Source organism: Odontesthes bonariensis, chromosome 11 (assembly GCF_027942865.1).
Source record: "Odontesthes bonariensis isolate fOdoBon6 chromosome 11, fOdoBon6.hap1, whole genome shotgun sequence".
NCBI classification, from domain to species: domain Eukaryota; kingdom Metazoa; phylum Chordata; class Actinopteri; order Atheriniformes; family Atherinopsidae; genus Odontesthes; species Odontesthes bonariensis.
This window is the reverse complement of record NC_134516.1, coordinates 30106713-30168758: the sequence shown is the minus strand read 5'-3', so window position 1 is coordinate 30168758 and position 62046 is coordinate 30106713. Positions and strand designations below refer to the sequence as shown.

Here is a 62046-nt window from a genome sequence, read left to right as displayed (position 1 = left end):
ACCACAGCATGTTATTATTAGATAGGTAGATAGGTGGATGGATGGATGGATGGATGGATGAATGGATGGATAGATAGATAGATAGATAGATAGATAGATAGATAGATAGATAGATAGATAGATAGAGTAATGTATTTATCTATCTTTCTCTTTCTATCTATCTATCTATCTATCTATTATGGGACACAATTCTATTGTATAGTAACTTAAGACTTTTTTGAATATGTATATATTTTTCTTTCATTTCTTGTCATTAGCTGTGTCTGATTGCTGGCTGACACATAAGGAGGCTTAATGCAATGTGAAAAAATAATGTCACACTGGATTGGATGAGGTTATTTTGTATGTAAAGACCTGCACTCATTGATAGATTTAAAATTACTGCATTTGTAAGATACAGTAGTTTGTTGTGGTTGAATAGAAACAGATGACTTACAGATTCTTTTCCCCCTATGTTGTAGGTACTTGGAGTACAAATCTCTGCATTGTTCTGTCTGTAGTTGAAATAATACCTTCTTAAATTGAATTTAAACTGGGACTGAACCTCTTACCCCAGTATGCTGCTTTTATTCAATTGATGCAAGTTATGGTGTAACACTAGTTCACTAGCTGTTTTTTTTTTTTTTTTTTTTGGTCTCGGTCTCGGTCTCGTCTCGACTTTGTCTTGGTCTTGACTCAGTCTGTCTTGGCCTTGGTCTCGTCTTGGTCTCAGTCTTGATACCCTCTGGTCTTGGTAGTGTCTTGGTCTCGGTTTAGGCGGTCTTGACTACAAGTCTACTTAGAGGTGTGTTAATACTTCATTGGTTAGAATTTACAGAGCTGTGATGTGCATTGTTGTCTATGAATAGATCCGATTGGAAGCATCTGGTTAGGGCAAAAGTTGGGGCAACACCTTTAGCTTGAGTCACATCAAAACAGGTTGAGCATTAACCTAGCTCTAAATTAACAATAAAATAGCATTTATGGCATTAGCAATAAAACTAATATCAATCTAACTCCAAACTAACAATCACAAGAGCAAGAGCAACAAGCCAAATTAACCTAGCATCAAAGTAACATCTTTTATTATTTTTTTTCCCAAAGGTTCATTGACAGAAGTTAATAAAAAAAATTTTCACACAGATTAAAAGCTCCAAACACTTTTTCAGATGACTGATAACCTCCAAGCTGCTCCATAATGTTATTAGTTGTTCTCTTTGTCATAAAATACTATCACCCTAAGAGTGCCTCATCTCAATCCTGCTTCTTCTTCTCTCATTCAGCCTGAGAGCGAGGACAGTCCAAACAATACGTTTATCTACAGACTCTGAGTGATCATTGGCCGGTACTTTAAGAGTACAAGAACTACATCTAGTTATTTTAACATGAATATGATTAGGAGAGATACCAAAGTACTTAGATAAACTGAAAACAGCTTTTCAATGCAAGAATCACAGTGAAGAGATAAGAAGCAATAAAATGTCCAAAATAAATCCAGGAAAACAAGACATTCACACAAGTTGTTGCTGAAATAAGATTTACACAAGCAGAGCGTTCAGAATATTTCCTCCTTTGATTGAAAAGCTGTTGGAACAAAAACAAATGTTCTACAAAGTGAGACTTTATGATTTCCACCTGAAGCAGGACTGAGATCAGACAGTCAGACCATGTGCCATAGGATGAACTATCAGGATTTAACAGCAAGGCCAGACAGTCAGATGTCAAACAGCCGGTTATCATCTTAAAGCAGTAAAGGTTAGCCGTTATTATTTTAGAGATCATATTAACATAACTCCAAAAATTTAGCTGATCCAAATAGGCCTCCTCTGCCTCTCTTCACCAATTCTGAGTTGATAGTGATCAATATCCATATACCATTTAACTATTTAACTGCAGCAGATCTATGAAACAATTAAAATGCTCTCTTAACAAAGCAGCAAAGTGCTTTATAGATAGGTTTAAAATAGGTTAGATTATTAGGATATTAACAAAAACACAACAAAAGGCGCTACAGGAGTCAGATATTACCAATAGCTTTCTTAAAGAGGAAAACTACAGCTGCAGTGAGACTGATTCATAACAAGACAAGATAAGTTTTGTTTTTATGACGCATTCAAAAACAGCCACAGTGACCAGAGAGCCATACAAGAGAAACAATATATCAACACGATTAGCAGTTTCTAACCCTGCAGATAAATGATAACTGAATTAAACAGTATAGCATTGGATAGAATGGGTGAAATAGAAATAAAATTCTGTTTACAGTTAAAGAGATGCCACTCAACCATAGTAACAAACTGAGAATTTTAGAACATTTTAAATAATTAGAGGTCTGAGCCGCTCTGATTGGAAAAGGAAGATTAATCCGTTTATAAGAAAAGTTTTTGTGAGCTCAGCTGGCGCCCTGTTAAACACCTACATCAACTCAAAATCAGCTGCTCCATCTGGAAGGCAAGACAATGAAAAAGAGAAATAAGTCATTAAATGGATTACAAGAGAAATTATTCCAATATTTGGGGTACCAGAAGTGATAAGATCAGACAATGGTGCTCACTTCTCTTATGAAGAACTAAGAGAAATGGAACAGATGTTTGGAACTGGACATAAGCTCGGTGAAGTCTATCACCCAGCTTCACAAGGACGACTGGAAAGAGCAAATAAGAACCATCAAAAAGGCCCAACAAACTCTGTGTAGACACAAAGTTAACTTGGGCTGAAACTCTCCCTATGATGTTAATTAACCTGAGATTTACTCCAGATGCCACCATGTTGTCAGGTTGTCCCACATGATGCCTGGGCAGGGAGAAAAGACTCTGTCCATTTACTACTGCACCAACAGGCTCACCCCCTGTTCTACCACGGTATGAAAACTTGTGTGAATAAGTGAAACAACTGAATAACATGGTGATGAGTATATCTCAACAGGTTACAGAAATACTCACTGAGGAACAGGACCGCCATACTTCACCTGTTGGAGTAGGAAACTGGGTCCTAAAGAGAGTCAACAAACGTGACTGGTCCTCTCCTCTGTGGACGAGACCAAACAAGGTAGCAGAAGCTACATCGGATTGTGTAAAGGTATGGTTGATAGGAGACAGACTGAGTAACTGGAGCCACAAGACTCACTGTACTCATGCTCCAGATCCCACCGAAAGAACACTGACTGAGGAACCTCACCTACTGACAAAGAGCAACACAGGAGCAGAAACTGCAGTGGAGATGTTCGGCAATTAATTGCTTCTCAAGTTTTCCCAACAAAATTCTGTGTGTGTTTTTGTCTTCTTTTGTCTTTGCTTTGCTTTGTGTTGTTTTGTTTTGTGTAGTGTCTCTGTGTTGATGTGTGCTCTAAATGATCTGAAGTTTTTCCACAGCAAAAGGAAATTGATGGTACTGAATTCTGCAGGAACGCTGCACTGCATTGAGTTATATGAGTACACAAAAGGTATATCAACTGGCCAGTTGTTTTGTTTTGGGTTATTTTTAATTTTTTATTATGTTTGTTTTATTTATTTGGTTGTTTTGGTTTGGGGGACATAAGAAAAATGATGAATTGGGCACTAGGACTGAACCTTTGCCCACTAGTGAGGACAAGAAAGACATGTCCTGAGTATAAGATACAGGGCAAATGAAAATTGCTCTGGTGTGCTGCATTATTTGTTCTCCGACTAATTATTAATCCACAGATTCAGAACCACTACAGGACTCACAGCCAAGCAACGGACAAGGAGTCCATCTGAAATTCTGGAAGGCTGTGCCCATCTTGCCAAGATGATGGTTGAACAAGCAAACAATCTTCAAGCACTGTCAACAGAACACAGCGGAAATTCTCTCTTGAAATTGTCCTAAAAACAAGATTAGCTAGGGAACAGGGATGCTGAAGATCCCTCAGGAAGTGACGTACTGGTGACCTCTCCTTCCAAGATTAGGTCCGGATCAGAATGCTGAACTGATGTTCAGCCATGAGGAGAACCGAGCACCAAGCAATGACAGGATTGGACCAGAAGAGACTACACGACTCGTCACGTGGGAAAAAAAAAAAGAAGTATTTGTTCATATGTTATATTTCATGTATTTATTAAGCTGATTAATCATTTTTTGGGTATAAATCAACCAATCATTAGTATAACCATTGCCAGGGGGGTGACTCGGCTGTTTGGAGCGGGACCTTAGACACTGAAAGGTAATGAGGTGGTCGGTCGCCAAGTGGAAATGGGGCCATAGGGGAATTTTTCCCGGTGTCAATTTTTCCCGGGTTTTCGCTCCTATACGCTGTAAACGGTGGACGAGCCTGCTGGTAATGTTAATTGCCTTATGCACTGTTTGAGTTCCAAGATGTTAGAAATTTTTTGTAGCTTCGTTATTTATTATTATGTGTTATGATGGTGCTTATGGGTGAGCAGGGCCTTGACACTGCTCAAACCACATATGGGTTCGGGGCCACATACACACAGAATAATATAGATATTTATCCTTGCATACACGTAGAGGCGTGACACTTATAGTTTTTAAGAAATGTGCTCATTTGCAGAGTTATAATCATGGAGTTATGAAGGTCTTAACCCTCTCGGAAAGAGGTTCTGTTCCGAGCAAAATGATGGAAGACTCCGGATAGAAAAGTTTTGCTAACGCATTAGAATTGTTTATTATTATTATTGTTTATTATTTGCCACATGCCTGTGCAATGAAGACTTGCTTGCTGCTGATAACGCAATGAAGAACAGCTTACACATTGATGCTTACATAATGATGACAAAAAATCTCCTCTGGTTGTGCTGCACCTTAAAGTGGCCGCGGACTTGCAGTTTGGGGCCCTGCTAGGTTGGCTGCCGCTAACAGGGGTGACACAATACAGAATATTACACTCCGACCTCATTTTAAGGTTGACATGATGAAATCATGCCAAGAGGGGGAATGTTATAAATTGGCTTTATTCTTAGACTTTATGTATTCATATTCTGTAGTTCTCTAGATAATCTATGTTCCTAGTTTGTACGTGTACACTCTGCTCATACAAACGCAATGTATGTCCAACACTTTAAGATGACGTAGCGGGATAAAATAACTGGGTCAGATAAAGCGTCTCTTAGGACAGATAGGTCTGGTACAGTAGATGCACGCCTGAAACAACACGCACACACACACACATCGCTTATCACATCCAAAGAACATGACAAAGACGGTGGATGGCCTGCTCACAGCATGAGTAAATATTCAATGATGCGTCGTCAAATGTAGGTACAACCTCTGTGAGATAAAGGTGGACATAAATATGAAATGTGTCCAGATATCGGGGCTCTCTCTGATGGAGGCCCTGCGAGGGCTCTGTCTCTCCGAGTTCAGCACGGCTAAACTTCACATGTGACCACGAATAAATACTTTGTTTAACTTAAGATTCCTCCAGCTTGTTCTTGGGCTTCCAATATAAAGAATCGGGTCTAACACTACTAATGAAAATTCTAAGCAGGGTCGAGACATGGCTTTCATCCATAAGGTCGCTGTGAGCGTTCATAATGGCCAAATGTGTTAGTCTCTCCTGCGTCATGGTGCTGCGCAGCCAGGTTTTCAGGCTGAGAAAGAGCGCTCGGATGCCGCCACAGATATGGGCGGGGCCAGAGAAAGCCTAATGAGCTTCTCCACCTCTGACAGCATGGAGCGGGGTTGGGGCTGCAAGGTTTGCAGGATGGACCCCTACACACATCCCTCAGTATGTCCAGCTCAAGGCTTAGCCGCTCTCGTGGAAAGGGGGTCAGTTCCGGGGAACCCACATCTACTCGTTTCCCCTGAACTGCCTGCTCTCGCCCTGCAGCTCCGCGGAGTCCCTCCTGATCAAAACGCCGCTCCACCTCTGAGCGCACCAGGTCCAGGGCCTCAAACACTTCTCTCTTCCACAGGCTTTGATATTCTGCAATATTAGATATAACATCAAATAAACAACTTCTCTAACCGACCAATACTGTCCATATGGGCTACCTATTTAAGCTGGATCAAACTTATATTTTCCCATTTAAGTTCAAAATCCTGTTATGAATATGGTTTGTTATTTCTGTCATTATTCTTTTTTTCCTTTAGTTGTCTCATGAAAGTGGCATGAGTGTACGTTCTTAGTCAGTTGATAGGCTAGTGCATACCGTTGTTTGTGTATTATGAATAATTCATTACAGGTTACAGGTACATTAATGTTTAATGAATAGGCCTACATGGATGTACAGTATTGTTGAACTTGTTCGGTTTTTAATGTCATAATCTATGGATAGTGTCAGGTTCAAATACCTAGAAATTCATAAAGATAGAGAGATGTCAAGGATTTTTACTCCTGAGGAGAGCTGGTGAGGAGACGGCTCCTTACAATCTCCTAACCACTCTGAAGCTTCTCCATCACGCCTCCTCCATTTTATTCGGAAATGGGTGTGTACAAAAAGCTCTCAAAAGAAGGGAAGGGGGATTCAGTTTCAGGCGGACCAGACCACATTCCTAACAGTGGAATTTACGACCTTCACACAAATAAGCAAGGCACAACTTTGCTCAAAACTCTTATAAGAAAACAGAGTATATATGGGATAACTATCATAAAATGTATTTACAACTCAACAGATAGATACTTTAAAAGCGTCTGTCCGCAATAAGCTATATGGAAAGTGTTGTCAGGCCCAGGAACTCAGGACGCAGATGCAGGGATAAGGTTTTCCAATAACAAGCTTTATTGAAAAGCAGAGGATCAATTCTCCCAGAGAGAAGAAAATACAGGCTATGGAATTATCTAAATATACTTCTCCCAAAAATGGAAGAAGTATAACTATAAAAATGATCAAAATAATACTCGCTCCACTATAAGGAGGAAAAACAAAAAGACTATCAAAAGTTATAAGTAACGCAAAATCCCTCCCACTACGGAGGAAAGACTAAGAAGACTATGGTTAGTAATCAACTGAAAAACACTCCTGCAAAGCAGAGGCACTAGGCTATGAAAAATATTTAAGAAAACAAAGAATCGCTCCACTCGGAGGAAACAAAAGAGCTATGAAACATATACTATGGTTTAACCAATCTGTGATATAAAAATGACCAAAACCAAAAACTCTCTCTGAGAGAAACAGAACAAAGCACGAAGGTTGCTTGGAACAAGGCTGTGACCAGACTTGGGAAGGCTGGAGTGAACGCACGTAGATACTGACGAATACGACCCACTGGCACAAGACAAGGGGGGACGCAGACTCTTATACACTGGGTTAACAGGGGACAGGTGGAAACATTCATCCCACAATCAGACCGAGACACACGAGGAAGGGCAAGTGACCTGAAACGAGAGTTATAAACTCATTTATCACCAGCTCTATCAGCATGGAGAGAATCCCCTTTTCTCCCAAAAGATCCCAGGTGCTGCTCCTGAGGTGTTTCTGTAAGTTTATCACACCAGCTGGTGAAATGATATGAGTCCCTCTACAGTTGTTGGAGATATCAGCTGAGATTCAAACTAAAAGACACATTTTGTGTCTGAAACTGTGAGAGACTGTTCAAGTGGGACTGAAAGCAGATTCAGAGGGTTGTGATGTATGTGTTTCCACCCAAATGATCTGATAACTGTCAGATATGCAGCAGTGCTATGAAATCCACTTTAGAAGCTGCAGTTATTGGACACAATGAAAGCTGAGCATCTCTGTGGCTCAGAGGAAAACTGAGCAACAAATGTTGTCAGTCTAAAGCTGAAATACTAAAGAATACTGCTGCTTATGTGGAACAAAGCAAACTCCAGAGAAGCTGGAAGCACCACTGCGACTGAACTTGTGACATCATCACAGTTTACGCAACTTCCTCCAACATCTATGTCTCTTGAGGCCTTTACAAAATATATTTCTGACACTGATTTTTCTGATGAAGTGCTTTGTTTTATTACCACTTAAATGAAGCAAACAATGCCCTTGTTGTTTAAACTGCACCAGCGTTGATTTATCTCTGTAATGTCTTGTGTTCTGTTCTGGGTGTTCATTCATTACAGATTGTCCAAATAGTGAAATCTAAGTGAAAAGAAGCCCTGATATAAAGCAGAACTATTCATGATAAATGCTCTTAAGCTGTTGTAGTTTCAGTGAATGTGATCAACACTCTGCAACTGGTGTATTTAAGGTGATTTCTATAGTTTATATAGAATTATTCTATAGTTTATATAAGTTACAAATGAGGATATAACGATGCAGCTAACAGCAAAGCTAACAATAAGCATCAGCCAGGCTCTGTCAGAGGTGACAGTGTAGAAACAGAGTGCAGGCATAGAGGGAAGTACAGGTTAAGCAGTAGATCACATTTCTACACCTGAACAGGGACTTGAACCCTGGACCCTCAGATTAAAAGTCTGATGCTCTACCAACTGAGCTATCCAGGCCCTATGAGAGTGTGTCTGAGTGACAGCTGACATCTGAAACACTTCCTGAGTCCAAAGCTGTGACGCTGTTTTCTGAACAAACGCCTGGTTGATGTGAACTTGTGTTGCAGCCACTGAGCATAAAGAAGAAGGCCTTCATGGAGGGAAACAGGGAGTTAAGGAGGAGTGTGAAGAAAAAAGGAAGAGAGCAAGTCGGTGGGAAACTATCTGCAGCAGAACAGTGTGAGGGATGTGTGGTCAGGAATGGAAAAGCTCACAGGCTTTGGGATAATGTGGGATCAGACAGATGGAAGAGTTCAGACAAACTCAGCATGCTGCTGCCTCCTGCTACAGACCTCACATCCTCCATGTACCAACAGCTGCCCTGCCACACCTCAGCACATCTACATGAAACTATCACATCTATAGGAATATAAACTATCGCCTCATCTGGATACAAACAAAAGAGATGATTGTGGATTTTAGGAGGAGCAGCAGTCAGCTGAACAGCGTCTCCATCCTCGGTGAAGAGGTGGTTGAGGATTACAGATACCTGAGGGTTCACCTGGACAGCAGACTGGACTGGAAATGCAACACTGAGGCTGTCTACAAGATGGGACATTCAGTAAACTATTCCTATAACTGTATATATGCTAACTGAGTTGGCATGGGTTGGTGCACTAAACACATGTTACAGAGTTTAATATTTCTGCATCTTTTAGTAAAAACAGGAAAGAATGAGTGTATATTTCCAGCCAAATTCCCAATAAAGCTGCTCTCATCCACATATTTTTCTGTTTCTTCTGTCAGACGGCTAAACTGAAAATCAGCCCATTAAGACTACGTGTCAACTCGTGGTCACTTAAAGCATGTCCAGACTGTCGCTCTGCTCTAATAAAATCCTGATTTTGTAACCGCAGCCTCATGTGAGAAAATCCCCCTTCAGGTGACTTAAAGACAACATGTTGGCAGCGATTTCAGCTGCACTTACATGCAGCGTGATGTCCCACAGAGAAAGTTAGAGGCAGCAGAATGTCATGAAGGTTTCCTACACAGTCTATCCCGTGCATGTACGCTGGGACAACATGGTGGTCCAGTTAAATGGACGAGCCCACCTGGAACTGAAGCTGGACTTACCTGTGCATGCAAGCGTTCTGAATGTCCTGATCAAGATAAAAATATGTAACATACAGAACAAAAAGCATCCATCTCCAGCTGAAAACATGAAACCTGCAGACTACACATAAAATGTTCCACTGGGGTGACCGACCCAAGTTGGTTATTAGGAGGAAATTTCATAAATATCCTCAAAACCAGTTTTCCTCAGTGTGCAGACTTCAGGTTTTTGCTTTAAGTTTTGTACAAAGAAAATAGACTCAAATGTAACCTCTCTTCTATGCATATTCAGAACTTATTTAAATCTCTTCCAGAAAAACTCTTGTTTTGATCATTTTCTTTAAAATAAAGATTTTTAAAAAGCTAATATGTTTTACATATAACATCAGTTATAGAGGTAAACACGCAAAGTTAACATATTGACAGGTTTTAAATGTATTTTTCAGTGGCGGCCGTGCTTTGGCTCACTGGGCCTTCAGTGCGGGTTTACCGTCCATTCAGAGTCGCTATTTAAATCCGTCCTGAGTGCCCACATGGATCTGGATCTCACTAACCGTGCTGTATGCCAATAAACACAGAGAGACAGCTGTTAGAAGACTTTCTTCTGCAGGTTTCCTTCTGATTTATTTATCTTTTAAACACATATTCAGCAGCAGGATGTTTATTCATCAATTAGCCCACTAATAATAAATTACGAGAGGCATTTCACGTATTGAGAGCAGCTTCCATTGTTATTGTTATTATTATCAGATATATCAGCAGTTCAGAATATTTGATCATTTATTTTTATAATTTAATATTTATATATGTTAATAAAATACATAATACTCACAAGAGTTCCTGATTATTATCTATTTATTGACATAACACTGAGATGCTGCATATGTTAGTCCATTGTTGCCAGTTAACTGCAGCCTTGCAGCTTTCAGCAGCAGCTGTTACCGCTGAGCAATCAGTTCCCTCTGCACTGAGGATCATATGAAAGCAGCTCCTGCAGCTTCAGGTTAGTGTCACAGGGCTCTGAACGTTGTGTTAGTGCAGTTTGGCAGCAGCAGGTCCCAGGCAAGCTTTAATTATATTGCACCAGAATGAGGTGAGTAACTTCTAGTCTGTCCCAGTGCTTCTAAGTGGTGGCACTGAACCTCTGCTGCCTTAAATGTCTGAGGCAAGCAGAACCTCATTTGGTCGCAGCATTACACTGTGAATATGCAGTTAAGCTCAACAGGAGTGGGCATGTTAAGGGGAGGTGGTGGTTGGACCCCACTGGTCTCTAAATGTACTCAGAACTTCATATGAGATGTCCCTGTTTCTGCAGGGGTTTGTGGATTTCTTGTGTGCTGATTGGAAGCATCACCTGCATTCCTGCACAAAGCGGTAAGCTGATCCCAATCAAAGCTCAGCAACTAAAAGCAGTTTAAATTGACTTGGGTTGTAAATGGAAGGCTGATCTTAATTCTCTGGTTCCTCACCAATGTATTCAGTTTATGGACAAGCTCTATCTAAGCCAACGTATCAGAAAGCAGCTGGAACCAGTGGTTCTGCAGCACAGCAGCATGGCGCTCAGGGAGGTCAGTCTGGAGCTCCTGGCAGCAATTACCAGTTTGAAGATGGGAGCTGGAGCCTTTCATCTGACACCAGCGGCGAGGACGAGCCAGTCTTCACTCCTGTGACCGACGAGGATCAAGTCTACGCTTACAAATCTCGGTCCCGCTACAACAAGAAGCGTGTGCTGTTCAGCCAGTTCCGCTACAGCCCAACAGAATCTGAGCCAGACCACGGCAAAACATCTCAGCACAAGGTTCCAGTTCAGAGCGGCTTCTGAGGATCTTTCTGGTGAGGCTCATTTTACTCTGCATGTGTGCTCTCTGTAGCTGCTGGTAGGTGACTGACTTTCTTTGTCTTGCAGATCTGCATATTCTAGAGGCATCGCTGCTGCTGCCGCTTGAATAAATGGCTTTAACTTGAATACCTTGTTGCTCCATCAAATGGCTCCTAGCTGTCTCTGGGTCATCCAGTTGTGGGTTGGAGGGGATAGTTGAGGGCCTGACAGGTTGACATGACTTAATCCTATAAATAAGGTGTTGGCATTAACTTAAGGACAGTTTCTGCTCAAAGGTGAGCTTGTGAAGGTCTTGACAGCATCAACTTGGAATGTATTCCCAACTAAAAATGGCTGAAAAGCCAACTACAGCTCTCTGACAGCAGTGGGTAAAGGTGTGGCCTTGAGCTCTATCAGAAGATTCCACTGCTGCATATTGTGCTGAGGGGGAAACCTTTCCACTCTGTAGCAATCCTCACCCTACAGCTCTGGGTAAGGGCAGACCCATCAGATGCTGGGGCCATGTGAAACCTGGACAGTAGTTTCTGCAAGTCCATGACCGAGGATGGCTTCATAACTATCTTCTGTGGTTGCAAAGGTCTTGTACTTTGAATACTTGTAATGAAGCTTGTGCTGCACAAATCAAAAGATGTGGCAGCTACTTGCATTAAAGGTAGGGAATCTTTTTCTGGAATTTTTTTTTTATTTTTTTTTTTACATGCCATCTATCAAACTGCAATCTGCTCCTCCTTCCCCCTGTGCGCGTACCCTGCTCCGTGAACGAATTATGCGTCCAGAAGCTTGGCAGGAAGCTAAACTAGAGCCAGCTTGGCTAGCACCTAGCATTATTAAACATAGTTATCATATACTAAATACGGCAACGATCGATGCTTGCTGTCAGAACCGCGCTCGTGCGTGTTCATGTACTCTAGAGGCGTGCCTTCAGGGGGAAAGTAAATTTTCAAAATCCAGGATCTCCTACCTTAAGTGACTTGGGAACTAAATTTATAGGCTCAATGTTGTCACTTACTCACTCCCTGGAAGTAAGTTGGATCAGGTGGTGGGGGGCAAACATCTAGTGGAGGACCCTGTTCATGACATCTGAAACACAAAGCAGTGTGTTGGTTTTCTAATTAAATGTATACATTGAGGTTGGGTCATGGAAACTGAAAGGAGCCTCTCAGCCTCAATTGCAGAGGTGTGGCCAGAAGGTCCTCATTGCCTATCAGGACAGCAGCATAGGACCTGTGAATATTGGCATGTAGGGAAAAATTAAAGCTGAAGAAAAAGGCCTTTTGTGTTGGGTTGTTCAGGAGGTTGACCTGAAGCAGGTACCAGGTGGCCAAAAGGGCTGCATCATCAGTAGCTGCTCAAGCTAAAATTCAGGGATGGGAAGAATTTGTCATCTGTTCCCATTTCTTTGGTTGCATCTATAAAATAACAGTTTGACATGCATGAAATAGCATTTCTGCAGAAAATGGGTGATTCTCTGAGATGCATCTGGACCTTCAGCTGTTCAATGAAGCCTCATCAGAAATGGTCTCCATGGAAGGGTGGCTGTTAAGAAGCCGTTCTTAAGGAGGGGAAACGGGGAGAAAAGGCTGAGCTGTGCCAAAGGACACAAGAAGTGGACTGAAAATCAGTGGCAACAGGTCTGATGGAGGGATGAATCCTCCCCAGAGCCCGGGGAGGGTTAGAATAAATATATTAAATTAATGAATAAATCCAACAACTCTCATGGATTCTGTTCATTACATCAGATCTTACAGATCAAACATCTATTTTGTTCTACATTTGGATGCAAGAAGACGAGCCAGGTGTTGGAATATGTTCAGTTAAGTCGTGAGCTGTACAACCACACAGTGGACTGTGCACAAAAGCATTCACTATCCTGTCTGGAACATGAACAAACATGTCTGATTAATACTGGGCATAATGCAACATCAAATGTTCCATCTATATGTGAGAATCAGATGTCTTACCTGGTCGTCCCTACAGCAAGGACACTGCCTGTGGGGACTACTTGCACATAGTCGACATATACTGACATAATTAAAAGAAAAACTTCTGTGGACTTGTTCCCACACTTTAAGTCACTCACATTGTTAACCTGCAGGTTGCAGTTTAAATATGAACATGATAAAGTCTGGTCTTTGTTGGATTTTATGAAAGTAATTATGAGGACAGATGATGTGAACTACTGTAACAAATGTTAGTTTTCAGAATTAAAACAACCTGCGGATATAAATATTCTCATTTTCATATATAAATATAAAGTTCAGGTGTGACAGTCAACATTTTACAGTAAAAAAAAAAACTTTCTCAGAAACTTAGACCCATATTAAAAAAGAGCATTATTCAAATGGACACATTTTCCCTTTTAAATGAGTTAAAAATGTAACTTTAACTTCAGTGTATTTTCAGTACAGTTCCACCTCACTGATGGCTGGTAAAGCCTCCACAGTACAAAGAACAGAAAACAGTCGCCTACAGACTATAAAGTGCTCAAATGTCACATTTCCCATGTTGGAAGTTTGCTGTGTCACAGGGAGTCTTTGGTTGTTCTCACAAGGCAACAAGTTTTCAGGAGGAATGATGGAAATCCACAGAAATCATCAAGACAAATTTGAGAAACAGTTACAGATATGAACAAAATGATGGCACAAGGTGCTTTAAACATTTAACCTCCGTTATGTCCTGTTTAATCAAGTTCATCTGAAATAAATCTAAGATCTCCTCCATATCACTTAATAAAAGAGCAGCTCTGCATCATGTTGTCTCACGTTTCTACATCTCAGCTCAGATATTAATCTGAGCTTTAAACATCTCAGAGTGCGCAGAAGGCAGTTAGCGTGACTTTAGGAAGAATACACCCTCTGCTATGTTCCAAACACATCCATGCTTCTAGATCCTCTGGATGAGAGAGCTGCAGAGCTCCTTATTCCTGCCAAGGAGTCAACATTATGTTAGAGTTATTTCCAGAACTCAGCAGGTTAACTTACTAAGACTCCAGTCTTATGTCACGCTGAGCTCACTTTTTTCCCCTTTAAACCCAACTAGCAGCTCCCACTAGTGAAGTGGACAAGTGATGTGTTGGACCCCAATTTCATGGCTGTGACGACTTTGTGACGTATTAGAACCGAGGTTATAACCTGGAGTCCTTCAGACCAAATCTCTGTCACTCCCCTCACACTCCCCAGCCAGAGATTAGGGGCCCACAGTGATCTGCAGGACTTTGGTCCAGATGTTTAACACCGTATCTGACCAAGCGTAATTCACCTTCTGTAAAACATCCCATGTTCATTCCTCACATGTTGCAACAAACCTTTTTAAATGTCAGAAGTGTTCATTTTCAGAGCTGAATTGAATGCAGCACGATCTGACTGGGTCCCAGGTGAGGTTTATGAGTGTAATTAGAGCAGGTAGAGCACCAATATAAAGTCAGCTGCAGCCTCAGATGAGTTACAGCACAAATCTTCTCTCAACAGCAGTCACTAGATTGCTGTTTTTGACCAGTTTTATCTGAATTGTGTTGCTTCTGTTTTGTCTTGTTCAACATGATGTTTAAGGTTTTCTTCAGGTGAGTCTTCATGTTTAATGGTTTAGGTTTTTGTTCTCCTATATACTAAAGTTTCTTTCTTTTCTTTTGAAATCCAAACAGGATTTCCTGGCTTTGTGTCCTGCTCTTCAGCATTGGAACATGTTATCCGCCCCAGAAAAGCAAGTATATCAACATTTAGGTGCAGTTTATATAAAGGCAGCCAACATGGGAAGTTGTTTAGTCTGGACATGCTCAGCCCATGATGTTGGTAGGAATGAGAGGGAAGAGGGTCTGCAACTATATTAATCATGCAGCACCAAATCTTACAATATATTAGACTTCAGGTTTAATGACCCACTTGAACTGCAAACACTCCTTTAGCTTTGTTTATTGTTACTAAACATATTGGCAGTGATACAGAGGCTACTGACAGCATGACTAACCGTGCTGTCATACTTTGCTTCAACTAATTTCTGGGCTCAGGTCAAAATAGTGGGTCCTCTGGCTCTGGTAGTAGCACCTCTGGCTACGGCAGCGGCTCCTCTGGCTCTGGCTCCGGTTACGGCAGCGGCTCCTCTGGGTCTGGCTCCGGCAGCGGCTCCTCTGGGTCTGGCTCCGGCAGCGGCTCCTCTGGGTCTGGCTACGGCGGCGGCTCCTCTGGCTCTGGTTACGGCAGCGGCTCCTCTGGGTCTGGCTCCGGTTACGGCAGCGTCTCCTCTGGGTCTGGCTACGGCAGCGGCTCCTCTGGGTCTGGCTCCGGTTACGGCAGCGTCTCCTCTGGGTCTGGCTACGGCGGCGGCTCCTCTGGGTCTGGCTACGGCAGCGGCTCCTCTGGGTCTGGCTACGGCAGCGGCTCCTCTGGGTCTGGCTACGGCAGCGGCTCCTCTGGGTCTAATGCTGGCTTTACTGCGCAGGATGCAGACTTTGCTCGTTTCCTTGCTGCCCTAATGAACTTGAAGATCGACAGTTCTTTCCCACAGTCTGTCTGGACCTCCGACCAGGTCCCTAAGGACACATCTGAGATGCGCACTGTATACCCTTCATCCCACATCGTCCAGTCCAGCAATGGCTACCAACGAGCCCGCGACTCCAGTTCGTACGCCAAATACTCCCAGGATGCTTTTGACCATGTTGATGCCAAGACTGGGTCTAAAGGGCAGAAGTTGTACTAAGGTAAAGCTGGACTAGTGTCTGAAGTATTGAGACTCCTGTATCAATACTGACCCCTTCTGTTTTCTGCAGGTGACTCTCATGGACACTTCCATGGAGATTCCAACATGTGGCTGAACTCTGGCAAAATAAACTTGACCAATAAAATGTGGTCTGTGTATTGAATACTTGATCTCAAGGTTTGTTTTCACTTCATAGAGGATTGAGTCTTCACCACACCCGCTGAGGCTGACTCTGCTTTTGAAGGGCAAACTGAATACTTCTGCTTTAAATTCCACCACTACATGTTTCCTTCTCCTCTTGGTTGAATTGCATTACACAAACCCAGACCAAAATAACTTGAAGCTCAATACAGTGGCCCTGCTTGACCTTGCACCATGAAGGTGTTTCAGTTAAATCTGCACTCGCTGGCCTTTTCCAAGCTTTAATTGCATGTGACTCGTTAGCCTATGCTACATAGCCTTGCCCCTCTGCTTGGCACCACTTGGTGTCTTCTGTGTGCCTCATCAGAGCCATACATCCCTCTTAACCAACTGTCTCGACTTGCCCCCTGTGTGTGCGGCCTTTGTTCATCTCACCTGGGACACCAGCTGGAGGGCTAGGACACTGCTTCATACAGGCTCGGTCCTTAACATGGCATCACATCTTCCCATGTTGGTTTTCATCCTACACAAGACTTAAATATCTCCTGCTTTTGTTTTCCTGATTCTACCACATGTGGAAGATGCATTTTCAAATTCCCTTGAGTGCAAAGCTACATGATCAATTTGCAAAATATTTTTTTAACTCCTTTGATTCAGATCACTTGCTATTAAACTAGCAATAGTTGGCACTATCAAACTTTCAAAGTACTCTCCCACAGTAGGCTCTCTGATACGGCCCTCTAGAAAAGGTCTCCAAACAGTTCTAGCAGAGTCTCAGTGAATGGAAGTGTGGAAATTATTAGGCCTTTTGCAGAGTGGACTGGAGAGCTGTCCAGGGTGTACCCTGACTCTTTCAATTGGCAGCAGGGATAGGCTAAAGCAGAGATACTCATTATGCGGCTCCTCAAGCGTTAATTGGTGGCTCGCACTCGCATAGTAGCTTATAACAATATGGTAACGATAACAAATTTTGTCAAATAACATACAGCGAATACTGCACAGTATTAAGTATTTTTATTAAGGCTTAATGGTGTTTCCTAAAGGGGGCTCTGTTAAACCTGGCAACGCAGCCCGCTTAAACCATCGTCACACTTGACCGCAGTGCAGGCTAGCTCCATTAGCGAGATGCAGGCACAATGGGTCGGTTTTTAATTAAAAAAGGACTAAACCATGCTCATCTTCTATGTCTCACTATGACTGCAACAAACTACAAATACAACATGAAGAAAGTCAAGGACATGCATGCCAGCTTCCAGTATTGAGTATTAAGGATTCAGGTAAATGCGGTCTTAATTGAAAATGTATTGGCTGTGTTTCTTTTTTTGTGGGATGTTTTATATGTAGAAATGCATATTTGCAAAAGGGGACTTAGTATGTTGTCATAAAAGTGGCTCTTCCCTTGATTTTGCTCTGCCAATGTGGCTCTTGTGGAAAAAAATAGTATCACTGGGCTAAAGGCTTCCACTACCCTAAACTGGATACATCGAGTAAAGTAAATGGATGGTAAGATAGTTCCAGTGAGGAACCTTGGAGTTATTTTTAACCAGAATTTATCATTCAATGCACATAAAACAGGTTTCTAGGACTGCTTTCTTTCACCTTTGTAATATTGTTAAAATCAGGAACATCCTGTCTTAGTGATGCAGTAAAACTGCTCCATGCATTTGTTACTTCAGGATTTGACTACTGTAATTCTTTATTATTGCATTCAGAGGATGCAACATCAATAGGCATGTTCTGGCACAACTGCAGAACCTGCCATTACAGAGTGGAAAGGCAACAAGTTGCCTATTAAAGCACAATAGAAGAGTGGTACAGAGTAGGGTTGTCAAAGAATATTCTACATTTGAATAGGTTTTAAAAAAAAAAAAAAAAAAAAGACAAAGGTGAAAATTAATATTCGAATGTTGAAAAACATCTGCGCAGCCGCCATCTGCCTTGAGTCTGCACACTGCATGACGGGGTCAGGTCACAGGAGTCACTGTCTGGTAAAGCGTCACTGCTGAAAGTTGATTCACTTGATGGCAGAAAGTTCAGAATCCAACTCTACCACAGGTGCAAAGAAAGTGATTTTAACCCCCAATAATATATAAAGGCCCGCCTGGAAATACTTCAGATTTTGGTCAGTTGATGGAAAAATTTAGAAGCCGAGAGTTGTATACGAGCTACAGTTAGCGTATCATTCGACCACCAGCAACATGAGGTTACATCTTGAAAATATTCAAGAAAATAGACTTTGCATAACATGAAACAAATTGTTAAATGTTTCAACTTGAATAAACCACCTATACAAGTAGTTAAGTCTGTTAACTTTAGCAAAAAAAAACCCTAGGCAAGGTCATCATTTGACAAGATTTTATTCAAAGACTAAAAAGAATCTTGTGCGGTTGGGATTCAGCTTTCCAAGCTGAAACAGAACCAGATTAGTTAGAGCATTGAGATAAAGACATTTGCAGGTACCACTCAGCATACCCTCTGCACATCATGTTCAGCTCTAGCGGGCACTTGGGAAGAACTTTTTCTGCTGCCCAGAACCATGGCTGTCAGTAATATGCTCCTTCAAGTAGTGGACATCCTGAAAGTAGTCTTTGCCCTTCTCATGCTGCTGGCTGAAGGTGCTGTAGGTTCCAGAGGGGTACAAGCCATACAAAAGCCTGTAGTCAAAGTTAGGAGATCCACCCACACCAAAGCGTGGCACCAGTACGGTTGCGGATCCCGGTCCAGACCCTTGGCGGTCATCCGGGTAGCCGAATTCCTCCGTCTGCTGCTGGTAATTCCCGAGTTCAGCTTCCTTGGTGACACTGGAGGTCTCCCCTGACTGGAGGACAGGGCCAGGTGGTGACAGAGGGGCTGCAGGGAGAACGTCAGTGAGGCTGAGGGCTTGGGCTGACGCATCCTCAAAGACTGAGGGAGCAATAGCCCACTGGGTTTCTGTGTGGAGACATTTCACAATTAGTCCTTTTCACAGCAGAAGTTCTGAAACCACAGAGTCTTAACATATTCTTAACTAAGCAAGATTTGCTAGTGACAACATGAAAACGCACAGACACCTTTAGGCTTCCAAACATATTTTGGGCCATCTACACTCCAAGCAGAAGATTTACCTTGTGGTCCCGATTGGGCAGCTCCAGGTTGCAGAGTGCCAGCGTCAGATCCTACGTCAACAGGCACATAAGTGACAGTAGAGTATCCTGTTGCAGGCAGGCCAGAGCTCAAGCTGCTCAATGCTGGACCCGTCTGAACAGCCTGTGGGACACCAGAAGCTTGCACAGCCATTTGCACGGGCACAACGGAGCCAGAGCTGCTGAATCTTGGGTCTGCCTGAAGAGCACCTTGGACAAGGCCAGGAGCTTGGGCAACCAGTTGCGTTGGCACAAATGAGCCATAGCCGCTGAATCTTGGGTCTGCCTGAAGAACAGGTTGACTTAGACCAGAGGCTTGCACAGGTGTCGCCATATAAAGGTCACTGGAAGCAGTGTAGGGCACGGTCACCGGGCGGCCAGCGGCTGCTCCCTGGTAAGAGCCAAAATTACCTGCAGCTCTTGTGCCGCTGCTGCTCTGGCCTGCTGATTTTGAACCTGGGTGCATGAGAACAAGTTTAGCAGAAGCTAATTCAAGCAAGCATGTAATGTTTTACCACAACAGATGATAGCACACCTTTAGTGGGAAAACCCCATGTAGCAGCAGTCAACAAGGCAAAGAGGGAAACCCTGAAATTATGTACAGCAAAGAGTAAGAATGCAATATTAACTAATGTTTCCAATCAATCAAAAACTGTGAAAGGCAGCTTGTGCTTATACCTCAGGAAGAACCCAGCAGCTGTCATGGTGAAAACAAGCTATGAGAGGAAACAGCAAGGGTGAAGGTTTATAAATAATGCCACAGACCAGCCCAGACCAATCAAAGCTTAACGTGCTAACAACAGACAGCTGCTTGTGAGGGACTATCAGGACAGGTGGACGCTGGAGGCTCATCTGGTTGCTCTGGTATCAGCCTCATTGTCTCCTCTCGCCTCCACCCTCCTGTCTGTGCTAAAGGCACTTAGTCACTGCCAAATATGTTACTGTCGTAAAATAGCTCTACCCAAATTGTCGTAATTCTCAGATTTTCTATTTCAGTTAAACGTAGAAGCTGGAAATAACATCCTAGATGTTGAGTTTTCACACCGACCCACTGACACATTTAACAAGTTAACTGAGGCCTGCAGAGTCTGAGATGTAGCTCTTATTGGTCCTTTAAAGGAGACATGTTTTGCCCTTTTTGGTACAATTTCCCGAGGTCTTACTGAAATGTATTTCTTTGATTTATTTATTTAAACTCGAAAAATCATTGAGGGCCTGACCCTCATTTACAATGATGTCGAGTAAAAAAACAAACATATAAAATATAACAATATAAAAAAAATATAAAATAAACATATATAAGACATATATAAAGCAACATATACCCAACATATATCATATAAAAAGTATTAAATAAACAAACTATGAATTAAAACAAGTACATGAATGTGATAAAAAACCTCCATGCTGAAGGTCCACAGATACTAAAAGCAGCTTTACCCAGCTCAGTGCGGGCATACGGTACCTCCAGCAAATTGCTGTTACGGGTTTGGTATGGATTTGCATACCTAACTAAAAGAGAGGATATATAGAGTGGAAGCTTGTCAGTAAGGGCCTTATAAATAAACATAAATAAATGCATGTCCCTTCTTTGAGAAAGTGGAGCCCACCCAACTTTGTCATACAACAAATAATGATGAGTAATGTAGGGATCTCCAGTAATGAACCGAAGAGCTGAATGATAAACAGTATCGAGTGCCTTAAGATTAGAGAGTGGTGCATGCCTATAGATCACATCCCCATAATCAATGCAGGACAAAATTGTAGCTTCGATTATCTTTTTTCTACAGAAAACTGGAAAGCAAGATTTGTTTCTGTGTAGATAACATAGCTTTTGTCTAAGCTTAGTCACAAGACAGTCAATGTGCTTCTTAAATGTGAATTTGTCATCCAGCCAGATCCCTAGGTACTTATAATGTGAAACTCTTTCAATAACAGACCCATGTAGAGTGGAGATATTCAGATCATTTCTGTTACAATCCTTAGATCGAGTAAAAACCATGCACTTAGTCTTACTTGCATTGAGCAGAAGCTTAAGACCAATTAAGGCATTTTGCAGGTACTGTAATTGTTCCAGGGCCAGGTGAACAGAATCTGCAACACAATACAGAATTGTATAATCTGCATAAAGATGCACAGAGCATTTGGAGAGAAGAGGGACTATGCTATTTATGTAGATGGTGAAGAGTACCGGGCCTAAAACTGAGCCTTGCGGGACCCCCTTAGTTATTAAAAGGGGGTCAGATTGTGTGTTACTCATTTTCACAGTATGATGTCTGTGGGATAGGTAGCTCTGAAACCATCTACAAGCATTTGCACTAAAACCAATACCAGGCAAAATTTGCAGGAGCAGAGAATGGTCCACGGTGTCAAATGCTTTTGACAAGTCTACGAACATGGCAGCACAATGTTTTTTCTTGTCAAGAGAAGTGACAATATCATCCATTACTTTAGTAACAGCAGAGACTGTACTATGCTTAGGCCTAAAGCCTGATTGGAGAGGGCTTAGGATATTAAAAGCATTTAAAAATTCTTTTAGCTGATCATTCACCAGCTTCTCTAATATGAGACAGGTCAGGAGCTCCTGGTCTTATTGGCCAAGTTTTTCCCCCAAAAGTGTATTTTATTTCCTAAACATGATGTTTTTTTAACTTTAACCCAGTACTTTTAATGTTTTACACCTTTCGACCAAGTAGTTTTGGAAAAAAAGGTGAAAAACGAATGAAGGAAACAACGGTCTCACAGCAGTTCAAAGACTGGTGTCAAACACAAGTCCCGTGTTTAGGAGATGGCTGACTGTCCTCTGCATCCTTTTTAATCTCCTGACTTGGTCAGTGTTACTTGTTGATAATCCAGCGGTGCAGGATGATGTTTCCTGTTAGTTTTGGCAGAACTGGTGCTCAGCTGCTGGCACAGAGGAATAACTGGCCCAGCAAAGAGCCTCCAACAAATAACCAACCGGATGATCCAGAACTTCCTGCAGCTAAACAAAGAGAAAACAGAGGTCATTGTCAGCTGTTAAAAATCTGAGCTCAGCTTCAGGCTGTGATGTTAAAAACCACAAACCAAGCAGGAATCTGGGTGTTATTATGGACTCAGAGCTGAACTTCAGCAGCCAGATCAGCTCAGTTAGGAAGTCAGCCGACTATCACCTGGAGAATATTTCCAGGATTAAAGGACTTCCTTCCCTGGTTACCTGTCAGATTTTATTACTCATTTTAAAAGCTTTGAATAGTTGGACGTTTGCCTCTGTCTATGATCTGTGAACTCCTTACTCCCCTGATTGCTGCTCACACGGCCCACTGTTTAATATAACTGAGCTGTTCATTAGTTGGAAATGAATCCCTGCATACTCCTAAAAATCACTTTATTTTGAGGCTTTTTCTTCAAATTAAAACCCCACTTTCATAATTACTCGGGACTCTTTGTAAAATGCAAATAAAACCAGAAAGATATGATCTTAGAACTATTAAAAAGTTCTATCTAATTAAAATAGTGCAAGTTCGGTGCCATCTGTTGGTTTCCTTAGCGAGGAAATAGTTTTTGAATTGCTCTGTATGAATGAATTGGATTCATTCTGAATTGAATGAATTGAATTATAATTACAATGAATTGAACTCCAATTGGCCTGAATTGGACTTTATTACCGAAGTGCCCTGAGATGACATTTGTTGTAATTGTAATAGTTTATTTTGGCAACATTTTAAACAAACTGACATTATTCTGTCTTGGAAAACACTGCTGGTGGAAAACATGATACTGGCTGCTGAAAAACTGGCAGAAGTGGACCTTCCAACGTGACAGTGACAGGAAGTAATCAGCTGAAGTCGTCCAGAGATTAACAGAGAACACAAATCAACATTCTGGAATCCGGACTTCACTTCCATCCAGAATCTGTGGTTGGAACCACAGACCAGAAGAGACCGAACAGAAGCCTTCACAAAGCTGTGATGTCATCACTGTAGTGACATCACAATCGATGTCATCTCTGATCTTGTTTGACATCACAAAGTTTCTACAGGCCAGACATTTTCACTGCTTTTTCACAGCTGGTCAGGAGTTTATCTGAAGAAACACGTCCAGTTTTTGAAGCATATTTGAAAGTCACAGCAAACAGTTTTCACATTAAAAAACACTTAATTACTATCTTAAATAATCATTTTAACAAACACTTAGAAACAACGCTTACTTGCTATCTTAAAAAGTCATTTTAATTTTAAGTACTTAAAAACAACAAGCAAAATGTTTGCTTTATTCTTTCATCAGTTTTATGAACCATGTGGTGCTGTGGCTTAGTTGGCCAAAGTGCCTGTCTAGTAAACAGGAGATCCTGGGTTCAAATCCCACCAGTGCCTGTGGTCCTTCAGAGCAAGCTATGATTTAGCATGATAAACTGGTTGTTAGCAGGGTTCTACTAAATCCTTTTCACTGGTCCACTTAATGAAAGTGTGTATAAATAGCACACAGCTTTTAAAGTCTCATTAATGCCTATTTTTTACTTTCAGAGTGTAATTTTCCTCCGTTCACATAACAAGTCAAATGGTTAGGGTACAGTACGGTGGAGGTTCTCCTCCTGTCACACTACATAACATCAAAATGAACGTACAAACCGTGAAATAGTCAGAGTTAGAGTAAAAGCTGAGGGCAGGACGTCATTTCCTTGAAATATGTAGCGGAAAATAATACGCAAAAGCATAAAAAAGTCTTGTAAAAACACAGTAAATGTCTTGGCGTGTAATAAGTACACTGCTTCATGAGATCTGGCTGTAACTGGTGAAAGTGACTTCCTCATGAACACCAGGGTCTTTGTTGAAAACCCAACAATATCTGCAAAATATGATGAAGTTTTGAACCAATTGGAGGCACTTCTACTCATGGCTTTAACTATTCTTGAGGTACAGAATCACAAAAACCACTTCCTGAGGTGGATCCAGTTCCTGCTCTTTATTCTTTCATCAGTTTTATTAACCATGTGGTGCTGTGGCTTAGTTGGTCAAAGTGCCTGTCTAGTAAACAGGAGATCCTGGGTTCAAACCCCAGCAGTGCCTTAAGGTGTTATCATGTACATCAACATGGTGCCATAACTGTTTACAGCAGTGCTTCAGGAGTGCTGGACTTCCAAAACAGTCTGTACTTGGAGGCACTTCATCTCATGGCTTTAAATATTCTTGAGTTACATAAGATTGAACTTGGACTATATCCAATGTTTTCACATTTGAAGATAATTTGAATAACATCAAGCCTTGATTTATGCAGAGATCACATAAATTTCGGAAATAGATCACAAAAACCACTTCCTGAGGTGGATCCAGTTCCTGCTCTTTATTCCTTCATCAGTTTTATGACCCATGTGGCGCTGTGGCTTAGTTGGTCAAAGTGCCTGTCTTGTAAACAGGAGATCCTGGGTTCAAATCCCAGCAGTGCCTTAAGGTGTTATTATGTACATCAACATGGTGCCATAACTGTTTACAGCAGTGCTTCAGGAGTGCTGGGCCCTCATTTATCAAGCGTTCTTAGGAACAGATCTGTGCCTAAAGCGTGTGTGCGATCATTCCTGAGCAAAGTGTGGGATTTATGAACGTGTACTTGAACTTAGAAATGTGCCTAAATCTACGCACAGCTTTGACCATGCTTACGCACATTGCCTAGTGATAGAATTACGAAACTGCAAATGGTGTTGATCGCTGCACAGGGGAATATTACAATGTTCATTCAATTGTTGCATTACAGTATGTCTGACGGCATTTGGGTCCGTGTAGCCTATGCAATTCCAAAGCACGGTGCATTAGACCTACCTGGCGTTCATTGCATTTCATTCAGAGTGTAACAATAATTGTTTCACCAGAAGACCTGACAATAATCAGCCTAGTTTAATTGATGTGGGTATAAAAGGCACACCGTGGAAACCGTGCGCTACGGAGTGAGCGCGTGTTTAGGGAGCGTGCAGATTTATTGACAGAAAGTAGTGAGTGGCTTCTAAGCAGGTTCAGATTTCCAAAACATATATTGCTCGAACTCTGCCGTGAATTGGGGCCATTTCTCGAGCGAGAAACTAAGCGCACGCACGCCATACCTGTGCATATACAGGTGCTGTCCACTCTGGGCTTTTTGGCTACAGGTACGTTTCAGCGCGAGGTAGGAGGTCGATGCGGCATTTCTCAGCCGTCCATGAGCCGAATTCTGCCCACAGTGTTGGATGGGATCGAGACCCCCTGAAACTGACACGAGACCCCCCGAAAACATGATTTGGGAAATGTTGGGGGGTCTCTAAAATATTGGCAAAATGTGATTTCCCCTAATGAGTTATGATTGCAGACGCGATGCGTGTGTGGAGGTGTGGAGCCTGTGTGCGTAATTGGCATAAAGCTGTGCTGTCCGCCGCGTATGATTCTGTATTGCTTCTCATGTGTTTTCGAGATCCACGCTCTGAGTCAATCAAATCATATCAAATCAAATCAAATTTATTTGTATAGCACATTTCATGTACAAACAGTTCAAAGTGCTTTACATAAAATAAAAGCATTGCAGCAGGGAGTGCAAGAAGCATTAAAAATACGTAAAAGAATATAAAGAGAAACAAATAAAATAATTTAAATGAATTTAAAAACAGGCAACAGTCTAGATAAGTTAAAAGATATTTCATGCATAGACACATGAGAACAGAAATGTCAAGCGCAAGCAAGCAAGTTCCGCTGGCTTTTAAAGGGAATGTTGGTGCCATATATGGTTACTTGGGGGCGTTCCATGATGCAAATTAGTCTGCTCGTGCCCGCGCAAGGTGAACTGGCAGGTGTGGTATTTATCATTGCAGATTACCTACCTGTGTGCGTACGACCTGTGTAAGAACGTTTGATGAATGCCGGTTTTTTTGTACTTGGGCACATTCTAAATTTCACTCATACGACAGGATTTAGAAGGGATTCTACGCACGAATGATAAATGAGGGCCCTGGACTTCCAAAGCAGTCTGTACTTGGAGGCACTTCATCTCATGGCTTTAACTATTCTTGAGTTACATAAGATTGAACTGGGACTATATCCAATGTTTTCACATATGTGACCTGATCCAGCAAAATGAGTCACAGTGACCCAAATGTCAAAATTGAGATTTTGGTCTCAAAAGAAAGGAATGGAAATAAGCTTTAAAATGATACCATAGTCAAAGTCATACGTTGGATGGTTTTCAAAATATGGCCATTTGATTTATGAACTTCCACCCTTTTTTTACGATTGAAAACCTGAAAAAATCGCGTTTAAAGTTTTTTGCCCGTTTTATTGTTGATATCTTTCAAAATCCTGTGAATTTAAAGGGATAAACTCTTTATCTTAAAGGTGATAGAGAATGGTTGAATGGGGCATTAATCCTTGTTCTGTGATGTGATATGTAGCCCAAAATAAATTGGTTGGGTCTGTAATGGCTCAGAACCTCCCTAAAAGGCTCTCTGAAACAGCTGTTACTATGCTGGGTTTAGAATGCGTCTCTTTCCGTCGTTTCAGAGCTTATCTGGCAACCTTATTATGAAATGCAGGTTGCCGTTGCTTGATTGGCTGCCCTTGCTCTCACTGAAAACAGAGCTACACAGACTGAAAAGAAAGCTCATAAGAATCAGAATTCGTTTTATTGCCATTGTTAGTGAACAGTGTTCACTAACTAGGAATTTGCTGCGGCGTAAGGTTCAAACATGTAACATAGGATAAAAAATAAAGAATAAAAATGTATGAATATAAAATGTACAAGGTGTGTACAACAATACACAGTATCCAATATACAGAGCAACAACAGTGCAGCTTCATTAGTGCAATTTTAATGATGGTAAAGTGACTGGGGCAGGTTACGAGGTGATTATGAAGTGTTCATAAGTCCAACTGCAAGGGGGAAAAACTGTTTTTGTGACGGGAGGTTCTGGCCCGAATGGACCGAAGCCTCCTGCCCGAGGGGAGTGGTGCAAATAGAGAAGGGTCAGCTGTGATCCGACCTGCTCACCCCATAGTCCTGGAGACGTGCAGCCGAGCACCTTCTCAGCGGAGCGCACAGCTCGCTGCAGTCTGTCTGTCCCTGTCGGAACTGACCTTCTACTGAGCTGCTCGGAATCGTGCCAGCTTTGTGAAACTGTAGTCCGTGAAATGCGCAGCGCAAAGGAAAAGTCGGCGGTTGGGGATGCTGTTAAAAATAAATAAAAGCCATTGATCGCGAACATTGCTTTCCGGGGGAAAGAATATATTACGATCGTAGTCCGCTTTCACAGCCTTGGAAGGCACACCTGTTCCTGTTTCTTGCCGAAGGGGCGTGTCTGAAACGGAGTGGCTGTGGATTTGGGTGCGGGGGGGGGCGATTGCTGAAAAAGTGACGTCACTTTTTCACAAAAATGCGCTTGTAACTCTTATGGGGGATACTCAAAAAAGGGGGAGTACTTGAAACAGAGGTTATGAAACTTGCTGGCACTTCGTGTGTGCTCCCCACAGCGGGGAGACTCAGAACTAACACCAAAAACGTGAAAAAGACGATTTTGATTCTCTATCCCCTTTAAATCTTAATTTTACCAAAGTTATTTGTACACATATAAAATGGTATTAAACCAGACTGAAGCCCAAATGATTATAAAATATTTATTTTTGTGCCCACACACACTGCTTCACAGCTCGACACAGCCCTCGTCACCTCATTAATATCAGTCACAGGTTGCTCAATGACTTCATCGTCATCTTCCACATGAGTGGCGAATTCTTGCTCCTTTTCCATATCCGAGTCTTTGACATCGCTGTCATTTTCTTCTTCAGAAGATATCACCTCAGCTCCAAAAAAATCAGTAACTAGCGCTAGCAAGTCTTGCTGTCCAGCAGCAGAGCTAAAATTGGACGCCACGGGAGTTTAAAGCTTTCGCGACTCTACTTTCTTTAGCGAATGACATTTCAAAACAAAAACACATATCAACACACTACACTATACTACAGTACTACACGATACTAATATTGTAATATAAGACGATTACTTTTTTGACAATGACGAATATTGAGAGACTTTCTACGATTAGTTTAGGCTACACCAACACAGATAGCTAGTTTGACAGGAGTGATGGCTGGACCAATCGCGTGCACCAGTCACTCGAAACGTGACTTCCCGCCTATTGTGGGCCTTTGTGTCACTGTTTGTGTACATTTTTAAGCATTTTGATTGGTTTTATGAAGCTAGCAGCGATAGAGACGTTTCAGAGCTAAAGGGAAATCCTCAGAGGTAATAGGAACGGTAGACGTTAACGGGAGAGGAGTCTGAAGTTCAACCTGTTAAATTTTAACGCATTTAATACAACTTGCAAGTCAACTTGAACTGTCATTTACGTGACTTTCCTCAATTATATGGACTATACAACTTTGGGAGATTGTTTTTTAATGTCTATTCTTTGAAATTAGCTAAAAAAAAAAAATGTTAAAATCCATTGTTTTTTCACGTTATCTGCCCGTACCTCAAAATAGAACGTTGCGACTTCCGACTCATTTCGCCAGAGCGGGTCACATATGAAGATAATTTGAATAACATTAAGCCTTGATTTATGCAGAGATCACATGATTTTCGGAAATAAATCACAAAAACCACTTCCTGAGGTGGATCCAGTTCCTGCTCTTTATTCTTTCATCAGTTTTATGAACCATGTGGCGCTGTGGCTTAGTTGGTCAGAGTGCCTGTCTAGTAAACAGGAGATCCTGGGTTCAAATCCCAGCAGTGCCTTTAGGCCTTCAGAGCAAGCTATGACTTAGGATATAAAACATCTTATTATCAGCTTTCTACTAAATCCTTTTCACTGGTCCACTTAATGAAAGTGCGTATAAATAGCACACAGCTTTTAAAGTCTCATTTATGCCTATTTTATGCTTTCAGAGTGTAATTTTCCTCCGTTCACATAACACGTCAAATGGTTAGGGTACAGTACGGTGGAGGTTCTCCTCCTGTTACACTACATAACATCAAAATGAACGTACAAACCGTGAAATAGTCAGAGTTAGAGTAAAAGCTGAGGGCAGGACGTCATTTCCTTGAAATATGTAGCGGAAAATAATACGCAAAAGCATAAAAAAGCCTTGTAAAAACACAGTAAATGACTTGGCGTGTAATAAGTACACCACTTCATGAGATCTGGCTGTAACTGGTGAAAGTGACTTCCTCATGAACAGCAGGATCTGAGTTGAAAACCCAACAATATCTGCAAAATATGATGAAGTTTTGAACCAATTGGAGGCACTTCTACTCATGACTTTAACTATTCTTGAGGTACAGAATCACAAAAAACATTTTCTGAGGTGGATCCAGTTCCTGCTCTTTATTCTTTCATCAGTTTTAAGAACCATGTGGCGCTGTGGCTTAGTTGGTCAAAGTGCCTGTCTAGTAAACAGGAGATCCTGGGTTCAAATCCCAGCAGTGCCTTAAGGTGTTATTATGCACATCAACATGGTGCCATAACTGTTTACAGCAGTGCTTCAGGAGTGCTGGACTTCCAAAACAGTCTGTACTTGGAGGCACTTCATCTCATGGCTTTAAAGGAGAACTGCGGTATTTTCAACATTAAGCCTCATTTATGAGTCGTCTGCAATGTTTTAGAACCCCCCTGGGTGGCGGGGACCTGGCGGGGCTGGTAGGCTGCCGCCTCTGGGGGCTCTGCCTGATGCTGTGAAGTTTAGAAAATTGAGGTGACACAGGCAAGCATGCAAGGGGGGGCTTGCAACCGCGCAAGGGCTTGCGTTTCTTCTTGCGTCTTGCTTTGCGTCTTGCGTTACCGACTATAAACCAGGCTTTAATTAGCCCAGTAGCATGCTCACTATGCTCACTAAGCAGTTGTTGTGCTGTCCTGTGGTTTAAGGTCACCTGTGTATTATATGAGATTGCTGCTGCTTGTGTTTTTTGTTTTTTTTTGTTTCTGTGTTTGTTCTCTGCTTGTCTGCTTACAGGTGCTCCTGGTGCTTCTCAGGTTGGATTCCCCACAAAAGCCGTGAATCGTCTTCAGTTTTGCTTTTACAGGTGTAACAGCTGGTTGTCTGATTTTTCATTGTTTTTTATGTTTGTCTCTTCATGTTTCTGTTCCTTTTTTTCTCTTCTTCGCTCTCACTCTCTCTCTGTCCCCCGGTCCGGTTCGGCACTATTATCATATCATGTTAAATATTGTAACAAAAATAAATAAATAAAAATGAGGAGTTGATGGGCATCAAGGGGAGCTTTACATTCATAAAGCTTCCCTTGGCATAGCAAATGTGTTTAGCATAAACGGTATTCAGATTACAATTCTGCTGCCATAATGCTGGACAGGACGAGGGAAAAAAAAAAAAAAAAAGAACCCTCCCCATCGTTTTTTTTTATTTTACTGCTGTCTCCGGTATTTGCCTAATTTTGAAACGTCCGTTTTCAAAATCATCAACTCACCGGAGTGGTTACTGGTGTGCACTGGTAATCCATATCAAATTTCGTTGCGAAAAGTTGCTTCTGTCGTGTTTTATTTGACATTTTGTACTGGATGTTCATTGATATTACTCCGCCACCGCTAAGAAAATAGTGCGAGCATGAACGAGCTGCCAAATAAAACACGACAGAAGCAACTTTTCGCAACGAAATTTGATATGGATTACCAGTGCACACCAGTAACCACTCCGGTGAGTTGATGATTTTGAAAACGTTTATGGTGCTTTTACGGACCTCTTAGGACATGCACCATGCTTGCCATTCTGAAGCAGGTTGAGAAGAATCAAAATTAGGCAAATACCGGAGACAGCAGTAAAATTAAAAAAAATGGTGAGGGGGGTTCTAAAACATTGCAGACGACTCATAAATTAGGCTTAATGTTGAAAATACCGCAGTTCTCCTTTAACTATTCTTGAGGTACAAAAGATTGAACTGGGACTTAATCCAATGTTTTCACGTATAGAGATTATTTGAATAACATCAAGCCCTGATTTATGCAGAGATCACATGAATAGTGGAAATAAATCACAAAAAACACTTCCTGAGGTGGATCCAGTTCCTGCTCTTTATTCTTTCATCAGTTTTATAAACCATGTGGCGCTGTGGCTTAGTTGGTCAAAGTGCCTGTCTTGTAAACAGGAGATCCTGGGTTCAAATCCCAGCAGTGCCTTAAGGTGTTATCATGTACATCAACATGGTGCCATAACTGTTTACAGCAGTGCTTCAGGAGTGCTGGACTTCCAAAACAGTCTGTACTTGGAGGCACTTCATCTCATGGCTTTAAAGGAGAACTGCGGTATTTTCAACATTAAGCCTCATTTATGAGTCGTCTGCAATGTTTTAGAACCCCCCTGGGTGGCGGGGACCTGGCGGGGCTGGTAGGCTGCCGCCTCTGGGGGCTCTGCCTGATGCTGTGAAGTTTAGAAAATTGAGGTGACACAGGCAAGCATGCAAGGGGGGGCTTGCAACCGCGCAAGGGCTTGCGTTTCTTCTTGCGTCTTGCTTTGCGTCTTGCGTTACCGACTATAAACCAGGCTTTAATTAGCCCAGTAGCATGCTCACTATGCTCACTAAGCAGTTGTTGTGCTGTCCTGTGGTTTAAGGTCACCTGTGTATTATATGAGATTGCTGCTGCTTGTGTTTTTTTTTGTTTCTGTGTTTGTTCTCTGCTTGTCTGCTTACAGGTGCTCCTAGTGCTTCCCAGGTTGGATTCCCCACAAAAGCCTTGGATTGTCTTTAGTTTTGTTTTTACAGGTGTAGCAGCTGGTTGTCGGATTTTTCATTGTTTTTTATGTTTGTCTCTTCATGTTTCTGTTCCTTTTTTTCTCTTCTTCGCTCTCACTCTCTCTCTGTCCCCCGGTCCGGTTCGGCACTATTATCATATCATGTTAAATATTGTAACAAAAATAAATAAATAAAAATGAGGAGTTGATGGGCATCAAGGGGAGCTTTACATTCATAAAGCTTCCCTTGGCATAGCAAATGTGTTTAGCATAAACGGTATTCAGATTACAATTCTGCTGCCATAATGCTGGACAGGACGAGGGAAAAAAAAAAAAAAAAAAGAACCCCCCCCCACCGTTTTTTTTTATTTTACTGCTGTCTCCGGTATTTGCCTAATTTTGAAACGTCCGTTTTCAAAATCATCAACTCACCGGAGTGGTTACTGGTGTGCACTGGTAATCCATATCAAATTTCGTTGCGAAAAGTTGCTTCTGTCGTGTTTTATTTGACATTTTGTACTGGATGTTCATTGATATTACTCTGCCACCGCTAAGAAAATAGTGCGAGCATGAACGAGCTGCCAAATAAAACACGACAGAAGCAACTTTTCGCAACGAAATTTGATATGGATTACCAGTGCACACCAGTAACCACTCCGGTGAGTTGATGATTTTGAAAACGGACGTTTATTGTGCTTTTACGGACCTCTTAGGACATGCACCATGCTTGCCATTCTGAAGCAGGTTGAGAAGAATCAAAATTAGGCAAATACCGGAGACAGCAGTAAAATTAAAAAAAATGGTGAGGGGGGTTCTAAAACATTGCAGACGACTCATAAATTAGGCTTAATGTTGAAAATACCGCAGTTCTCCTTTAACTATTCTTGAGGTACAAAAGATTGAACTGGGACTTAATCCAATGTTTTCACATATAGAGATTATTTGAATAACATCAAGCCCTGATTTATGCAGAGATCACATGAATAGTGGAAATAAATCACAAAAAACACTTCCTGAGGTGGATCCAGTTCCTGCTCTTTATTCTTTCATCAGTTTTATAAACCATGTGGCGCTGTGGCTTAGTTGGTCAAAGTGCCTTTCTTGTAAACAGGAAATCCTGGGTTCAAATCCCAGCAGTGCCTGTGGGCCTTCAGAGCTAGCTATGACTTATCAAGTAACTGTCTTCACATGACCTGCACGTCTCCAGGACTATGGGGCGAGCATGTCGGATCACAGCTGACCCTTCTCTATTTGCTCCACTCCCCTCGGGCACCTTGTATATTTTATATTCATATATTTTTATTCTTTATTTTTTATTATTATATTCTATGTTACATGTTTGCACCTTACGCCGCAGCAAATTCCTAGTTAGTGAACACTGTTCACTAACAATGGCAATAAAACGAATTCTGATTCTGATTCTGAACAAAATCAACCCCAGTGTTATAAATTGGCTTTATTCTTAGACTTTATGTATTCATATTATGTAGTTCTCTAGATAAACTATTTTCCTAGTTTGTACGTTACACTCTGCTCATACAACGCAAATGTATGTCCAACACTTTAAGATGACGTAGCGGGATAAAATAACTGGGTCAGATAAAGCGTCTCTTAGGACAGATAGGTCTGGTGCAGTAGATGCACGCCTGAAACAACACTCACACACACACACACACATCGCTTATCACATCCAAACAACATGACGAAGACGGTGGATGGCCTGCTCACAGCATGAGTAAATATTCAATGATGCGTCGTCAAATGTAGGTACAACCTCTGAGATAAGGGTGAACATAAATATGAAATGTTTCCAGATCTCGGGACTTGGTCGGACGGATTTCATGCGAGAACTCTGTCTCTCCAAGTCCAGCGCTGATACTTGACCTGTGACCTCCAATAAATACTTTGTTTAACTTAAGACTGCTCCAACTGGTTCTTGGGCTTCCAATATAAAGAATCGGGCTAACACCACTACACTACGGAAACTGGCGCCATGCCTATTCACTAGTGTTCTGGAAGCCAAACAATGAGGTAAGTTTTCCCAAATTTTGTTGCTAGCGGAAAGAGATTGTGGAGTCGCAACAAATTGAGTCAGAAGTGGGATTGTAACACACTCCTCTGGGAGAGCATGGATAAATAGAAGAATCGTAAATGAATATGCAAGAAGAAACCAAAAAAGATTCAACTAGCAACACAGAGGTGTGATGTCACATACCACAGATCCTCTCAGCTGGAATTGAGCACTCTGGTGTCATTTCACAAGTGACTAGCCTACTCAACTCATCTTCTTTCCAGAACGCAACCATGACAGCACACACCTGAAGGTTCCACCGAGATTTGAACTCAGATCACTGGATTCAGAGTCCAGAGTGCTGACCTTTACACCATGGAACCCCTTCCACAGTCAATTTACGCTCTCAGTCATGCAAATGCTTGACAATGAAAGGGTTTTAGCGACGTGATTTTTTTTTGTCAATTTTTCAGTGATACTCTTACAGCTTGTATTCTCAGAATTGGCACGACAGTCAAGCAACACATTCTGTATCTTCTTCAATGGTCAAAGGTTAGAATCCGCCTGTCAAGTGGAGGAACAGGGTTCGATTCCTTGATGGAAGGCTGCCATTTTCGCTCAGCAGCTAGGGATTCGCCAAAGTCCGTTTCACACCATAGCATGAGAAAATCTTTTGAAAACCTGCAAAAATTGACTTTACATGTCAAGAATAGCAGATGAAGCTCCCCTCCTATCCATAATTATGAATATGTTGATGTTGCTATCATTAACGTGCAGTCATACATCTTCACACAAGGATGAAATAAATAAAGGAGGAGCAAGTAATGTTTCCGCCCAGTTTCAAACTGAGGACCTTTCGCGTGTGAGGCAAACGTGATAACCACTACACTAAACAGGCTATAAGACAGCTGCAGTACATCCAGAATGCTGCTGCTCGAGTCCTGACTAGAACCAGGAAATACGACCATATTAGTCCAGCGCTCAGGTCTCTGCACTGGCTTCCTGTCGCTCAGAGAATAGAGTTTAAAACAGCTCTGCTTGTGTACAAGTCTCTTCACGGTCAAGCGCCAAAGTACATCTCTGACATGTTAGAGCCATATGAACCAACTCGGGCTCTGAGAACCTCAGGGAGGGGTCTCCTGCTGGTGCCCAGAGTCAGGACTAAACAAGGTGAGGCTGCGTTTCAGTTTTATGCTCCTAAAATCTGGAACAGTCTTCCAGAAGATGTGAGACAGGCCTCAACTCTGACAATGTTTAAATCCAGGCTGAAAACAGTTCTATTTAGCTGTGCATATGACACCTGAAAGTATTTAGTCTGCACTCTTCACTTTTTAATTACTTAATGATTATTTTAATGGGTTTAAAAAAAAAAAAAAGTATTTAAAACATTACAACAATATTACTGGGCATGTATTGTAATGTTTTAAATACTTGAACGCAGTTTTTCTAGAGAAGATTAATTGTTTTGTATATGGGATTATTCTCCATCGACTCTTTTGGGCTTTCACATGCGCGCGCCTACCAACAAGAGGTAAGTTACATGCTGTTTATAAAGTTGTTTTGTAACGTCCCCATGCCAGTAATGTAAGAACCATGCATATGGTTTTGATGGTAAGGCTTGTGACTTTGTCAGATGGTTTATAAAGTTGTGTGACGTTTCTGCAGTGTGCAAGTTGTTTTACGTGGAAGGGTTAGCAGTTGCCCCTTAGCCACCACGTATTAGCCTCGCATAACAGGTTGCGCGAACTCCACACAGGGAAGGCAGATTTGAACCAGTCTGTGTCATACTATCAGTATTTGACAACCTCTAGCAATGGGATTGCGCTTCAAGTGCCCCGGAGTTCTCCTTTAACTGCAGAAGAATATTTAAGGAGTATCCAGCCAAGTATTTCAAGCACAATGTTTGTTTGGCAAGCCTTCCGGTTGGCTACTATGCACTCTATAGAAGGGATTGTGTCTGGCTGCCATGTACAGGTGGAGAGAAATGGCTGTAAAGGATGCTGTAGCTGATCACTATAGTCAATTGAGCAATGGAAGCAACTATTTAACACTTCCATAGCAATTCCTCTCAAGATGCAGAGCTTTGAGAAGCCATGTTTGAAACCAAAAGCAGAACGTCCAAGTCAAATATGACAGGTGATGGCTGCCATTTACCTTGAACCCAGATGGTGTACACAGGCCATTGTTTCCCTTAACTCATTGACTGCTAGACATTTAATGCAGAGAGACCCATACTGCCAAGTGTTTCAGTATTTTGACTGATTTTCCAAGACTCACAGAAAAGTGTGTCTTATGACTATGTACACACTGAAATTACCAAACGAAAGACTACTCTTCTTTAATCAGGAAAAAAAAAGAATTTGTTTCTACCATTTTCAGTCCTTTAGTAATAGACACTAGAACATAGGTTGGTTTCACCAAAAACAGCTGTTTGACCCAAAAAACAAGCTTTTTTTTGTGCAAAGTGGCACTGCTGCCACCTTGCGGGTAATTTTGCCAGTATATTCTCTGTTTAGTGTTTACAAGCCTAAGATTTAGTGACAAACTCCGCTAGATTGTCCCCCAGCCCGCTCCGTTAAAAAACGCAATTGACATCTATGGCAGTCAGTGTTTTTTTTTTTTTTTTTTAAATTGACGTCTGTTTACGTCAATGGCACCGAAAGAGTTAATCATTCTGAAGCGAGATCATTTCACAAGATTTTAATTCAAAGACTTAAGAATCTTGTGCCGTTGGATTCAGCTTTCCAATCTGAAACAGAACCAGATTAGTTAGAGCATTGAGATAAAGACATTTGCAGGTACCACTCAACATACCCTCTGCACATCATGTTCAGCTCTAGCGGGCACTTGGGAAGAACTTTTTCTGCTGCCCAGAACCATGGCTGTCAGTAATATGCTCCTTCAAGTAGTGGACATCCTGAAAGTAGTCTTTGCCCTTCTCATGCTGCTGGCTGAAGGTGCTGTAGGTTCCAGAGGGGTACAAGCCATACAAAAGCCTGTAGTCAAAGTTAGGAGATCCACCCACACCAAAGCGTGGCACCAGTACGGTTGCGGATCCCGGTCCAGACCCTTGGCGGTCATCCGGGTAGCCGAATTCCTCCGTCTGCTGCTGGTAATTCCCGAGTTCAGCTTCCTTGGTGACAATGGAGGTCTCCCCTGACTGGAGGACAGGGCCAGGTGGTGACAGAGGGGCTGCAGGGAGAACGTCAGTGAGGCTGAGGGCTTGGGCTGACGCATCCTCAAAGACTGAGGGAGCAATAGCCCACTGGGTTTTTGTGTGGAGACATTTCACAATTAGTCCTTTTCACAGCAGAAGTTCTGATAGCACAGAGTGTTGACGTCGCAGTTTCCTAGGACGTAAAGTTAAAAGCTCCACCCCCCTCTACAGAGATTGAGCAGACTGAATGAGAAGCACAGGTGCAATGCTCAGGTTCCCTTTGGTGCCCCAGTAAGGCTGCTTAAAGTGAAGGGCCTTTCCTCCAAGCAGAAGGGAGCCATTATTACACACCTGAGCATCATTTTGTGTTTTAATACACATGTTCTGAATTTTTATTTATTTTTTAATTCAAACTAAACAGCAGGTTTTGGCTTCATAATAGAGCTCGGCAAGATTTGCTAGTGGCTTCATGAAAACGCACCTTTAGGCTTCCAAACATATTTTGGGCCATGTACACTCCAAGCAGAAGATTTACCTTGTGGTCCAGATTGGGCAGCTCCATGGGCAGCTCCAGGTTGCAGAGCGCCAACGTCAGATCCTACATCAACAGGTACATAAGTGACAGTAGAGTATCCTGTTGCAGGCAGGCCAGAGCTCAAGCTGCTCAATGCTGGACCCGTCTGAACAGCCTGTGGGACACCAGAAGCTTGCACAGCCATTTGCACGGGCACAACGGAGCCAGAGCTGCTGAATCTTGGGTCTGCCTGAAGAGCACCTTGGACAAGGCCAGGAGCTTGGACAAAACCGGGAGCTTGGACAAAACCGGGAGCTTGGACAGCCATTTGCGTTGGCACAAATGAGCCATAGCCGCTGAGTCTTGGGTCTGCCTGAAGAACAGGTTGACTTAAGCCAGAGGATAGCACAGGTGTCGCCATATAAACATCACTGGAAGCAGTGTAGGGCACGGTCACCGGGCGGCCAGCGGCTGCTCCCTGGTAAGAGCCAAAATTACCTGCAGCTCTTGTGCCGCTGCTGCTCTGGCCTGCTGATTTTGAACCTGGGTGCACGAGAACAAGTTTAGCAGAAGCTAATTCAAGCAAGCATGTAATGTTTTACCACAACAGATGATAGCACACCTTTAGTGGGAAAACCCCATGTAGCAGCAGTCAACAAGGCAAAGAGGGAAACCCTGAAATTATGTACAGCAAAGAGTAAGAATGCAATATTAACTAATGTTTCCAATCAATCAAACAAAAACTGTAAAAGACAGCTTGTGCTTATACCTCAGGAAGAACCCAGCAGCTGTCATGGTGAAAACAAGCTATGAGAGGAAACAGCAAGGGTGAAGGTTTATAAATAATGCCACAGACCAGCCCAGACCAATCAAAGCTTAACGTGCTAACAACAGACAGCTGCTTGTGAGGGACTATCAGGACAGGTGGACGCTGGAGGCTCATCTGGTTGCTCTGGTATCAGCCTCATTGTCTCCTCTCGCCTCCACCCTCCTGTCTGTGCTAAAGGCACTTAGTCACTGCCAAATATTTTACTGTCGTAAAATAGCTCTACCCAAATTGTCGTAATTCTCAGATTTTCTATTTCAGTTAAACGTAGAAGCTGGAAATAACATCCAAGATGTTGAGTTTTCACACCGACCCACTGACACATTTAACAAGTTAACTGAGGCCTGTAGAGTCTGAGATGTAGCTCTTATTGGTCCTTTAAAGGAGACATGTTTTGCCCTTTTTGGTACAATTTCCCGAGGTCTTACTGAAATGTATGAGACAGGTCAGGAGCTCCTGGTCTTATTGGCCAAGTTTTTCCCCCAAAAGTGTATTTTATTTCCTAAACATGATGCTTTTCTAACTTTAACCCAGTACTTTTAATGTTTTACACCTTTCGACCAAGTAGATTTTGGAAAAAAAGCTGAAAAACGAATGAAGGAAACAACGGTCTCACAGCAGTTCAAAGACTGGTGTCAAACACAAGTCCCGTGTTTAGGAGATGGTTGACTATCCTCTGCATCCTTTTTAATCTCCTGACTTGGTCAGTGTCACTTGTTGATAATCCAGCGGTGCAGGATGATGTTTCCTGTTAGTTTTGGCAGAACTGGTGCTCAGCTGCTGGCACAGAGGAATAACTGGCCCAGCAAAGAGCCTCCAACAAATAACCAACCGGATGATCCAGAACTTCCTGCAGCTAAACAAAGAGAAAACAGAGGTCATTGTCAGCTGTTAAAAATCTGAGCTCAGCTTCAGGCTGTGATGTTAAAAAGCACAAACCAAGCAGGAATCTGGGTGTTATTATGGACTCAGAGCTGAACTTCAGCAGCCAGATCAGCTCAGTTAGGAAGTCAGCCGACTATCACCTGGAGAATATTTCCAGGATTAAAGGACTTCCTCCCCTGGTTACCTGTCAGATTTTATTACTCATTTTAAAAGCTTTGAATAGTTGGACGGTTGCCTCTGTCTATGATCTGTGAACTCCTTACTCCCCTGATTGCTGCTCACACGGCCCACTGTTTAATATAACTGAGCTGTTCATTAGATGGAAATGAATCCCTGCATACTCCTAAAAATCACTTTATTTTGAGCCTTTTTCTTCAAATTAAAACCCCACTTTCATAATTACTCGGGACTCTTTGTAAAATGCAAATAAAACCAGAAAGATATGATCTTAGAACTATTAAAAAGTTCTATCTAATTAGAAATAGTGCAAGTTCGGTGCCATCTGTTGGTTTCCTTAGCGAGGAAATAGTTTTTGAATTGCTCTGTATGAATGAAGTGGATTCATTCTGAATTCATTCTGAACAGTATTATAATTACAATGAATTGAACTCCAATTGGCCTGAATTGGACTTTATTACTGAAATGCCCTGAGATGACATTTGTTGTAATTGTAATAGTTTATTTTGGCAACATTTTAAACAAACTGACATTATTCTGTCTTGGGAAACACTGCTGGTGGAAAACATGATACTGGCTGCTGAAAAACTGGCAGAAGTGGACCTTCCAACGTGACAGTGACAGGAAGTAATCAGCTGAAGTCGTCCAGAGATTAACAGAGAACACAAATCAACATTCTGGAATCCGGACTTCACTTCCATCCAGAATCTGTGGTTGGAACCACAGACCAGAAGAGACAGAATAGAAGCCTTCACAAAGCTGTGATGTCATCACTGTTGTGACATCACAATCGATGTCATCTCTGATCTTGTATGACATCACAAAGTTTATACAGGCCAGACATTTTCACTGCTTTTTCACAGCTGGTCAGGAGTTTATCTGAAGAAACACGTCCAGTTTTTGAAGCATATTTGAAAGTCACAGCAAACGGTTTTCACATCGCCTAAAAAACACTTAATTACTATCTTAAATAATCATTTTAACTAGCACTTAGAAACAACGCTTACTTGCTATCTTAAAAAAATTTGATTTGAAGTACTCATAAACAACAAGCAAAATGAGTCAAAACAAGAAATCATCTCCTCCACTTCAGTGGTGTGACATGGCAGACGACGATTTGCCCGAGGGTTTCTACACGTGTCCCATTACTTTTGGCAGTAAGGAAAGTTATGAGGAACCCAGCAACTGTTGGAAAAAGAACAATCCCAGGTCTCTGCTGCAGCTGGGACTCCTCACTCAGAGGATGTCCAGCTCCTGCAGGATCATCTCCAGGCCTCCGTAGTTCCTCCAGTCAAGTGGAAGTTTCCAGTTTCACAAACCGAGGGGATTCCCTCTAACGCCTCTGCTGCCGACCGAGATCATGGATCAGAGAAATGACAGAACTCTTACCGACAGAAGAATGACAAGATCAGCTATTTATAGCATGGGATGGATATTCTGAGGACAAAGCTGCTGAAGAAACATTTCTTTCTGACAGGAGAAAAAGACAGAAGAGTGGCAGCAGAGAGCGGCTGCTCCATGACTGAGGAAAAACTAAAGAAGGTGGAAAACTGTTTGACGTGTGAGCGTCATCTCCGTCAAAAGTGTGAGCAGGAGCTCAAGCAGTGCAACCGAGTCACTGCAGGATTGTGTGAAACTCTGAAAGCAGCAGCAGCAGAAACTGAATATCAGTCAGTTCTGAAAGAGGCAGAGAGCTGGAAAGAGCAACTGAAAGAAAAGACTGCCGCCGATATTAATCTGGCCTCCAAACTAACAGCACAGGAGGAGGCAACAAAGACACAAGAAAAGAAGGTGGCAGATCTCATGAAGGCTTTATTTCTATCCGTCATCATCGAGCCAGAAGAGAACAAAGTGCTGTCAGTGTTCAGCTCTCAGACAGTTCACCTTCAGTTCCACTGACACACTGATGCTGGGAATTCATTTTTATCAGTGCTGCAGTCTGTCCTTCACTCACATGGTGGGAACCTGAGATTTCCTCTGACTCACAAACACAACTACATTGCTGTCACTGTGCTGCTTATTGGGCTGTGAATGTTGTCAGAGCAGCTTTTCAGCAACAAGCTGCAGATGTGGCTGTTGTGCTGCTTCTGATTCACAGTCAGTGTGGACAATATGGAAAGTAGAGCTGAGGAGGAGCAGCTGAAGCTTCTGCTTCTTCCATCATTACTTAGAGAGATGACACTGGAATGACACTGAGATGCTTTGGTATTCAGAGCTTTTATTGATTCTAAACAGGCAGGATTATTTAATGTTATCACTCATCTCTTAAGGCCCTAAGAAAAATATTTTCACATTCAAAATATATATATATTCAATATTTGGGATTTTATGAGTTGTATTTCCCAGGTTACTTTTCCCTATTAAGGTATATATGGAGCCAAAATGAAGATAAATGATACATTGTTATATTTCTTGGTCATTTACATTACACAGAGCACATTTAAAGTTGGTTTTATTATTTGTTATGAGATTACTAATCCAGTTTAGTAATCTCGGAAACGGAACATCTCAAGATTAACATATTGAACTTTTTGTGCACTGAAGATTACATAAAAACAAAATCATTTTCTCAAATGATGCATACACAACTGAACACTGGAGAAGGTTTTATGGGTCCAGGTTTTCCATAATGGTGGCAACTCTATGAACAATGCCCCTCATTTCCTGCCTATATTTAATTTTTTATGGAGCGCTTGGAAGCAGTTGCGTGGGTGTTTCCCAGTGACGATGCACAGACGAACACCACACTTTGTGCAGTAGATTGTTGTCTGTCCTTCTGGGCAAAGCCTGCACCTTCCCCTGTCTGTGAAAGCTGGGAAGTGATCCACTTGATCATGGCGGACATCAACCATGGCTCTTGGGGTTGTTGGCCTTTGTATGCATCTGGTGGGGCTGTGCACATTCTCCTCCCCTCCCTTAGAAGGCCTTCCCTTCTTCTTTCCACTGTGGATAAGGGCATCTGCAACCTCCGGCCTGAATTCCTTCAGCTTTTGGTGCTTTTGCACATCAATGCTTTTGGCACCTCTGCGATACAGCAGCCATCCATTGTTGAGGGCTATATCAGCCATTTGCAATAGAGGCACAGGTACCACCGGTGGGACTGCAGGGGTGCGGTACAAGGCCACCATCATGTCAGCAAGGTCAACTCCTTGACATCACGTGACTCAGAGTCAGAAGAACTTGCAGGGATCTCCTCTATCACTCTCATTCCTGTGCTTCTCTTTCTTTCCCCTTAAAAGGAGCACATTGACCAAATTTCTACCCCTAATCTGGCAACGTATCTCAGGGGATACATACATTTCAAAAGCTGCTAAGTAGCACCACAATCACAGTTGAAACATTTTTTCTTCATCAGAATGTTAAGACAAATGTCCTAATTATTATTAGGAATTTAAATTGTTGTTTGACTGAAAATAAGTATGACTAATATATGATTACTTAACCCCAAGGAAGCAGGTTCTCCACCACTGGCGGCAATTTTGTTTTCTGATCTGGCTGACGAAACGATGAAAGATAGCCTGAACCAAATCATGTGATCTAGATGCTAATACCAGACAAGACTTTTGATAAATGCCAACTTGATTAGCAAAAACCTCCCAGCACACCCCTTACAGGATGTTAAAGAGCGTGTATCTCCTGGTGCACGTTGCCTGTTTAAGGGTTTTTAAGGGTGGCAGCTTCATGACACTTTCTCCAGTCTGACCCTCACTTGGAACACAATCAGACATACTGGGACATGTGGGAAAGGATCACAGTGTTCATACTGTACATATCTGAGAACATCCACAGGAAGACACTTTATCATTTACATGTTGATTCTTTCTTTCAAAGTCAGATTCTTACTGGAATCCATGTTATACACTGTATGCTGACACGTAGAAATAATCCCATTCTGCTTGTAAGCAGCTCTTAACAGAAACCAGCATGACTGCACTGTTATTACTGTATTATGTTGATGCATGAAAGCAGCTGAATGATTGAGCTGTAAACACTGAGAACAAGCTGCAGATGTGGCTGTTGTGTTGCTTTTGCTTCACAGTCAGTGTAGACAACATACAAAACAGCTTCAAAGACACTTCCAGGTGAGGCGTGAAGAAAGCAGCTGTGAGCACCGTAACATACAATAAATACATTATTACTGACCTGGACAGTGATGCATTCAGGTTCAGTTACTGTTGTCCCATTTTTAATCACATATATATAAAGGATCCCTGCTTCTGTTTTCATTTACATCTCATACAGCATTCATACAACCCATGTGTGCCACCATTGCCTGGGCTCTATGAACATGTGTTGCATATTATTTACAGTTCAGATCAGAAAGCTGAAAAAGAGAGCAAAACAGCACACGTGATGCCTGCTGACTGAGAACAGAGCACCACTGCTTCTGACATCACAAGAAGTGATGTCATTACTGATTATGACTTCACAGTTTTGCATGACATCACAGTGGAAACATGACATCAGAGGACATGACATCACTGTAGTTTCTAAAAGCCTGAAAGACAAAGCGCCTGAAAAACAACACGTACTTAAAAAGTCATTTAGACAAACGCTAAAAAACAACAAGCAAAACGAGTCAAAGCAGAATATCCTCTCCTGCACTTCTGTGGGGTGACACAGTAACAGAGCTACAGGCTATCTAAGCAAATAAAAACACCTGAGTTCAGCCATTTAGCTTCAATTCCTCCTTCTGTAGCTCATCAAACATAATCAAGTCAGCCTTTTACAAGAGGCAGTATTACTAAAAAACACAGTATGCACAGTGTTACAACTTTCAACAGATACAAAGTAACAAACAATATTTCAGTCCAGGAACTGAACATGTTTTAATCTCACTGTGGCACAGTCAATAAATACTTCTACAAGAGGGAATATTGCTAAATAAAAAGTCAAAATCTTAAATTAAGAGTTCCTTATATGGTCTGAGAAGTTATATCATCTTAACTTCCAAATTGCGCGCTACGCGTCACACACGGTCCATTCGCTGAACAGGCGACGCACCCAATGCCTGCGAATACAGCCTCCTCACTTCACTCTTTGGTAGGCCTATGCAGCATTGGCTAAAGTAGGTTACGTGGTTGAAATGGGGAAAATCGTGCCTATGTTATTCTTCCTTGGCACATATCAGTGGTAGCGTAGTCTGAAGGATTTATTTGGGAATTTTTACAGGGGCACAACGCATGTTTACAGAGGCACGTGTCCCGGTAAAAAGTGTCTGGTGACGTGCCTGCATTAGATTACCAGAATTATGACTATGCTACATACAGCTTACTTCAAAAGTACACTCCTTCGGGTGAGTAAAATTCTTGCACCTTGTGCAAACCTCTGTGCCAGTAAGGATGCAGAGATTACATGAATATTGGAAATAAATCACAAAACCCACTTCCTGAGGTGGATCCAGTTCCTGATCTTTATTCTTTCATCAGTTTTATGAACCATGTGGCGCTGTGGCTTAGTTGGTCAAAGTGCCTGTCTAGTAAACAGGAGATCCTGGGTTCAAATCCCAGCTGTGCCTGTAGTCCATCAGAGCTAGCTATGACTTAGCATGAGAATCAGGTTGTTATCAGGGTTCTACTGAATGCTTTGCGTAGTTGCTCTTCATCAAATGATGGACCTTTCAATGAGCATCATGCTTATTATGAGTCTGTTCTTTGGTCAGACTTGATAAAAATGGTTTTTAGAAGTCACAGTTAGTTTTGGGAGAGTCTCTTGAGCTCATTTTCTGAAATGGATCCAGTTCATGCTCTTTATTCTTTCATCAGTTTTATGAACCATGTGGTGCTGTGGCTTAGTTGGTCAAAGTGCCTGTCTAGTAAACAGGAGATCCTGGGTTCAAATCCCAGCAGTGCCTGTAAGCCTTCATAGCAAGCTATGACTTAGCATAGAAAACAGCTTTTTATCAGCTTTCTACATAATCCTTTTCACTGGTCCACTTAATGAAAGTGCGTCTAAATAGCACACAGCTTTTAAAGTGTCATTTATGCCTTTTTTATGCTTTCAGAGTGTAATTTTCCTCCGTTCACATAACACGTCAAATGGTTAGGGTACAGTACGATGGAGCTTCTCCTCCTGTCACACTACATAACACCAAAATAAATGTACAAACCGTGAAATAGTCAGAGTTAGAGTAAAAGCTGAGGGCAGGACGTCATTTCCTTGAAATATATAGCGGAAAATAAAAAGCAAAAGCATTAAAGAAGCCTTGTAAAAACACAGTAAATGACTTGGCGTGTAATAAGTACACCGCTTCATGAGATCTGGCTGTAACTGGTGAAAGTGACTTCCTCATGAACACCAGGGTCTGAGTTGAAAACCCAACAATATCTGCAAAATATGATGAAGTTTTGAACCAATTGGAGGCACTTCTACTCATGGCTTTAACTATTCTTGAGGTACAGAATCACAAAAACCACTTCCTGAAATGGATCCAGTTCCTGCTCTTTATTCTTTCATCAGTTTTATGAACCATGTGGTGCTGTGGCTTAGTTGGTCAAAGTGCCTGTCTAGTAAACAGGAGATCCTGGGTTCAAATCCCAGCAGTGCCTTAAGGTGTTATTTTGTACGTCAACATGGTGCCATAACTGTTTACAGCAGTGCTTCAGGAGTGCTGGACTTCCAAAACAGTCTGTACTTGCAGGCACTTCATCTCATGGCTTTAAATATTCTTGAGTTACAGAAGATTAAACTGGGACTTAATCCAATGTTTTCACATATGGAGATAATGTGAATAACATCAAGCCCTGATTTATGCAGAGATCACATGAATATCAGAAATAAATCACAAAAACCACTTCCTGAGGTGGATCCAGTTCCTGCTCTTTATTCTTTCATCAGTTTTATGAATCATGTGGCGCTGTGGCTTGGTTGGCCAAACTGCCTGTCTAGTAAACAGGAGATCCTGGGTTCAAATCCCAGCAGTGCCTTAAGGTGTTATTTTGTACGTCAACATGGTGCCATAACTGTTTACAGCAGTGCTTCAGGAGTGCTGGACTTCCAAAACAGTCTGTACTTGCAGGCACTTCATCTCATGGCTTTAAATATTCTTGAGTTACAGAAGATTAAACTGGGACTTAATCCAATGTTTTCACATATGGAGATAATGTGAATAACATCAAGCCCTGATTTATGCAGAGATCACATGAATATCAGAAATAAATCACAAAAACCACTTCCTGAGGTGGATCCAGTTCCTGCTCTTTATTCTTTCATCAGTTTTATGAATCATGTGGCGCTGTGGCTTGGTTGGCCAAACTGCCTGTCTAGTAAACAGGAGATCCTGGGTTCAAATCCCAGCAGTGCCTGAAAGCCTTCAGAGCAAGCTATGACTTAGCATATAAAACAGCTTATTATCAGCTTTCTACTAAATACTTTTCACTCGTCCACTGAATGAAAGTGCGTATAAATAGAACACAGCTTTTAAAGTGTCATTTATGCCTATTTTATGCTTTCAGAGTGTCTCTGCCAGCAGCAACACAGTCCATCACCCAGCAACGGTAAGTGATGATGTAACGTGACGTGATATTAAAAGGTGTAGGCCTTTTTTGTTAATATATTTTTTATTGCTTTCACATAAAAACAAATTACACACCAAACAGCAATGCATAATGTAAAACGTTACTGAAAACGAACAAAACAAAAACAAAACAAAACGAAAGTTTTCGGATTTATGCTTTGTAATAATAATGCCAATGTCAAGGTAACTAAACAGAGGCCTTTTGTTTTTATATCTCAACAGAAACTGAGACCCACTGATGAGTTTCTTCTTTTCCTGATGTACCTGTCAGTGGGTTTTCCTCCCAGGGATCTTGCAGAGAGGTTCAGCATTCACCGCACTACTGCAAGTGGAATCATCTCCACATGGACTCATTTCCTGTACTGCCTGTTAGGAAGCCAGCGCCTTTGGATTCCTCCAGCGACAGTGAGAGCTCACCTGCCAGTTGAGTTTGCAGCTTTTTCTGACACACAGGTGGTCCTTTATTGTACGGAGATATTTTGTCAGACGCCATCCTCTCTGCTCCTTCAGAGTGAGGTTTTTTCCACATACAAATCTCACACTACATTCAAGGCCTTGATTGGCATGGCACCCCACGGTGCTGTCACCTTTGTGTCCGGACTGTATGCAGGCTCTATGAGTGGCTGCCAGCCATTTTCAGTGCAGAGAGACCCATACTGCCAAGTGTTTTACAGTATTTTGACTGATTTTCCAAGACCCACAGAAAAGTGTGCCTTATGACTATGTACACACTGAAATTACCAAACGAAAGAGTAGACTCTCTTCTTTCATCAGGAAAAAAAAAGTTTGTTTCTACCATTTTCAGTCCTTTAGTAATAGACAGTAGAACATAGGTTGGTTTCACGAAAAAAACAGCTGTTTGACGAAAAAAACGGAGAAAACAAGCTTTTTTTTGTGCAAAGTGGCACTGCTGCCACCTTGCGGGTAATTTTGCCAGTATATTCTCTGTTTAGTGTTTCCAAGCCTAAGATTTAATGACAAACTCCGCTAGATTGTCCCCCAGCCCGCTCCGTTAAAAAACGCAATTGACGTCTATAGACGTCTTTGGCAGCCAATGAGTTAAGCAGTCCGGGATTGTAAAGCTGCTGAAGCCAGGTACGGCCATCATGGTGGACAAAGGGTTTGTTGTGGACAACCTTGCTCCTTGTAAGGTGTACCGGCCTGCCTTTCTCAGCAACAAACAACAAATGAGTCGAGAGGATGTCAGACAGACGCAGTCAATTGCATGGCTGAGAGTGCACGTGGAGAGGTGCATAAGGAGAGTGAAAGAGAACAAACTCTTCGACAAGGAGATACCACTGTCTATATGTGGGAACATTGACGAATTGTTCAGTGTGGCCTGCTTCCTGGTCAATTATCAGAATGGGCCGTTAGTGAAGGCATGGGCAACTCAGCAATGAATTGGGAGCACTTTCAATCAGTTCAATCAGCAGTTCTTTCAATCAGTTAAAATGATCAGTTCTTTCAGTCAGTTCAAACCATCAGTTCTTCCAATCAGTTATTGTTCATTTTTAGAAATCTATACAAAACCTGAACTGATCTTTATTGTTTGTTTGTGCAAATCTCTACCAGTGTAGAGGTTGTATTGTTCATTGTTGTAATGAGATGTGTGCATCTTTTGAATATGTAATAATAAATTATTAATTCAAAAACAGTCTTGGTGTCATTGTCATCGTTACATTAGCTTTGGGTTTTTCCTGACTTGAAATTAAAATGAAAACGCACAGAGATGACATTACAACATGTAGAATTTACTAAGTAAATATTGAAAAACACTTATTCAATAATCCAATATCAACAACCCACATAGATTTTTACACTCGGGCTCTCATTTCAATGAGTACAAAAGGTATGGTCTCAGGTCAGTTGTAAGCCTTCATTAGTGACCATTATCACTTCAGGTTTTCTATAGATTTGTAAAGATGAACACCACCACAACCAAACAAGACTGTGCTTGTATAGCTGTGTAAACCTGATTGAATCGTTACCTCTAGTTCTGAAAAGTTTGTACTTTTCAGGGTGCTGCGTTTTTGTTTAGGTCATATACACCTCAACTAAAAAAAAATAGAAAACAATTGATAATTCTACAAATCTAAAGTATCTGCAGGACAACTGTCCTAAATGTTATCTACACACAGTACATAGTTACTACTATAAATGTCTGAGAGAGAGAGAGAGAGAGAGAGAGAGAGAGAGAGAGAGAGAGAGAGAGAGAGAGAGATCTATCTAGCTATACGTGTCTGGCTACTGCTAGCTAGTTAGCGATAGCACCGGAAGGAGTGGATCACACACTTGAGAGAGCGGAAGTAGAACGGGAGTAGAGTCTTGCACAGAGCGAATTATTCACAGAGCGAATTGGCTAACAGACGAGCCTGGGGCGCAGTGCACGTGAGCAACATGTTTAGTGACAGCAAGTGGACAGTGACAACGGTGAGTTCATACACTAAGAGTGACTTTAGTTTTCTCTTCTGACCATCATGCAGCTATTCATTTAGTCATAGAGAGAAGTTAGTTAGATCTGTGAACTCCTTACTCCCCTGATTGCTGCTCACACGGCCCACTGTTTAATATAACTGAGCTGTTCATTAGATGGAAATGAATCCCTGCATACTCCTAAAAATCACTTTATTTTGAGCCTTTTTCTTCTAATTAAAACCCCACTTTCATAATTACTCGGGACTCTTTGTAAAATGCAAATAAAACCAGAAAGATATGATCTTAGAACTATTAAAAAGTTCTATCTAATTAGAAATAGTGCAAGTTCGGTGCCATCTGTTGGTTTCCTTAGCGAGGAAATAGTTTTTGAATTGCTCTGTATGAATGAATTGGATTCATTCTGAATTCATTCTGAACAGTATTATAATTACAATGAATTGAACTCCAATTGGCCTGAATTGGACTTTATTACTGAAATGCCCTGAGATGACATTTGTTGTAATTGTAATAGTTTATTTTGGCAACATTTTAAACAAACTGACATTATTCTGTCTTGGGAAACACTGCTGGTGGAAAACATGATACTGGCTGCTGAAAAACTGGCAGAAGTGGACCTTCCAACGTGACAGTGACAGGAAGTAATCAGCTGAAGTCGTCCAGAGATTAACAGAGAACACAAATCAACATTCTGGAATCCGGACTTCACTTCCATCCAGAATCTGTGGTTGGAACCACAGACCAGAAGAGACAGAATAGAAGCCTTCACAAAGCTGTGATGTCATCACTGTTGTGACATCACAATCGATGTCATCTCTGATCTTGTATGACATCACAAAGTTTATACAGGCCAGACATTTTCACTGCTTTTTCACAGCTGGTCAGGAGTTTATCTGAAGAAACACGTCCAGTTTTTGAAGCAGATTTGAAAGTCACAGCAAACGATTTTCACATCGCCTAAAAAACACTTAATTACTATCTTAAATAATCATTTTAACAAGCACTTAGAAACAACGCTTACTTACTATCTTAAAAAGTCATTTTGATTTTAAGTACTTACAAACAACAAGCTAAATGTTTGCTTTATTCCTTCATCAGTTTTATGAACCATGTGGCGCTGTGGCTTAGTTGGTCAAAGTGCCTGTCTTGTAAACAGGAGATCCTGGGTTCAAATCCCAGCAGTGCCTGTGGGCTTTCAGAGCTAGCTAAACATCAAAATTAACGTACAAACCATGAAATAGTCAGAGTTAGAGTAAAAGCTGAGGGCAGGACGTCATTTCCTTGAAATATGTAGCGGAAAATAATACGCAAAAGCATAAAAAAGCCTTGTAAAAACACAGTAAATGACTTGGTGTGTAATAAGTACACCGCTTCATGAGATCTGGCTGTAACTGGTGAAAATGACTTCCTCATGAACACCAGGGTCTGAGTTGAAAACCCAACAATATCTGCAAAATATGATGAAGTTTTGAACCAACTGGAGGCACTTCTACTCATGGCTTTAACTATCCTGCTTCCTGCTTCTGAAGAGTGCAGACGTGTCTCTGCTTCCTCCTGCTGCTTATCGCTTTGTTTGCTTTTAAATCATTTTACTTCTTTCCACAAGTCTGGGATATAATTTTATTGTTTTCTTTTAAGTGAACCCAGACTTTTTTAATCAATTTTATTCTTTTTAGAATTTATCTGATGATTCAGAGACTACAATCCTTTCAACATGCCCTCTGAAAGCTGTCGGATATATCAACAAGAAATTTGTGCGCTACAAGAAAGGATTTTTGCCTTAGAAACTCAAATTGGACTTCATGAAACACTCCCAATGGAATCCAGTGGTAAGAAGTAGTGATGGGAAGTTCGGCTCTTTTCTGAGAGCCGGCTCTTTCGACTCCCCGACGGCTCTTTATTCAGGATCTTTTGTAGCCTATATTTTACCTAAACTTTGCAAAAAGTCATGGTTTGTGTGTTGGTGAAACTTTACAGTGGCAAAATAAGTACAAGTAATAAAACATTCACACTTTAATCTGTGTTCCAATTATAAATCCAAGGCAACTCTAAACAAATGGGTCATCAGTAGAGCAGGCATTGAAATTAGCTAATCAACAACCACTGTGTTCAGACAACTATTTAATAATTGCAAAACTAACATCAAGCCTGATAACATAATATTGTAATGGACTGAATATGTTTTTAATATAATCTCTGCTCTGTCGGGTTGATAAGCTGTCAGTCGGTTGCTCCAGCAACGGGTGTGCTGTGGTGTAGAGCCGACAGAGAGTAAACAGATACGAGGGCTTTTGTATTGTTTTTCCAGGGTGGCCGCGGGTCCTTAAAAAGTCTTAAAAAGTCGTAAATCAATTTTCCTGAAAATAAGACCTTAAAAAGTATTAAATTGTCTTAAATTCAGATTGCATGGGTCTTAAATATTCAGTGTTTCCCACATAGACTAATTCGGGGCGGTGCGCCACAAATTAAACACCGGCCGACACATATTGCATTTCGTTATTATTATTTTTTTTTAACGCTATTTAAAGAAATACTCGTATTCGTTAAGCTGCATTTCCTTTCCCTGCTCTCCCTCCGTCTCTCTGTCAGTCACGCATCTCTCTCATATAGCCTACACACACACACACACACACACACACACACACACACACACACACACACACACACACACACACATACACACACACACACACACAGCCCCTCCCCTTCATTTAGAAATGGTATTAAAAGGTCATAAAAATTCTTAAATTTAAGTTGTTTATACCTGTATACACCCTGTGTTCACTTGTTCTGTGTTATTTTACCTTTGTAATTTCTTAAAGTTTAATGAATGACTAAATTGGGCTAATTACCTTTTTTGTTTATGAGTATATGTCTGGACATTCACAATAAACGTTGGTTATCAAATAGGGCAAAACTATTTCATTAAGTATTTTTTTAACTATAGCTCCTACTGTGACAATTATGTAACATTAGGCAAGGTATCTTTATTTATATAGCGCATTTCATACCACAGGCAACTCAATGTGCTTTACATAAAGACAAGGCATTTAAAAGAACAGCATCAAGCAGCATAACAACAAGCAATTTAAAGAGAAAAAAAAATAGAATAAAAATAAAGCAATCAAAGAAGAGGGGAAAAAGAAAGATATAAACTCAACCATAAGCACACGGAAAGAGAAATGTTTTTAACCTGGATTTAAAAGTGCTTACAGTTGGGGCTGATTTCAGTTCTGCTGGTAGTTTGTTCCAGTTGTGTGCAGCATAACAGCTAAAAGCTGCTTCACCGTGTCTAGTTTGAACTCTGGGCTCCACTATCTGACCTGAGTCAGCAGATCTCAGAGCTCTGCTGGGTTTATACTCTACCAGCATGTCATTCATGTATTCTGGACCTAAACCATTCTGTGATTTGTAGACGAGTAGCAGAACTTTAAAATCTATTCTGTATCTGACCGGGAGCCAATGTAAAGACTTGAGAACTGGGGTGATGTGATGTGATCTCTTTGTTCTGGTTAAAACTCGGGCTGCAGCGTTCTGAATGAGCTGCAGCTGTTTGAGACTCTTTTGGGGGAGTCCAGTCAGAAGACCGTTACAGTAGTCGAGTCTGCTGGAGATGAAAGCATGAATCAGCTTCTCCTGATCTGTTTGGGACATGAAACCCTTAATTCTGGATATGTTCTTAAGTTGATAAAAGGCTGATTTGGTGACTGATTTGATATGATTGTTGATCATATCATTAAATAAATTGTCCTATGTAAATGTAAATTAATAAAAAAAAATTGTGTTCAAGGCAAGATGCCAGAGAGCACCAGAGTTTGAGAGGCGCTTTACTGGCTTTTCTTCCATCAAACCTGTTGCTAATTTGCGTTTATTGTTTAGTGGAAATATTTATGTTGATTAGACTTTCTCCAAAATGACAACCTTTTTTCAACCTGGATAGCTCCACTGTTGAAAATGAGGAGCTTACATTCACAAATGACATTGAAATCAAATTAAATTCAACATCTGGTATGAGGTTACAGCTCTGGAACCTGTTGAAGGAAAAATATTCCAACTTCAGAAGATGTGCTTTTAACTTAACAGTTCTTTTTGGATCCTCCTATTAGGCTGCATGAAAAAAATAATACTGCATAATACTTAATTCAATTAGTGAAACATTTTTACACTTAAAAATATTGAGTTGATTTGAAAGCTTTCAAATCTGTTAAAACAAAACATGAGTAATGGGTTGTTCAGGAGGTTGACCTGAAGCAGGTACCAGGTGGCCAAAAGGGCTGCATCATCAGTAGCTGCTCAAGCTAAAATTCAGGGATGGGAAGAATTTGTCATCTGTTCCCATTTCTCTGGTTGCATCTATAAAATAACAGTTTGACATGCATGAAATGGCATTTTTGCAGAAAATGGGTGATTCCCAGAGATGCATCTGGACCTTCAGCTGTTCAATGAAGCCTCATCAGAAATGAATCCATGGAAGGGTGGCTGTCAAGAAGCCGTTCTTAAGGAGGGAAACGGGGAGAAAAGGCTGAGCTGTGCCAAAGGACACGAGAAGTGGACTGAAAATCAGTGGCAACAGGTCTGATGGAGGGATGAATCCTCCCCAGAGCCCGGGGAGGGTTAGAATAAATGTATTAAATAAATTAATAAATCAAACAAGTCTCATGGATTCTGTTCATTACATCAGATTTTACAGCTCAAACATCTGTTTTGTTCTACATTTGGATGCAAGAAGGCGAGCCAGGTGTTGGAATATATTCAGTTAAGTCGTGAGCTGTACAGCCACACAGTGGACTGTGCACAAAAGCATTCACTATCCTGTCTGGAACATGAACAAACATGTCTGATTAATACTGGGCCTAATCCAACATCAAATGTTCCATCTATATGTGAGAATCAGATGTCTTACCTGGTCGTCCCTGCAGCAAGGACACTGCCTGTGGGGACTACTTGCACATAGTCGACATATACTGACATATAATTAAAAGAAAAACTTCTGTGGACTTGTTTCCACACTTTAAGTCACTCACATTGTTAACCTGCAGGTTGCAGTTTAAATATGAACATGATAAAGTCTGGTCTTTGTTGGATTTTATGAAAGTAATTATGAGGACAGATGATGTGAACTACTGTAACAAATGTTAGTTTTCAGAATTAAAACAACCTGGGGATATAAATATTCTCATTTTCATAAATAAATATGAAGTTCAGGTGTGACAGTCAACATTTTACAGTAAAAAAAGACTTTCTCAGAAACTTAGACCCATATTAAAAAAGAGCATTATTCAAAAAGACACATTTTCCCTTTTAAATGAGTTAAAAATGTAACTTTAACATCAGTGTACTTTCAGTACAGTTCCACCTCACTGATGGCTGGTAAAGCCTCCACAGTACAAAGAACAGAAAACAGTCGCCTACAGACTATAAAGTGCTCAAATGTCACATTTCCCATGTTGGAAGTTTGCTGTGTCACAGGGAGTCTGTGGGAGTCTTTGGTTGTTCTCACAAGGCAACAAGTTTTCAGGAGGAATGATGGAAATCCACAGAAATCATCAAGACAAATTTGAGAAACAGTTACAGATATGAACAAAATGATGGCACAAGGTGCTTTAAACATTTAACCTCCGTTATGTCCTGTTTAATCAAGTTCATCTGAAATAAATCTAAGATCTCCTCCATATCACTTAATAAAAGAGCAGCTTTGCATCATGTTGTCTCACGTTTCTACATCTCAGCTCAGATATTAATCTGAGCTTTAAACATCTCAGAGTGCGCAGAAGGCAGTTAGCGTGACTTTAGGAAGAATACACCCTCTGCTATGTTCCAAACACATCCATGCTTCTAGATCCTCTGGATGAGAGAGCTGCAGAGCTCCTTATTCCTGCCAAGGAGTCAACATTATGTTAGAGTTATTTCCAGAACTCAGCAGGTTAACTTACTAAGACTCCAGTCTTATGTCACGCTGAGCTCACTTTTTTCCCCTTGAAACCCAACTAGCAGCTCCCACTAGTGAAGTGGACAAGTGATGTGTTGGACCCCAATTTCTTGGCTGTGACGACTTTGTGACGTATTAGAACCGAGGTTATAACCTGGAGTCCTTCAGACCAAATCTCTGTCACTCCCCTCACACTCCCCAGCCAGAGATTAGGGGCCCACAGTGATCTGCAGGACTTTGGTCCAGATGTTTAACACCGTATCTGACCAAGCGTAATTCACCTTCTTTAAAACATCCCATGTTCATTCCTCACATGTTGCAACAAACCTTTTTAAATGTCAGAAGTGTTCATTTTCAGAGCTGAATTGAATGCAGCACGATCTGACTGGGTCCCAGGTGAGGTTTATGAGTGTAATTAGAGCAGGTAGAGCACCAATATAAAGTCAGCTGCAGCCTCAGATGAGCTACAGCACAAATCTTCTCTCAACAGCAGTCACTAGATTGCTGTTTTTGACCAGTTTTATCTGAATTGTGTTGCTTCTGTTTTGTGTTGTTCAACATGTTGTTTAAGGTTTTCTTCAGGTGAGTCTTCATGTTTAATGGTTTATTTTTGTTCTCCAATATACTAAAGTTTCTTTCTTTTCTTTTGAAATCCAAACAGGATTTCCTGGCTTTGTGTCCTGGTCTTCAGCATTGGAACATGTTATCCCCCCCAGAAAAGCAAGTATATCAACATTTAGGTGCAGTTTATATAAAGGCAGCCAACATGGGAAGTTGTTTAGTCTGGACATGCTCAACCCATGATGTTGGTAGGAATGAGAGGGAAGAGGGTCTGCAACTATATTAATCATGCAGCACCAAATCTTACAATCTATTAGACTTCAGGTTTAATGACCCACTTGATATTCAAATAGTCCTTTAGCTTTGTTTTTTGTTACTAAACATATTGGCAGTGATACAGAGGCTACTGACAGCATGACTAACCATGCTGTCATACTTTGCTTCAACTAATTTCTGGGCTCAGGTCAAAACAGTGGCTCCTCTGGCTCTGGTAGTAGCACCTCTGGGTACGGCAGCGGCTCCTCTGGGTCTGGCTACGGCAGCGGCTCCTCTGGCTACGGCAGCGGCTCCTCTGGGTCTGGCTCCGGCAGCGGCTCCTCTGGGTCTGGCTCCGGCGTCGGGTCCTCTGGGTCTGGCTCCGGCGTCGGGTCCTCTGGGTCTGGCTCCGGCGTCGGGTCCTCTGGGTCTGGCTCCGGCGTCGGGTCCTCTGGGTCTGGCTCCGGCAGCGGCTCCTCTGGCTCTGGCTACGGCAGCGGCTCCTCTGGCTCTGGCTACGGCAGCGGCTCCTCTGGCTCTGGCTACGGCAGCGGCTCCTCTGGCTCTGGCTACGGCAGCGGCTCCTCTGGCTCTGGCTACGGCAGCGGCTCCTCTGGGTCTAATGCTGGCTTTACTGCGCAGGACGCAGAATTTGCTCGTTTCCTTGCTGCCCTAATGAACTTGAAGATCGACAGTTCTTTCCCACAGTCTGTCTGGACCTCCGACCAGGTCCCTAAGGACACATCTGAGATGCGCACTGTATACCCTTCATCCCACGTCGTCCAGTCCAGCAATGGCTACCAACGAGCCCGCGACTCCAGTTCGTACGCCAAATACTCCCAGGATGCTTTTGACCACGCTGATGCCAAGACTGGGTCTAAAGGGCAGAAGTTGTACTAAGGTAAAGCTGGACTCGTGTCTGAAGTATTGAGACTCCTGTATCAATACTGAGCCCTTCTGTTTTCTGCAGGTGACTCTCATGGACACTTCCATGGAGATTCCAACATGTGGCTGAACTCTGGCAAAATGAACTTGACCAATAAAATGAGGTCTGTGTATTGAATACTTGATCTCAAGGTTTGTTTTCACTTCATAGCTTTGAGTCTTGACCACACAAAGAGGCTGACTCTGCTTTTGAAGGGCAAACTGAATACTGCTGCTTTAAATTCCACCACTACATGTTTCCTTCTCATGGTTGACTTGCATTACACAAACCCAGACCAAAATAACTTGAAGCTCAGTACGGTGGCCCTGCTTGAACTTGGACCATGAAGGTGTTTCAGTTAAATCTGCACTCGCTGGCCTTTTCCAAGCTTTGATTGCATGTGACTCTTTAGCCTATGCTACGTAGCCTTGCCCCTCTGCTTGGCACCACTTGGTGTCTTCTGTGTGCCTCATCAGAGCCATACATCCCTCTTAACCAACTGTCTCGACTTGCCCGCTGTGTGTGCGGCCTTTGTTCATCTCACCTGGGACACCAGCTGGAGGGCTATGACACTGCTTCATACAGACTCGGTCCTTAACATGGCATCACATCTTCCCATGTTGGTTTTCATCCTACACAAGACTTAAATATCTCCTGCTTTTGTTTTCCTGATTCTACCACATGTGGAAGATGCCTTTTCAAATTCCCTCGAGTGCAAAGCTACATGATCAATTTGCAAAATATTTTTTAACTCCTTTGATTCAGATCCCTTGCTATTAAACTAGCAATAGTTGGCACAATGAAACTTTCAAAGTACTCTCCCACAGCAGTCTCTCCGATACGGCCCTCTAGAAAAGGTCTCCAAATAGTTCTAGCAGAGTCTCAGTGAATGGAAGTGTGGAAATTATTAGACCTTTTGCAGAGTGGACTGGAGAGCTGTCCAGGGTGTACCCTGACTCTTTCAATTGGCAGCAGGGATAGGCTAAAGCAGAGATACTCATTATGCGGCTCCTCAAGCTTTAATTGGTGGCTCACACTCGCATAGTAGCTTATAACAATATGGTAACAATGACAAATTTTGTCATAACATACAGCGAATACTGCACAGTATGAAGTATTTTTATTAAGGCTTAATGGTGTTTCCTAAAGGGGGCTCTGTTAAACCTGGCAACGCAGCCCGCTTAAACCACCGTCACACTTGACCGCAGTGCATGCTGGCTCCATTAGCGAGATGCAGGCACAATGGGTCGGTTTTTAATTAAAAAAAGGACTAAACCATGCTCATCTTGAATGTCTCAATATGATTGCAACAAACTACAAATACAACATGAAGAAAGTCAAGGACATGCATGCCAGCTTCCAGTACTGAGTATTAAGGATTCCAGTATTCAGGTAAATCCGGTCTTAATTGAAAATATTGGCTGTGTTTCTTTTTTTGTGGGATGTTTTATATGTAGAAATGCATATATGCAAAAGGGGACTTAGTATGTTGTCATAAAAGTGGCTCTTTCCTTGATTTTGCTCTGCCAATGTGGCTCTTGTGGAAAAAAATAGTATCACTGGGCTAAAGGCTTCCACTACCCTAAACTGGATACATTGAGTAAAGTAAATTTATGGTAAGATAGTTCCAGTGAGGAACCTCGGAGTTATTTACCAGAATTTATCATTCAATGCACAACAGGTTTCTAGGACTGCCTTCTTTCACCTTTGTAATATTGTTAAAATCAGGAACATCCTGTCTTAGTGATGCAGTAAAACTGCTCCATGCATTTGTTACTGCAGGATTTGACTACTGTAATTCTTTATTATTGGATTCAGAGGATGCAACATCAATAGGCATGTTCTGGCACAACCTGCCATTACAGAGTGGAAAGGCAACAAGTTGCCTATTAAAGCACAATAGTAGAGTGGTAGAGTGTAGGGTTGTCAGAATATTCTACATTTGAATAGGTTTTTTAAAAAAAAAAAAAAAAAAAAAAAAAAAGACAAAGGTGAAAATTAATATTCGAATGTTGAAAAACATCTGCGCAGCCGCCATCTGTCCTGAGTCGGCACACTGCATGACGGGGTCAGGGACAGGTCACACTCTCTGGTAAAGCGTCACTGCTGAAAGTTTATGGCAGAAAGTTCAGGGCCCAACTTGACTGCAGACACAAAGAAAGTGATTTTAACCCCCAATAATATATAAAGGCCCGCCTGGAAATATTAGATTTTGGTCAGTTGATGGAAAAATTTAGAAGCCTTGACAGTTGTATACGAGCTACAGTTAGCGTATCAGTCGACCACCAGCAACATGAGGTTACATCTTGAAAATATTCAAGAAAATAGACTTTGCATAACATGAAAAATTGTTAAATGTTTCAACTTGAATAAACCACCTATACAAGTAGTTAAGTCTGTTAACTTAAGCAAAAAAAAAAAAAAACCCTTGGCAAGGTCATCATTTGACAAGACTGCTGAAGACAGCACTGGCTGTGGCTCAACTGCAGAAGAATATTTGAGTATCCAGCCAAGTATTTCAAGCACAACGTTTGTTTGGCAAGCCTTCAGGTTGGCTACCGTGCTCTCAGCAACCTATAGAAGGGGTTGTGTCTGGCTGCCATGTACAGGTGTAGAGAAATGGCTGTAAAGGATGCTGTAGCTGATCGCTATAGTCAATTGAGCAACTATTTAACACTTCCATAGCAATTCCTCTCAAGATGCAGAGCTTTGAGATACCATGTTTGAAACCGAAAGCAGAATGGCCGAGTCAAATATGACAGGTGATGCCTGCCATTTGCCTTGAACCCAGATGGTGTTCACAGGACATTGTTTCCCTTAATCATTCTGAAGCGAGATCATTTGACAAGATTTTATTCAAAGACTAAAAAGAATCTTGTGCCGTTGGGATTCAGCTTTCCAATCTGAAACAGAACCAGATTAGTTAGAGCATTGAGATAAAGACATTTGCAGGTACCACTCTCAACATACCCTCTGCACATCATGTTCAGCTCTAGCGGGCACTTGGGAAGAACTTTTTCTGCTGCCCAGAACCATGGCTGTCAGTAATATGCTCCTTCAAGTAGTGGACGTCCTGAAAGTAGTCTTTGCCCTTCTCATGCTGCTGGCTGAAGGTGCTGTAGGTTCCAGAGGGGTACAAGCCGTACAAAAGCCTGTAGTCAAAGTTAGGAGATCCACCCACACCAAAGCGTGGCACCAATACGGTTGCAGATCCCGGTCCAGACCCTTGGCGGTCATCCGGGTAGCCGAATTCCTCCGTCTGCTGCTGGTAATTCCCGAGTTCAGCTTCCTTGGTGACACTGGAGGTCTCCCCTGACTGGAGGACAGGGCCAGGTGGTGACAGAGGGGCTGCAGGGAGAACGTCAGTGAGGCTGAGGGCTTGGGCTGACGCATCCTCAAAGACTGAGGGAGCAATAGCCCACTGGGTTTCTGTGTGGAGACATTTCACAATTAGTCCTTTTCACAGCAGAAGTTCTGATAGCACAGAGTGTTAACATCAGTTTCCTAGGATGTAAAGTTAAAAGCTCAACCCCCTCTCCAGAGATTTTGAGCAGGCCAAATGAAAAGTACAGGTGCAATGCTCGGGTTCTCTTTGGTGCCCCAGTAAGGCTGCTTAAAGTGAAGGGCCTTTCCTCCAAGCAGAAGGGAGCCATTACACCACTGAGCATTATTTTGTTTTAAGACACATGTTCTGAATTTTTTACAATTCAAACACAGCAGGTTTCAGCTTCAGAATAGAGTTCGGCAAAATTTGCTAGTGACTACATGAAAACGCACAGACACCTTTAGGCTTCCAAACATATTTTGGGCCATCTACTCTCCAAGAAGAAGAGTTACCTTGTGGTCCAGATTGGGCAGCTCCAGTTTGCAGAGCGCCAGCGTCAGATCCTACATCAACAGGCACATAAGTGACAGTAGAGTATCCTGTTGCAGGCAGGCCAGAGCTCAAGCTGCTCAATGCTGGACCCGTCTGAACAGCCTGTGGGACACCAGAAGCTTGCACAGCCATTTGCACGGGCACAACGGAGCCAGAGCTGCTGAATCTTGGGTCTGCCTGAAGAGCACCTTGGACAAGGCCGGGAGCTTGGACAAGGCCGGGAGCTTGGACAACCAGTTGCGTTGGCACAAATGAGCCATAGCCACTGAATCTTGGGTCTGCCTGAAGAACAGGTTGACTTAGACCAGAGGCTTGCACAGGTGTCGCCATATAAACGTCACTGGAAGCAGTGTAGGGCACGGTCACCGGGCGGCCAGCGGCTGCTCCCTGGTAAGAGCCAAAATTACCTGCAGCTCTTGTGCCGCTGCTGCTCTGGCCTGCTGATTTTGAACCTGGGTGCATGAGAACAAGTTTAGCAGAAGCTAATTCAAGCAAGCATGTAATGTTTTACCACAACAGATGATAGCACACCTTTAGTGGGAAAACCCCATGTAGCAGCAGTCAACAAGGCAAAGAGGGAAACCCTGAAATCATGTACAACAAAGAGTAAGAATGTAATATTAACTAATGTTTCCAATCAATCAAACAAAAACTGTGAAAGACAGCTTGTGCTTATACCTCAGGAAGAACCCAGCAGCTGTCATGGTGAAAACAAGCTATGAGAGGAAACAGCAAGGGTGAAGGTTTATAAATAATGCCACAGACCAGCCCAGACCAATCAAAGCTTAACGTGCTAACAACAGACAGCTGCTTGTGAGGGACTATCAGGACAGGTGGACGCTGGAGGCTCATCTGGTTGCTCTGGTATCAGCCCCATTGTCTCCTCTCGCCTCCACCCTCCTGTCTGTGCTAAAGGCACTTAGGCTACGGCTACACGAAAACGAAACGAGTTTTTTTTTGAAAACGGGTTCGAAAATTCTTGCGACCACACGGAAACGCGCTGCTGTCCAGACGAAAACGATGAAACGAGGCAGTACACACGCCACTGTGTCACGCCACGCTGTGAGAC

At 41.9% G+C, this 62046-nt stretch overlaps 14 non-coding genes across 14 annotated transcripts; 13 read left to right on the top strand and 1 right to left on the bottom strand.

Annotated features, from left to right (window-relative positions):
• Positions 1 to 8283: 8283 nt before the first annotated feature.
• On the bottom strand, positions 8284 to 8356 carry trnak-uuu (transfer RNA lysine (anticodon UUU)). The gene has a single exon. It is a non-coding gene; the product is annotated as a tRNA-Lys (tRNA).
• A 15171-nt stretch (positions 8357 to 23527) lies between these two features.
• On the top strand, positions 23528 to 23601 carry trnat-agu (transfer RNA threonine (anticodon AGU)). Its single transcript has one exon. It is a non-coding gene; the product is annotated as a tRNA-Thr (tRNA).
• Positions 23602 to 24220: 619 nt separating this feature from the next.
• trnat-agu (transfer RNA threonine (anticodon AGU)) lies at positions 24221 to 24294 on the top strand. The gene has a single exon. It is a non-coding gene; the product is annotated as a tRNA-Thr (tRNA).
• A 304-nt stretch (positions 24295 to 24598) lies between these two features.
• On the top strand, positions 24599 to 24672 carry trnat-ugu (transfer RNA threonine (anticodon UGU)). The gene has a single exon. It is a non-coding gene; the product is annotated as a tRNA-Thr (tRNA).
• A 4223-nt stretch (positions 24673 to 28895) lies between these two features.
• trnat-agu (transfer RNA threonine (anticodon AGU)) lies at positions 28896 to 28969 on the top strand. The gene has a single exon. It is a non-coding gene; the product is annotated as a tRNA-Thr (tRNA).
• Positions 28970 to 29588: 619 nt separating this feature from the next.
• Positions 29589 to 29662, top strand: trnat-agu (transfer RNA threonine (anticodon AGU)). The gene has a single exon. It is a non-coding gene; the product is annotated as a tRNA-Thr (tRNA).
• Positions 29663 to 31284: 1622 nt separating this feature from the next.
• trnat-ugu (transfer RNA threonine (anticodon UGU)) lies at positions 31285 to 31358 on the top strand. The gene has a single exon. It is a non-coding gene; the product is annotated as a tRNA-Thr (tRNA).
• Positions 31359 to 32979: 1621 nt separating this feature from the next.
• Positions 32980 to 33053, top strand: trnat-ugu (transfer RNA threonine (anticodon UGU)). The gene has a single exon. It is a non-coding gene; the product is annotated as a tRNA-Thr (tRNA).
• An 11872-nt stretch (positions 33054 to 44925) lies between these two features.
• trnat-agu (transfer RNA threonine (anticodon AGU)) lies at positions 44926 to 44999 on the top strand. The gene has a single exon. It is a non-coding gene; the product is annotated as a tRNA-Thr (tRNA).
• Positions 45000 to 45261: 262 nt separating this feature from the next.
• trnat-agu (transfer RNA threonine (anticodon AGU)) lies at positions 45262 to 45335 on the top strand. The gene has a single exon. It is a non-coding gene; the product is annotated as a tRNA-Thr (tRNA).
• Positions 45336 to 45955: 620 nt separating this feature from the next.
• Positions 45956 to 46029, top strand: trnat-agu (transfer RNA threonine (anticodon AGU)). The gene has a single exon. It is a non-coding gene; the product is annotated as a tRNA-Thr (tRNA).
• Positions 46030 to 46333: 304 nt separating this feature from the next.
• On the top strand, positions 46334 to 46407 carry trnat-agu (transfer RNA threonine (anticodon AGU)). Its single transcript has one exon. It is a non-coding gene; the product is annotated as a tRNA-Thr (tRNA).
• A 304-nt stretch (positions 46408 to 46711) lies between these two features.
• trnat-agu (transfer RNA threonine (anticodon AGU)) lies at positions 46712 to 46785 on the top strand. Its single transcript has one exon. It is a non-coding gene; the product is annotated as a tRNA-Thr (tRNA).
• A 3758-nt stretch (positions 46786 to 50543) lies between these two features.
• On the top strand, positions 50544 to 50617 carry trnat-ugu (transfer RNA threonine (anticodon UGU)). The gene has a single exon. It is a non-coding gene; the product is annotated as a tRNA-Thr (tRNA).
• The last annotated feature ends 11429 nt before the right edge of the window (positions 50618 to 62046 follow it).